The sequence below is a fragment of the Pongo pygmaeus genome, chromosome 18 (assembly GCF_028885625.2).
Source record: "Pongo pygmaeus isolate AG05252 chromosome 18, NHGRI_mPonPyg2-v2.0_pri, whole genome shotgun sequence".
Classification (NCBI taxonomy): Eukaryota; Metazoa; Chordata; class Mammalia; order Primates; family Hominidae; genus Pongo; species Pongo pygmaeus.
The window spans coordinates 42,283,087-42,355,175 of NC_072391.2; the positions used below are offsets into that span (position 1 = coordinate 42,283,087).

General features: G+C 39.7%; 1 long non-coding RNA gene and 2 pseudogenes across 9 annotated transcripts; 2 read left to right on the plus strand and 1 right to left on the minus strand.

The window, feature by feature from the left end:
- Window positions 1–5,400: 5,400 nt before the first annotated feature.
- LOC129015541 (uncharacterized) lies at window positions 5,401–44,095 on the minus strand. Of its 9 annotated transcripts, none has more exons than XR_010124397.1 (13): window positions 43,749–44,095; window positions 20,484–20,605; window positions 20,217–20,282; window positions 19,329–19,651; window positions 14,229–14,303; window positions 13,885–14,001; window positions 13,016–13,141; window positions 12,731–12,874; window positions 11,960–12,099; window positions 11,075–11,193; window positions 10,007–10,181; window positions 9,509–9,802; window positions 5,401–8,609 (listed from the first exon to the last, which is right to left on the minus strand). It is a non-coding gene; the product is annotated as an uncharacterized LOC129015541 (long non-coding RNA). The 9 variants fall into 9 exon arrangements; XR_010124404.1 differs by adding an exon at window positions 12,546–12,573 and having other exon boundaries at window positions 5,401–9,802; XR_010124403.1 differs by adding an exon at window positions 12,539–12,573 and having other exon boundaries at window positions 5,401–9,802.
- Window positions 44,096–48,999: 4,904 nt separating this feature from the next.
- Window positions 49,000–51,398, plus strand: LOC129015734 (myotubularin-related protein 2-like; annotated as a pseudogene).
- Window positions 51,399–68,213: 16,815 nt separating this feature from the next.
- Window positions 68,214–72,089, plus strand: part of LOC129015135 (angiogenic factor with G patch and FHA domains 1-like) — a 5,956-nt pseudogene continuing 2,080 nt past the window's right edge.

Sequence of the window (72,089 nt, forward strand, 5' to 3'; positions counted from 1 at the left end):
CTCCCAGGTTCAAGTGATTCTTCTGCCCCAGCCTCCCGAGATGCTGGGACTACAGGCACCACCATGCCTGGCTAATTTTTTTGTATTTTTAGTAGAGAGGGGGGTTTCACCATGTTGGTCAGGATGGTCTCGATCTCTTGACCTCGTGATCCAGCCGCCTCAACCTTCCAAAGTGCTGGGATTATAGGCATGAGCCACCGCAGCCAGTCCACCACTAGGCTTTTCAAATCAAAGAGAATCATGCAGCCCTCTTACAACTAGGATACTATCGTGTGCCACTTACCAATGCTGTCTTTCCAGAAAACCATTCAAGACACTAAAAAAAGATCAGACTTATATGATAAACACATGTAAAATGAAAAGACACCAACTGCTATTGGTAATGTCTGTCATATGTGAAAACACTTTTTATTTTATTTTATTATTTATTTTGAAACAGAGTTTCACTCTTGTTGCCCAGGCTGGAGTGCAACGGCACGATCTCGGCTCACTGCAACCTCCGCCTCCCGGGTTCAAGCGATTCTCCTACCTCAGCCTCCCAAGTAGCTGGGATTACAGGCTTGCGCCAGCATGCCCAGCTAATTTTCTGTATTTTTAGTAGAGATGGAGTTTCTCCATGTTGGTCAGACTGGTCTCGAACTCCCAACCTCTGGTGATCTACCTGCCTCAGCCTCCCATAGTGCTGGGATTACAGGCATGAACCATCATGCCTACCCGTGAAAGCATTCTTGAAAACAGAGTACCTCTGCTGCCTGGTCACATTCTGTACCTGTTCCCAAACCCTGAAGCCAGTGATGTCAGTGGCTGCATAGGCATTGAACGGGTACATGATTCCTGCAGCTTTCCTGTTGACCCGGACCATGTTCATCAATGCTTTTCAGTACATTAATTCTACATCTTCTTGGATGACCATAGTTTAATTTTATTTCATTTTTCAGGAATATCCAGCCACTGGTGCACAGCCATTGCCACTTGTGCCCCCATGGGATCTTGTCAACTCCAGTATGTCCCCTCAGCACTATCTGGCATAATAAATGTAGTTGGGCTGTAGTTGTAGTGACTCCTCCCAAAACAATCCAGGAGTTTCATACTGTTTGGCCACTGGTTACAGACATTCCTGCTTCTTCTGCTGTGACTTTAAAAGCCTATCTAACTGTCTGGGCATGGTGGCTCAGGCCTATAATCCCAGCACTTTGGGAGGCCGATGTGAGTGGATCACCTGAGGTCAGGAGTTTGAGACCAGCCAGCCCAACATGGTGAAACCCCATCTCTACTAAAGATAAAAAAAATTAGCTTGGCGTGGTGGCGCATGGCTGTAATCCCAGCTACTCGGGAGGCTGAGGTAGGAGAATTGCTTGGGCGACAAAGTAAGACTCCATCAAAAAAAAAAAAAAAATCCTATCTATTCAGGGACATCACCTTTCCCTGCCAGTCATTTTGTTACCAATGAAGGAAAACTATTCAAATCAATTTTTAGTTCAGAAAAAGTTTATTTTATTGTATCTTTTAACTTTTTCATTGTTCTGCATTTTTTTACTTCAAAAACACCTACTATATGTATTTTTTTCTCTTTTGTTTCTTTTTTTTTCCAAGAAATGTTTTTGTTACTTTCCTTTTTGATTTCTTCACTGACCATTACCATTATTTATATACCATGTACTTGGAGAGTTTCCAACATTTCTCTTGTTATTGACGGCAGGGCAGGGCAGGGCGTTGGTAAGAGCGGGGTGTCAGCAGGAGTAGGGTACAGGACGCGGGTAAGATCGGAACCTGATGCTGGAAACGCCACCAGTAGCCTGGGTCCCAGAACCTCTGCAGGCGCAGCCGCTCCTTTCACCTGGTGCACCAGCTTGCAGTTTGTGCATTTGCCCCTTTTGGCTGCGCAGAGAAGGCAGGGAAGCTGCGCGGGAATGCAAGGTCGGGAACGGCTGGGGGTGCGACCAAGGGGACTTGGAGAACCGCCCCACCTCCCCAGGTTCCCCTGGCAGAGCGCACCACCCCCAGCCCCCGCGATTTTTCTCAGGCCCAGGCCGTGTGTGGAGCTGGGCCTCTGTGAAAGGGGTGGGGGCAGGGCAGAGGCAGGAGGACAGAAAGAGCTGGGCAGGGAAGGGGGCAAAGAGAGCCTTTCTCAACATCCAGGTTAGTGGATAGGCTGGGGGTCCTGCAGGGCTAGCCAGGAAGAAACGTAACCATGTGTGGAAAAACAGGAATTGGGAAGGGGTGAGGAAGAGGAGTTGGTCACCAGGCAGCAGGTGGTGCCTTAGGCAATCATAGGGGCTGAGGGGCTGGCTTCTCATTGTCAGGCCCTGGGCTGGTAAGTTTCAAGGAAATCAAACAAATGTAACTTTCTTTAAGACCAGCAGAATCAATTTCTCTGTTTATTCAAGGAAGCTGTATACATCCAGTCTCTGGGAGAATTAGGCACCTTTCAGTCTCATGCATTTTGTCACAGGGAAAAGAACTGGGGAACAGTTTGTTGATTGAGGAGCTGAAGTATTAAGTACAGAGCCACATATAGACTTAAAGACCCTGTGAAAAAAAGAACAAAAAAGAATTGGAAGAAGGTGAGCAATTACCTGAAACTTTCAAAGGTTAAAATGACTACTGGGCATTTGGCTAAATAGGTAAAATTAAGTGGAGACAGGGGGAACTGTACAGAGCATAAAACTTACATAATTAAAAAGTTTAGGGCCGGGCGCAGTGGCTCAAATCTGTAATCCCAGTCCTTTGAATACTTATCTGACTGGGCCAGTGCACCTAAATAATTAATAAATATCCTCCTGAACTCCATTGGTCTCTCTGATTCCTTAAAAATTCTGCTACAAGTAACTACTTGTGTTAGGCACACAAGTCCTAAACAACTCTTGAACACAAAATTTTTAAACCAGATAAGTTTTATCCTTTATAAAACTGGAATAACTTATCAGAGGGTGAAGGGTGAGAGGAGGGAGAGGATCAGGAAAAATAACTAATGGGTACTAGGCTTAATACCTGGGTGATGAAATAATCTGTACAACAAACCCCCATGACACAATTTACCTATATAACAAAGCTGTACATCATATACCCCTGAACTTAAAAGTTAAATTTTTAAAAAGTAAGTTTTTAAAAATGTATATTATGTATGTCCAGTACTATGGAATCTGTTCACTGAAATGGATATTTAACATTAAAAGTCCAATTAAAGCATTTCCAGAACTTAAAAAAGAAAGCAAATATTTTTTCTTGCAGTTAAGTTCTATAGCAGAAAAAAGACAAATAAATACACTTAAATTTTAATGTATACAGTGAAATAATGTATTACAGTATTATTTCAAACATACCAGTCTAATAAAATATTAATAACTATAAGAGATATTAGCTATTTTTGTGCATAGTCTCAGATTTTTAAATAAGCACTTTTTAGATTTAATAAATAACATTGAAAGAATATCTGAAAGAACTTAATATCAGAATTAATATAAATGATTTCTGTCACTTCCATGCTCATAAAATTAAGAAACTCTCAAATGTCAAATCTGATTAAATATCAAAAATTACTCCTATAAATGCCATAGCTTGGAAATTGGATGTTACTGGATTTTTTAGCACAGAAAGTATAAGTTCGTCTTTAAAAATCAAAATGAAGTATACTGTAGTTATTCCAGGGTATATTTAAAGAGCAATAAATTCAAGGAATACGAAATCAAATAAATTAGGAAGTCAAAACAAGATTATCTGGACGTTGTATACAGTTATGTATCTATTATTTTAGCTCATTCAGAATGTAGTGGTATAAGCATTTTCTAGAAGACATACATAATCCAACAATATGTTTGTGTTATTTTCTTGGACTAAATGAGATTTGCTATTAGATGAACAATAATGTCTTATTTTATATAATGGCTCAAATATAATTTTATGTGATACTATGCCTGAACACAGTGTACAAAATCTATATAGGTAACAATGATGCAGCTTAATTTTAAGTAGTGAAGCAAAGCTAACTGTCTTCTGCTCAGAACAAAGTTATTTTTCTTTAAATGCATTAAACATAAAGGAAATATTAGTAGGACTTGATGAACAACAGTTAATAGTGATAATTGAAACCATCCAATCACCTACCCATATACTATGACATTTATTATATAGGAAATTTCATCAAAATGCTACATTGTGTAAAACAAAATCATGGGGCTTGATTTTTTAGGGTCTTTAATCTTTGTGGAAGAATTTCAACCTAAGCTAAAATTTAGAAAATGAATTCTGATGAAACTTGAAAGACTGAAATATTTTAATCTCCCTACATCAGGAACTGCAGATAGACACTGTTACTAACTGGCTTCCTATGGGCCAGGGCTGAGAGGAAAGGCAAAGCAAACATTTGGTGCCCTATCTATATAATGGAGCTGTTTTTTTTTTACAACTCAGATTGTTACCCATCCCATCTTTCAGTAGGCTGGGAAGAAAAATGAGGAAATATTCCTTTCTTTCCAATGCAAAACAAGATTAAAATTGTATGTATTTACCATGTAGAACATGATGTTTTGAAGTATACATTGTGGAATGACTAAATCTAGCTAATTAACATATGTATTGTCACATATTTTGATCATTTTTGTGGTTAAAACACTTAACACCTACTCTCTTAGCATTTCTCAACAGTACAATAAATTATTAAGTGTAATTCACCATGTAGTAGGTTAGATCTACTGAATTTATTCCTTCTATCTGACTGAAATTTTATATCCTTTGATTAACATATATGCAGCCATCCCAGATCTCAACCACCCCAGCCTCTGGTCACCATGATTCTACTCTCTGTTTCTTTAAGTTCTATCATTTTAGCTTCCACATATAAGTGAGAATATGTGGTATTTGTGCATCTGGCTTATTTCAGTTAGCATAACGCCCTGCAGGTTCATCCCTGTTGTCACGAATGACAGGATTTCCCTCATTCTATGGCTGAATAGTACTCCTTTCTGTATATTTACCACATTTTTAATCTGTTCATCCATTGATGGGCACTTAAGTTGATTCCATATCTTGGCTATGGTGAATAATGGTGAAATGAACTTGGGAGTGCCAATTTCACTTCTTTTGGATATATACCCAGAATTAAATTGCTGGATCACGTGGTAGTTCTATTTTTAATTTTCTGAGGAACCTCCATACTGTATTCTGTAATGGCTATACTAATCACAATCCCAAAAACGTACAAGCTGCCCTTTTCTCCACAACATCACCAACACTTATCTCTTGTTTTTGGTAACAGCCATTCTGAAATGTGTGAGGAAATATCTTGTGATTTTGATCTGCATTTCCCTGATTAGTGATTTGAGCATTTCTTCAGACTCCAGTTGATCATTTGTATGTCCTCTTTTAAGAAATGACTATTCAAGTCCTTTGCCCGTTTTCAAATATCTTTTTTTTTTTTTTTTTTTTTTTTTTTTTTTTTTTTTTTTTTTTTTTTTTTTTTTTTGTGAGAAGGAGCCTCTGTTGCCAGGCTGGAGTGCAGTGGTGCTATCTTGGCTCACTGTGACCTCTGCCTCCCGGGTTCAAGCGATTCTTCTGCTTCAGCCTCCAGAGTAGCTGGGACTACAGGTGTGTGCCACCATGCCCAGCTAATTTTTGTGTTTTTAGTAGAGAAGGGATTTCACCATGTTGGCCAGGATGGTCTTGATCTGTTGACCTCGTGATCCACCTGCCTCAGCCTCCCAAAGTGCTGGGATTACAGGTCTGAGCCACCGCGCCTGGCCTCAAATTTCTTTGTTTCTTGCTATTGAGTTGTTTGAATTCTTTATATTTTTTGGATAGTAGCTTCTTGTCATATGTGTGGTTTGCAAATATTTTCTCCCATTCTGTAGGTTTTCTCTCCACTCTGTTCATTGTATCCTTTGCTGTGCAGAAGCTTCTCAGTTTGCTGTAATATCATTTGCCTATTTTTCCTTTTGTTGTGTGTGCTTTTAGGCCAAAATCCAAAATATCATTGCCCAGATCAGTGTCATGGAGCTTGAGCTCAGGAGTTTGAGACCAGCCTGGGCAACATAAATCACATCTCAAAAAAAAAAAAAAATTAAAAGCCATGTGTCACGTCATATGCCTGTAGTTCCAACTACTCAGGAGGCTGAGGCAGGAGGATCACTTGAGGCAGGGAGGTGTGGGCTGCAGTTAGCCATGATCATGCCACTGCATTCCAGTCTGGGTGGCAGAGACTGTCTCAAGAAAAAAAAAAATCATGTCATCTGCAAACGAACAACTCAATGTTTTTCTTTCCAATTTGGATGCCTTTTGTTTCTGTTGCCTAACTGTTCTAAGACCTCCAGTACTATACTGAACAGAAGTGGTGAGAGGGCATCCTTGTCTTGTTCTGGATCTTCTTTCTCTGTTGATTATGATGCTAGCTGTGACTCTGTCATATGTGGCTTTTATTGTGTAGTTGCACATTCTTTATATACCTAATTTGTTGAGTTTTCATCGCTAACAGATGTTGAATCTGTCAAATTCTTTTTTCTGCATATATTTAATGCTCACAGAGTCATATGGTTTGGATCTCTGTCTTTACCCAGACCTCATGTTCAATTGTATTCCCCAGTGTTGGAGATGGGGCCTTGTGGGAGGTGATTGGGTCGTGGGGACAGTTTCTCATGGTTTAACACCATCCCCCTTGGTGTTTTCATGGCAATAGCAAGTTATCATGAGATCATGTTTAAAAGTGTGTAGCATCTGCCCCCATCCCTCGTGTTCCAGCCATGTGAAGTGCCAGTTTCCCCTTTGCCTTCCACCTAATTGAAGCTGAGCAGATGCTACCATGCTTCCTGTACAACCTATGGAACCATGAGCCAATTAAACCTCTTTTCTTTGGAAATTAACCAGTCTCAGGCATTTCTTTGTAACAATTCAAGAATGAACTAGTGCCAAAAATTGGTACTGGGTGTGGGACACTGTTTTGAAGATACCTTAAAATATGGAAGCAGCTTTGGAACTGGGTAATAATCAAAGGCTGTAAGGGTTTGGAAGGCTCAGGAGACAGGAAGATTAGGAAAAAAATTTGAACTTCCCAAAGACTTGTTAAATTGTTGTGACCAAAATGCAGATAGATAGTGATATGGACAATGAAGTCCAGGCTGAGTAGGTTTCATATGGAGATAAAAATCTTCTTGGGAACTGGAGTAAAAGTCACTCTCTTATGCTTCAACAAAGGGACTGGTGGCATTGTGCTCCTGCTCTAAGAATCGGTGGAATATTGAACTTGAGAAAGGTGATTTAAGGTATCTTGTGGAAGAAATTTCTAAGCAGTAAAGCATTCAAGATTTGACCTGGATACTTCTAAAAGTCTATGCTCGTATGCCTGAGTAAAAAAAATGACCTGAAACTGGAACTTATATTTAAAAGAGAAGCAGAGCTTAAACATTTGGAAACTTTGCAGTCTGGCCATGCAGTAGATAAGAAAAATCCATTTTCAGGGGAAGGTATTACAAGCAGGTTGCAGAAATTTGCCCAAGTAAAGAGGAGTCAGTTGCTAATTGACATGGCAATGTGAAAATGGCCTCAGAAGCATTTCAGAGACCACTGTGACAGTCCCTCTCATCATAGGCCTGGAGGCCTAGGAAAACTGGATGGGTTTATGGGCCAGGCTCAGCACCCTGCTGCTCTGTGCAGCCTCAAGACATGATGCCCTGAACTTTGGCCACTCCAGCTCCAGCCATGGCTAAGAGTGGTCAAGGTACAACTTGGGCTGCTGCTTCTAAGGGTGCAAACTGTAAGCCTTGGCAACTTCCACATGGTGTTAAGCCTGCAGGTGCACAGTGAGGCTTAGGAACCTCTGCCTAGATTTCAGGAAAATGTATACAAAACCCAGAGAAACCTTAACTAGGATGGTGTGGTGGGAAGATGTGGGGTTAGAGCCTCCATATAAAGTCCCCAGTGGGGCACTGCCTAGTGGAGCTGTGAGAAGAGGGCTGCCATCCTCCAGACCCCAGAATGGTAGATCCACCTGTTACCAGAAAGGGGTCTGAATCCAGACCCTAAGAGAGGTTCTTGGGTCTCATGAAGGGAATAATTTGGAGCAAGTCCACAGTGCAAAATGGAAGCAACTTTATTAAAGTAAAGGAGTGAATGAATAGTGACTCCATAGACAGAGTAGGGCATTTCCAAAAGTAAGAAAAGCATCCATCCTAGGTACAAGGCATATTTAAAACTAGAAGGGCTTTTGCTCTCAAAGTATCAAGACATTCCTGGGTCTGTTAAGTCCTGAGTCTGTTTAGGAAACATTATTAATCTGTTCCCTCAATTGTAAACATCTTGAGGCTAGGAATGCTTAACCTCCTGGGAATGCAGCCCAATAGGACCCAGCTTCATTTTTCTCAGCCGTTGTTCAAAATGCAGTTGCTCTGGTTTGAATGCTTCTTACATATTTCCCCTCTCCCTTTTACAAGAGGACCTTCAATCCTAAGGGTTGCAGAAGGATGAAGGTCCGTCTTCTGTAACTTCTTCATGCTGAACAGGGGCGATGATATTTCCACATAACTATTAGGGTCTCTTGTATTCAGAGTAGAGAGGAGCTCAGTCAGAAAGCATTGGTACATGAAGCATCATTTGTAGTTCTGAGTTCCAGCAAAAGGTGAAACCTGGAAGATTAATAAGTGTCCAATTTAAGAAAGTATTGAGTAAGCTTATCTTGTGTTCCTATACAAAGAGTACAACCATAATATATTCAACAACATCAAAGAAAAATAAGTAAAATTATCCCAGCTAAACTAACAGGAAGGCTTTCCAAAGACTGGGCAGTTGTCGGGACCAAGCCGACATGGAGTTGGCTGACAGGGCATCAATGGCAGAGATACGAGTGTCTAAAGCTTTCTTAACCCGGGTAATATTATATGAATAGTCTCTAACATGCTGCAACATTTGATTTTGATCAAAGCACAAGTTCCCTCTTGAACTTCTGTTAAAATGGCTTTGCCATTCGGTTTGGTAAGGCCACCTGCCTAATCTGAGAGGTGTCCTCAGGAGGGTAAGGGCATGGTGCGTATTACTCAAAGCTGCAGCCGTGTGCTCGGCCAAGGCCTCAACTTGCAGCTCAACATTGATCGTGGCTGCCTGTGAAGAAGGTATAGCCGTCTAATAGAAGCAGATGGCTTCTATAATGAGTCTTTACAGTTTTCCAGTTAGATGGAGGACAGTCTAATTTGGTGAGGATACATCCCAGAGGATAAAGACGACCCCACATACATCTTCCTGTCCACTTATAATGTAAGTATGACCAGCTGAGTTCCACAAGCCCATAACCACCTCAAAAAAGAAGAGGCACCAGTTTTTTGTGAGTTACGTTGCCATCTCACCCACATTTTGTCTGTTAAAAGAAGGGTCTTACTCAAATTTGTGGAAAATCAGCAGCTAATAAATTATTTAAGCTGTGGTCTATGCCTCCTCTGCCTTGTACTAAAAGAGAAAGCTGAGACCTTTGGAGAGGAATCTGTATTATATGGGGAGTCTCAAAACCCCAATTTTACAGTACACTAAATACCATTTCTTCGGGTCTGCTCCTTTGGAGGTGCTCCATTTGGTATGGGCACAGTATGACACCCAAGGCTGGAGCATCAAAACCACTTCTGTGGGGTCTGCTAAAACCACGGGGTGACTGCTTGAGAAACTTAGCTCAATGAGATGCCTGGATGGACTGCATGTTTTCTCCGCAGCTCTCTGTAAACATCTCTCTTGGCTGGCTTTTGAAAATATCAGGTGGCTGTGAGTTTGAGGTGATGATACTCCCTCTTCAGCAGACCCTGTGTTGTGGCCACATGTCAGGTACTCTTTGCATCTGGTGAAGGCAGGATCAGGATTGGAATATATGGTAAACAAAGGCTGAATCTAGACACATGCACATCTAAAGGCTTTTCCAGTTCTGTACAAGTGAGCCTCAACAGTGTGTTACAACAAAATTTTCCTCCCAACATTAATTTGTGATCTTCTCCAATACATGTACAAACAGTGGATTGACTATTTGTCCATCTTTGACACTTACAGTGTTCCACCAAGAAAGACACCTTCCAAAGCAAGAAACTGTTTGTCAGACAAAATTCAATAGAATGTCTGAGCGTGATCCACGTGGCAGAGGTTTACTTCCTGAAGAATGGACTTCACCTTTTAATATCACTTCACACTGAGGTCCAAATGGCTGCACAAATATTTTTTAGATCCTAACAGAGAAAGAAATCTGAGTTGAAGATTCTGAATTCAATTCTTTGGTCAACCATTTCTTATACTTCCTTTGTCCAAAAGACTTAGCGGGCTGCTGAGGATATAATGGTATTCCCACCCTTAGAGCTTGAACTCCAGAGAAGAACATAGGCAAGGAGAGAGACGATCACAGTGCCATCTGCACAGGAGGTGTGAGCGGCCATGGTGCTACAAGCATGCTATTCATAGGAAATCTGGGAAGAGTGGAGGAAAGCTTCCCAGAAGAAGCCAGCCCGGGAAGCTGAGGACAAGCATTCCAGGCACAAGCATTCACACTGGTGCAGGCAGGACTCTTCTCTTCTTCCCTAAGATCCTAATAGCAGACTGAGAACAAGAAAGAGTTCTATAAGCCAGGTAGGGGGATAAGCCATGTGTGTCTCAGAGGAGAGTGCCCTTTAAGCAAGGGTCACACAAGCAAGCTTGGTACTCTTGACAGGGGAGCTCTGGCTGTAGGTTGATATTCACTTAGGATTTGGAAGCCCAGAATTCATGGGCCCAAAAAAGAAATGAAGAAATATAGCTCAACAGCTGACAAAATCAACTAGTAGTTTCTGGGAGAATAAGAAAAGTGAATGCAAAAAATCAAAATTGTTGTTTCATTGTTTACTTTTGTCAGAATATACTTAAAAATAATGATTTCTTAATATCTATTCAGCTGGTTTCAAAGGAGAGTCTCAGTAACAAAAAGAAAATCTGAAGCTAAATGAAAGAGTTTTCACAGATTCATAGCATCTATCAGCAAAAGTAAGATGTGGACTTTGTCATTCAGATGGTGGATTTTGAAGCACATCCAAGTGAGCGGCTGTTTTGAGAGATGAGTAAAACCTTGTCATTGGAAACACATTTATGTTACCTTTCCTCCCAAACTTTGGGATCCTTTGGAGAAAAAGAAACTATAACCTCATGTTCTTCTCCAGGTTTAACAAATAGATTCTCTGGATCCACTGAAAAGGGACTTCCTCACTCTGGGACCTAAACAGTGACAGAATCATAATTAAATGCTGACTTACAAAAACACAGCTTTCATTGAGTGACTCCTGCCTTAGGTTTCTTTGTCATTTACCAGGAGAGGTTATTTTTCCCTTTCTCCCAGTCCATCACAGTCTCAACTCATCCTGTTCTCTTGGAAAGCACCTCTTTTCCTTCTTTTTCTTCCATAACAAGCCTGATGTCCCACAAACTGCACCCCCAATTTCCTGTCACTAACGCACTCTCACTCACCTTCAGGCCTCAGAAAACAGGTCAAAGTGTGTGGGTGACTCTTCCCCAATTCCAGCGACAGACTGACATGCACATTTTTCAGAAATCAATCTAGAACTTGCTTTTCACATTCAAGACATTGGAGTCTACACTGACAGCACCATAGCATATACTTCACACTAGAGAAACAGCCAGTGTTTAAAACTCTCTGCAATTCCATCGTCTGGTCCTCAGGACACCAGGACATCCTGAAGGGGTAGGTGGCACCAGGGCCCTCAGAAGGCAGGGAACCCTCACAGTCTCAGGAAAGACTACTTTATGGTGCTCTGACAATAATTCATTCATTGGTATCTAAATAAACTACAATGTTCCCAGCGTTTCTCAGAGGTAAGGGCTGTTTTGTGGATGGAGCCACAATGGCCACCAAATGTATCATCTAGAAGATGGAGCGAGACAGACCTTTCAACAATCTGTCACCATGAGAGCGACATTAGTCTGAAAGCAAGACAATGAAGGCAGAGGGGAGGACTGAGGGTACCTGTAAGTCTCTGGGAGCAGGACTTGCAGCTGTTTCTGTTCTTTCTTGGAGATCAACACTGCTAAGAACTGGTGTAGGGTTTGCGCTGTCAACTCCTACGTCAACTCTTGCCACGAAGTCTTCTCCTGAGTCCTGAATCTCTAAAATTCAAAAGGTTATTCTTTCAGTTCAGAGACCAGACACTTATTGAATTGTACACACCATCACTAGTCCAACACAATGTCCTTTGGGGCCACAGAAAAATGTAGGCAAGATTTTTTAAAGAATTCAAAGACGAATGGAAATGAATGGAGAAGCAGAAAAAGCAAGAGCACAATGGTAATGTGGTACCATTATCCAACTGGTAAATGAAATGCGATCAATTTAGAGAAAGTATCCCAATAGGTCCTCAGTGGTACTTGCTGTGGTCATGCACATTTACCTAGGTTTGACCCAAAACAGCAGGCATCTGCCTCATTGTCAGAACAATAGAAGATACTTGACAGATGACTGGAAGCATTCACATTTACTGACAGAGAAAATCAGTCTCAAATTTGTAGTCTACTTAGGAGAGAAAAGCAATTCCCAGAAAACACATACATGATACCTGAAGAGCTGAGTTGCTTCTTTGGACTCTGCAAAAGAACCGAAATTATCAGAAATTCTGGACCTTATGAGATAAAAATAAAAAATTAATGTATACTAGTGTTAAGATTGAAATCTGAAGGAATGAAAAGCAGTTTGGAAAAACTTGTCTTTTTTTTTTTTAATGGAAAGTGCATCTTTTCCTACCTGTCCCTCATAACAGGCAGGTGTCATGTGGTTGACCATAGAGGGGCCTGCCAGCCAAGGGACCACATCAGTGCAGGGAGCAGCTCCCACAGGGGCTCAGCTGGGATCCGTGGAAAGAATCAGACCTTGCCAGGCCAGGGCACTCTGTTCAGAAAGAGAAGACTCGGTTTCAGTAAAGCCAATAGTGTAATGTGAAATTTGTGAGCAAAATTCTTACCAGAAATATTTTATTTCATAAGATCAATGTAGTCTGTGATTTTTTTTTTATTCTGCATTCATACTCACAGCATTAACAATCAGCTTTATTCACAACATGGCATGTGTCCAGTTCATCAATTTTAGTGGCAGAGACTTCCAGCCTCCACCCCTGCAGTCAACAAAATGAAGAATGTCTTTCTGTTCTGCTTCTGTCTAATTACAAAAAAAGAAAACTGATTTATGAAAAGCAATATATTAATAAATAGCACTTGTGTTCACAGCACTGCCATTTCTAGCAACAAATTAAAAGTCGGGATTAAAGAAAATTTACCTAAGTTTTCCTGGGTTGTTTTCTAATTGCTTATTTTCTACAAAGATAAATGTTAAATTCTCCTTTTGAAGTTATCTACATGCCCATATAAGCCACAGAATTAAGCTGCTGCTACTTGGAAAAGGCTATTCGATCTTCACATGAACTGAAGATTGTACAAAATATATAAACCTCCTTTCTCTTATTAAGAAGTTATAAAAATGAGTTTCAGTAATTAGAATCATGACTTCTCAATTCGTTTCAAAAATATCATTAATATCTTGGCATCTTCAGCCAATCTAATCATCCTAAATGATATCAAAGACATACCCACAGTTTACAATTGCCTGTGGTCATGATACACTCATTTCCTCAAACATGGGAGACCAACATCACTCACACCCTTCAGAATACACTTGAAAATGATTTCTTAATTTCCATTCAACTGGTTTCAAAGGAGATTTTTAATCATAAAAAGAAGAAAATCTGAAGCTAAATAGAAAAGCTTACACAGAGCCCTATCATCCATTAGGTAAAGTTAGACGTGGACTTTGTCATTCAGACTGTGGATTTCGAAGCACATCTAAGCGAATGGCTGTTTCGAGACATGAGTGAAACCTTGTCATTGTAAACATGTTTATGTTACCTTTTTTCCCAGGCTTCAGAATCCTTTGAAGAAATGAAACTATGACATCATGCTCTTCTCCAGGTTTAAGGAATAGATTCTCTGGTTCTTCTGAAAAGGATTTCCTCATTCTGGAACCTAAACAGTGACAGAATCATAATTGAATGCCAACTTACAGAAACGCAGCTTTCCCTCACTCCTGACTTAGGTGCCTTTCTCATTTACTAGGACAGGTTATTTGTCCCTTCCTCCTAGTTCTCCAGAGTCTCAGCTCGTCCTATTCTCCCAGGAAGCATCTCTTTTCCCTCTTCATCTTCCCTAACAAACCTGATCTTCCACCCACAGAAACCCCAATTTCCACTCACTCTAGCGAGCCTGTGAGTCTCCTGAGATTCAATTCAGCATGTAGCAGCATTTAATAATGCTTGTGTCTGTTCATACTGTGGGGGAAGAAAAACATTATTGCAACTCCTCATATTTCAACATATTTAGGCATTATTGTATCTATTATGGTGAGCTGTGATCAGTGATCTTTGATGTAACCATTGTAACTGTTTGGGGGCACTATGAACTGAATCATATAAGAAGGTAGACAAAATGATAAATCTCATGTGTGTTCTGACTGATTCAATGGCCATTTCTCTCTCTCCCTCTCATTGGGCCTCTACTTCCTGAGACACAATAATATTAACATTGGGCCAATGTTACATTTATTGTAAAGATCTTTTACTTTTTTGGTTAATTCCAGGGTATCAAATTTCATTCATGGCTACTGTAAATGGAATTTCTTTTTAAATTGCATCTTCAGCTTGTGCACTGTTGACATGTAGAAATGCTACTGACTTTTTATGTGGATTGTGCCCATTCTGGGCCAATCCCAGAATGGATTCTAAGTGCTCAAGTAAGAGAAAGAGTTGCATGTCTCTCCTTTTAAATCAAAAGTTAGAAATAATTAAGCTTAGTGATGGAGAAAAGTCTAAGTCAAAAGCTAGGCTTCTTGCACCAAATAGCTAGCAAGTAGTGAATGCAAAGAAAAGGTTTTTCAAGGAAATTAAAACTGCTCCTCCAGTGAGAACACATAAGAAGTTTTTCAAGGAAATTAAAAATGCTTCTCCCGTGAACACATAGCAAGAAAGTGAAACAGCCTTATCATGAATAGGGAGAAGTTTTAGTGCCTTGGATAAAAAGTCAAATCAGCCACAACATTTTTTAAGCCAAAGCCTAATTCAGAGCAAGGTCCTGACTCTTTTCAATTGTGTGAAGCCTCTGAGTGGTCAGAAAATTGCAGAAAAAAGTTTAAAGTTAGCAGAGGTTGGTTCATGTGTTTTAAGAAAAGAAGCCACCCATATAAAAGTGAAAAGTGGGCAAGGCATGGCATTTGTAACCCTAGCACTTTGGGAAGCCAAGACAGATGGATGGCCTGAGCTCAGGAGTTTGAGAGCATTGCAGGCAAAACGGTGAAACCCTGTCTCTACTAAAATACAAAAAAATTAACTGGGTGTGGCTGCATGTGCCTGTAGTCCCAGCTACTTGGGAGGCTGAGGCCGGAGAATCACTTGAACCTGGGAGGCAGAGGTTGCAGTCAGCCGAGATCGCACCATAGCACTCCAGCCTTGGCGACAGAGTGAGACTCTGTCTCAAAAACAAACAAACAAAAAAAGTGAAAAGTGAAGCCGCAAGTGCTAATGTAGAAGCTGCAGCAAGTTATCCAAAATATCTACCTAAGATTATTGATGAAAGTGACCATATTCAACTTCACATTTTAATGCAGAATATCACTCTGATATGTAAACCAAAGACACATGAAAAAAAGAAAACTATAGGCAAATATCTCTGATAAATATTAATGTAAAAATTCTTGACAAAATAGTGGCAAACCAAATTCAAACATAAAGAAGACCACTCATCATGACCAAATGAATTTATCCCAGTGATAATGCTATGTTTTGTGCTGTGGTTATGTCATAGAATGTTTCCACATTTGCAAGTCAGTCAATGTGGTTATATCATAAGAGAATGAAGAAATAAAATTATATGATCATTTTATTTGATGTTAATAAGGGTTTGATAAAAATTGACATGTTGGTTGATCATGGTGGCTCATGCCTGTAATCCTGGCACTTTGGGAGGACGAGGTGGACAGATCACGAGGTCAAGAGATCGAGACCATCCTGGCCAACATGGTGAAACCCAGTCTCTACTAAAAGTACAAAAATTAGCTGGGTGTGTGGCATGCACCTGTAGTCCCAGCTACTCAGGAGGCTGAGGCAGGAAAATTGCTTGAACCCAGGAGTCGGAGGTTGCAGTGAGTCCAGATCGTGCTGCTGCACTCCAGTCTGGCAAAAGAGCGAGACTCCGTCTCAAAAACAACGGCATGTTTTTATTTTTTAAAAACTCTCAAGAAACTGGATATAAAGGGAACACACCTTAACATGATAAAAGCCATATATGACAGACCCAAAGCTAGTATCATACTGAAAAATAAAATACTAAAATCATTTCTTCTGAGATCCAGTAACATAAAAAATGCCCACTTTTGCCACAGTTTACCCAATATAGCGCTGGAAGTCCTAACTAGAACAATCAGATAAGAGAAAGAAATAAGGGCATACAAATTGGATACAAAAAAAATTATCCTTGTTTCCAGTTGATATAATCTTATATTTGGATAAAGACTTTAAAGTTGATAAATTCAGTAAAGTTGCAGGACACAATATCAACATAAAAAGTCAGTAGCATTTCTACATGTCAACAGTGCACAAGCTGAAGATGACATTTAAAAAGAAATTCCATTTACAGTAGCCATGAACAAAATTTGGTACCCCAGAATTAAGTTAACCAAAAAAGTAAAAGATCTTTACAATAAACACTATAAAACACTGATGAAATAAATTAATGAAGACGCAAGAAAAGTACAGTATTCTATGTTTATGGATTAAAATAATCAATATTGTTAAAATGTTTATACTACTTAAAGCCATCTACAGATGAGAGTGCTTTAGTGTGGATAGAGATGGCAACTCCTGATAAAGGTCGTAAACTCCTGTGCAGACCAAACAAAAGCTCATCAATTGGTGGCTCTGACCCAGGTGACTTTCAGTGTTTCATAGAATCAGTAACCCAAGAGCAGTTAGTTAAAGCTGAAAAGACATTTTCAGTCACTGTTGGTCCATTCTTTTTGTGCTGTCAATTATTTTAGTAGCCTACTCATTGTTAAGGGAGGAATTAGCACCTTAGTCTACTGGGACAGTCAAACCCATGACATCCATTACTAGACAGATAAGATTAACAACAGTATATTAGTTACATATACTCAGTCAAAAGGAGAAAAGTATTATAAGCTATGTAGGTCTACCCAAGGATTGCAATTCAAAGCAAAGAGAATAAACAAAAGGTGTTAGGGGAAGGCTTTGTAGTATCAAGAGGGTGAGATATTCCTTGATTCTCAAAGGAAGATGTGACTGTGAACTGGCTGGGTGCTGAAACATGTCATACTACCAACTGTAAAGACTACAGTAACATAGTATAGTACTACATTGCTGTAATGTACTATTTACCACAACACTAACTAGAGAAAATTGTCACTTAATATTGTTGATAGATTCTTGAAAACTGTGACTTTAAATCAAACAATGTACTACAAAATAAAGTGAATTTTGCCACAGGCTGATTGACATACAAAAATACAGTTCCTATGTCATACAGCATTTTGTTTCAAGTCACAGTTCTTAAGAAGCTATCAGTGATATTGAGAACATTCTGTACGTATATTTTAGTAACATGTATTATTACATAGTTGTATATAATAAACACTACTTGAGAACAAAATTACACCTTATACAACATATTACACTCACTGACCATCTCAGTCAATGACATACCACATATAAGACTGTATAGATGAGGTGTGTAGGAGGCAAAACTGTAGTTTTCTGAGTAAACTGCATGATGTTTCTACCTTGACAAAATTGTGTGAGAATGCATTTTTAGAACATATCTCAAGTTAAAGGATACATGACTATATATATATATACATACTTATTCACACATGTATGTGCACTGTATATACACTAGATAATAATGTACCATATACTGTATTGGGATACACAAATCTTATAATATACATGCAAAAATCTCCACAAAATATTAGACAAATCCAGCTACCAATATATAAAAAGACTTTATTACCAAGATTTAACCAAGAAAAGAATATTTGTGTCAAATCTGAAAGTCAATTAATAGAATTAACTTATCCTTTTCTTTTTTTTTTTTAAACAGAGTTTCCCTCCGTTGCTCAGGCTGGAGTGCAAGTGGCATGATATCATCTCACTGCAAGCTCCACCTCCTGGGTTTAAGCAATTCTCAAGTCTTACCCTCGCAAGTAGCTGTGATTACAGACATGCACCACCATGCCTGGCTAACTATTTTGTATTTTTAGTAGAGTCGGGGTTTTGCTATGTTGGCCAGGCTGGCCTTGAATACCTGATCTCAAAAAATCCACCAACCTCAGTCTACCAAAGTGCTGGGATTACAGGTGTGAGCCACTACACCCAGCCAGAATAACTTTCAATAACCAAGAATCATCCCAATAGAAAACCATTTGAAAAAGTTCAACAATCCTTAAAAATAAAATATGAAATAATAATAAGAAAAAAAAATTCTCAACTGAGAAAATCAACTGAAAAAAAAATTAAATCCCTTTTTCCACATTGCTTACATTAATTGGGTTTCTATTCAGTATGAGTTATTTTATGTTTTGGAAGAGAACTATAAAATCTGAAGGCTTTACCACATTTCTTACATTCATGGGTTTTTCGATAATATGAGCCCTTTTATGTTGTTGACAATAACTGGAAGATTTGAAGGCTTTCCCACAATCTTTAAACTCATAGGGTTTCTCTCCTGTGTGAGTTCTTTCATGGCTATGAAGATGACTGGCATAGCTAAAGGCTTTTCTACAATCCTTACATTCATAGGGTTTCTCTCCAATATTACTTCTGTCTTGTTCTCTAAGGGAACTATTACATCCGAAGGCTTTACTGCATTTTTTACATTCATAGGGTTTTTCTCCAGTGTAAGTCCTCTCATGATATAGAAGGTAAGAGGAATAACTGAAACCATGACCACATTTCTTACATTTAAAAGATTTCTCTCCAGTACGAGTTTTTTTCATGTTTTTGAAGGGAGCTGGAATAACTGAAGACTTTTCCACATTTTGCACATGCATAGGATATTTCAGCAATGTGAGTTTTTTTATGTGTTTGAAAGAAACTGAGGGAATAAAATGCTATCCCACATTCATTACATTCATATGTTCTTCCAGTATGAGTTCTTTCATGTTTAGAGTGGTTACTGGGAAAACTTAAGGGTTTACCACATTGTCTACATTCATAAGGTTTTTCTCCAGTTGGAGTTCTTTCATGGTTCCAAAGGTAACTGAAATATCTGCAGGCCTTACCACATACCTTACATTTATAGAGTTTTGTCCCAGTGTGAGTTCTTCTGTTTCTCAAAAGAATCCAAGTAACTGAAGGCTCTACCACATTGTTTATATTTATAGGCTTTCTTTTTAGTGTGATTTCTGTGATGTGTATAAAAAACATTGGGAAAATCAAAGGCTTTTCCACATACTGTACATTTATAAGGTCCATTTCTAGTGTGCATTTCCATGTGTCCTCGAACACACGTGAGAGAAATGATGGCTTTCTGACATCATTTAGGTCTATCTGGCTTCTTTCCATTTTCTTCACATTCATATGGCTCGTGTCCAGAGTGAGATATGAGGTGCCTAGTAAGGAATAAATAACAAATAAAGATTTTCCCACACAGACTACATTCACATGGATTTACTTCAGTAGGAATTATCTTGTTCAGATTAAAATTTAGGATCTGACTGAAAGTTTCTCCACACTGACAATTTTCTTCACCTTTACATTCTCTGCCATGTGATATCTGTAAGCATATTGTTAATGATTGGTGTTTTAATAATTTTCTATTGATAAATAGGTTTTGAATTTACATTGCTACCCTTACCAGCAAAACTATACATTTCTTTTGCAATATCTGAATTGCTTGAAATTGAATAGATTGATTACACTAAAATACAAGTCTCCATAACTATTATCATAACTATAATATTTACATATGCAATTTGTTACTGCTGTTTCAAAGTGAACTATTTTGTAATCACTAAATATCTATGCTACATTAAAGTACTTATTATTGGCATTCTTTTTCTAAAAATAAATAAATTTAAAGTTGTGCTTGTTTGTTTTGTTTGCTTGCCTTTAAATATTTATTATATGCTAAGATTCTCTCAAGGGACATTTCTTCCTCTTCTGGGTGCAAATTACCTTAGATTACTTCCAGAATTTTTGAGTTGATCTTCAATGTTCTGGCATTTCCATTTGTTTTCTAGACTGCAAACACATAAAACTTATTATAAATTATATGTGTTTTTTAGAAATACTAAATTCTAAGTTTATTGTATATTACACTCATGTCTGATTTGTTTACCAAAGTATTTCCTTTCCACATGAAATCATGAAACAGTGTTGATGACCAAAAATACTTGTTCTTTCATTAAAAAAGTAAAGAAAGTAAAGAAAATTCATTCTTACCTGTAGAAGCCAGCTTCCTGAACGTTTCCCACATTACATTTCTGTAGATTTTTCTAAGAATCCAACAAAGCCCACTCCTTCTTGGTAAAGTTCACAGCTAAATCCTGAAAGGTGTCTGAGTCCTAAACATTACACATACATGTAGAGGAAGATTATTGAGACTGACAATGCTGGAAAGCTACACTTAGTAAGACATTCATGAATTCTTGTGATCTCCAAACATTTATTCTGTGATTTGGTTGTCAGAACTCTATTGTCTGTTCACACTTACTTTATCCCACACAGCAGATGCTAAAATTCATCTGTTTAGAATGGCAACAGTAGAGTAGGAACAACATTCTTGGTGAGTCCAGAGAGCAAGATGTGCTGTTAGGTCACCAATTTCTATTTGTAGAGTGGATATCCAGTACCTGCCTTAACAATGTTCTACTACCTGGTGTGCATAAGAAAGTTAGTATTAGTCTTAAGACTACTTATCCTTAGAAATGCCTACTCACAAGGTTTGCCCTTTGATGGTATCAGAGAACTTTGATTTATTTTTTTTTGAGAAGGAGTCTCACTCTGTCCCCCAGGCTGGAGTGCAGTGGTGTGATATTGGCTCACTGCAAGCTCTGCCCCACCAGGTTCACGCCATTCTCCTGCCTCAGCCTCCCAAGTAGCTGGGACTACAGGCGCCCGCCACCACACCCGGCTACTTTTTTTTGTATTTTTAGTAGAGACGGGGTTTCCCCGTGTTAGCCAGGATGGTCTTGATTTCCTGATGTCATGATCCTCCATCTCAGCCTCCCAAAGTGCTGGGATTACAGGCGTGAGCCACCACGCCCAACCGAGAACTCTGATTTTTGAAGAGATCCCATCAACCTAAGTTATAAGAGTGGATCACTTAACAATTTATGCAAAGAATATGGTATTTGCTGAACTCCTGTTTTCTTCTGTGAGTCTTTTATTTTCTTTCACTCTTGCAGCAATGCCTAGAGAATCAGGCCCCCAAAAACATTCCGAGCACTGCATCTGTAATGAGCTTTCTTGGTAGACAATATTTTTCACATGTTGTCACAGCTTATTAGTTGGAGAATTTAGCTCATCCATGAGATTATACCAATAAATAATATTTGAAAGTTTCTAAGTGGCTTACTCCAGATCAACTTTAGTCAAGTGGTAAATAAAACTAATCATCAATATTTAATGATCCAAACAGAAAATTTTTTAAATTTACATCAGTTAATATGAAAGCAGAATGAAGATACATTAAAAGATGGCAAGTGAGATGCTTCAAAGTGGCTTACTAGAGAATTTTATAATCTCCTCCTCCACTTAACAGAGTCAAAACAGTGTGTATATACTAACACTTTAAATAGATTTTACAGAAGAGAACAGTGGAAATCAAGAAAAAAATGATATCAATCACCAAAAACAAGAAAGAAGATGGAAGAGACACAGCCCATGTGGCTGGGATAAATTGGGAGCCAGGAATGAATTCTCAATGTGAGAAAAGGGTGAAAGCCTTCCAGTGGCCCACATCATCACCATAATATCATGCAATTCTAGCCACAGCAGAGCCCTGCTCCATACTTGTAGGACCTGAACCATACATAGTAAGCCATTGCGAGATCAGCAGATAAAAATTTTCCAGTGAGTGTGCTAGGTCCCAAAGGTTTTCTGAGGGCTAAGCAGCTAAGCAAGTTGCCATTTTTTAGTCCAGCTTTCAACAGAGCAAGTGCAGTGTTCTGCATCCTGGCAGGGCTGACACTGCAGAATGAGGAGAATGTGGTCTGTTACCACCGGGGGACTAAGGTCCTATCTAGAAAGAGACTCCACAACTGAAACTGAGGCATGAGTAAAAGATGGAATTCTGCTGCTGAAGGTAGTAAGCAAGCAAGCACTGCTGAAACTGAGGCAGGAGTGGTGCACATTTTGCCACTGAAATTGAGTTGCTAAAGTAAGGCTCCTGTAGCCAGGACAGGGCCATCAGTGAGGCACAGACTACAACTTCTGGAGATGACACATGAGCCCTGACAGGATTGATATGTGAGTGGGGCACATGTTCTCCACCTGCTGGTCCAGACTGCAGCCACCGAAGCTGGCCCTTCTCTCCTCAGTGTGGCTGCTACTGCCCCTCACTTGAGCATTTTACCTAGGACTGGAGGTCATCCCATTTTTGCCTATCATGTCTGGTGCTTTCAGTCACCACTGGGGAGCAGGAGGATGAGCCTGTCTGACCCAGCTACACAACCCTCACCAAGGCAGAGCATGTAGTATGAGGATCTGGAGAATTCCTAACCAGTTCACCACAAATGGCACCTGAGCATTCCACCTACGGTCTGAGGTTGGGCTTAAACATGTTGCTGCCATCTACCTTACCTTGCACCTACTGGCACATGTCATCAACAGGTGTGGAGACAGTTACATCCAACACATTGCAGCCCTCACCAACACCTGTGCATACTTCTTGAGACCTAGAGGACTATCCCATTACTGCTACTGCCATCACCCATGCCATACTAGTGCCCAGGGACCCAAGAGCCTGACCACATACATGATCCATTGCTGACACAACTGGAATATGAACAAGGAACCTGGAGGCCTAAGAATTGACCACTTAAAACCACTAATACAAGTCCCAGCAACCACCACCCTGGGGCACAAGGGTAGGTACACTCAGTCCACCTCTGCTACCACTGGGGCTTAAACACTGGCCCTCCTAGCAATCCAGCCCTCAGCACTTCACCACATCCTCCAGTAATAAACACACTTTAAGCTACCAAAGAAATAAAAATTATCATTAATGTTGTTTAGACCCAAAGATATAATCCAGAGATAATACGGCACACATCCAGAATTAAAGTCCAAATTCCACCAAACAAACAACATAGACACATATTCAGGAAAAAGTGCTCCTCTACAAAAGTAAATTTAAAAATAGGAAGAAGTGACTCTTACACCAGATGTGCAGATATCAATATAAGACACAGGAAACATGAAAAAGAAAATGTGATACCTCCAAAAAAATAAAAACACAGTAATTCTCCAGAAAAAGGTTTTAATAAGAAATTTTCAAAATCTAAGATAAAAATTCAAAATATTTATTTTAAAAGACTTAGCGGAATATAAGATAATGGTAACAAACAATACAAAGAAATCAGAAAAACAATTCAGGATATAATTTGAAAATGTAACAGATAAATATTGTCATAAAAATAACTTCTGGAACTAAAGGGTTTATTGGAAGAAACAGAAAATGCTTTCAAAAGCTTTAACAATAGACTAGATAAAGCAGAAGAATCTTAAGACTAGAAGATAGATCTTTAGAAATAACCCAATCAGGCAAGAATAAAGAAAAAAGGTCCAGACATCATGGCTCACACCTGTAATACCAGCAAATTTTGAGGCTGAGGTGGGCAGATTGCTTGAACTCAGGAGTTCCAAGACCCTGGAAAACATCGCAAGACCCCGGACAACATCGCAAGACCCCATTTCTACAAAAAGTACAAAAAGTAGCTGGACATGGTGGCCTATACCTGTAGTCCCAGCTACTCAGGAGGCTGAGGTGAGAGGATGCCTTGGGCCAGAAGGCAGAGGTTGCAGTGCGTCAAAATCATACCACTGCACTCCAGCTTGGGTGACAGAACCAGACTCTGTCTCAAAAAACAAAAACAAACAAAAAAGAAAGAAGAATGAGTAAAGCCTTTATGGCATATGGAACGAAATAAAGTGACAAAATATTTAAGTTATTCGTGTTCCAGACAAAAGGCAAAGAGAAAACAAATGAGTTTAAAAACCTATTTAACAAAAGAATAAATCAAAACCTCAAGTCCAGTAAAATGTTTAGACATCCAGATACTGGAGGCTCAAAGATCCCCACATATAATGTGTAAAGGTCTTTTCCATGGCACATTTTAATCAAACTGTCTAAAAAGTCAAAGATGGAGGGAGATGCCTAACAAAAAGTAAGAGAAATGCATGTAATCACATACTAAAAAAAAAAAAAAAGACCACCAGACACAGCAAATTTTTCAGCAAAATTCTTACAGGCTAGAGAGAATGGGATGACATAGTCAAACTGCTAGAAGAAAAAATCGCTAGGCAAGGTTAGTATATCTAGCAAAATTATTCTTCATTAATAAGTAATAGTCTGTTCTAGATGATCAAATGCTGCAGGAATTCACTACCACTAGACTAGCCCTACAAGAAACGTTGAAGAGATTTCTAAATCTAGAAGTTGAAGGATTTCATTTACCATTATGAAAACATACAAAGGGTTAAAAGCAAAATGCAGTAAGTAAAGAGATGGTACATGTTCTCAGAGAAAACTCAATATCATCAAGGTGTCATATGTTCCAAATGGTATCCTTATAAAATTCCATAAATCCTCCAAAGAGACTTTTTAGTAGTCAACAAAAATTATTTTTCCAAACTTAATAAAAATAGCGACTGTTTAACAATTGTGTCTTCAGAATAATAGTGATTGCATGCCTACCACATATCAAGTATATTCAAATATAATATTCAGGATAGCATAATACTAGCAAACAGATAAAAAAATAGAGAAAGAAAAAAGAGTCTTCAGGAAGTTGGTATTTATGGGGAAAGTTGATTAACAATAGAGCAAGCATTGTAGAAAAATGGAAAAAATCACAAGCATCTTAAAACAGGCGACAACGAAAATTAACATGCAATGGAAAAATGCATTGCATTACCATCTATTTCATGGTCAGTAATCTATTTTAGACTCAAATATGAAAGATAAAACTAGAACACTTCCAGAAGTAACAGAAAATAATTTTGATAGCAGAGTAGGCAGATTTTTATATAAAAATTAAGCAATGAAGAAGGGAGTGACAGATTCAAATATATCAAAATGTATAAAAATTAAAAAACAATAACATTAGAAGAAAAATCTGCAATATAGTGTGAAAAGTAAAAATAAAGACATGATTAAAAATGTTTTAAATAAGCAAAACACACTTAGAAGATGAAAGACCATAGCTTAATAAATAGTCACATTCTTGGTAATGAAGAAATAACAAAAAAAGGTCAATTAGATGACACTTGACACTGATTAGCAGAAAAAAATAGTCAACTAAAGAATCCAACATGGTAATGACCATAGCAAGCTAATAAATGTGTGCATAAATGAGTAAATTGAGACTCTCAATTACTATTTCCTGTCATTTGGCCTTTATGACAATCTACAGCCCAGTAATTCTTCCTTTAATTTTCTGAGAATTTGGACATTTGCACTTTGAAATGTAATGTAAAATTATAGGAGTATTTTTCCGTGGTGCAAAAAAATGGACTTGAGAAAGCCCAAACATTATAGTCATTATAATAGATGACTGAATTGGATTATCCACAGCCTTAGACTATAGCATGCATGAAACATGCTGGGGAAAGAAAACCACTGATAAACCTTTTCATTTTAATACCATTAGTAATAATTTATTGAAATATCAGAAAAGACAAAACTAAAATCACTTTAATTAGTGAAAAATAACAGATGATAAATACATCTTAAAAAGCCAAAGCATAGCAGTGGTCTTCTAAGAAGAAAAACAGATGATTCCAGGAGGGGACCGTTAGGAAACTAATGAGTACCAAGGGCCCCATTATAAATCTTGATGATGATTCTAAGAATGTTTTCATTATTATCACTAAAACTTATGATAAATGTTTTATTCATTCGTTTGTGACTATATTGCATGATAAAAATTTAAAGATTTATTATGTTTGAATCAAACCCCACAATTTGTGTCATTTCCCCCTGTAATGTGGAAGTCTGAGTTTTAGTTCACAAATTTGGCAGAACAATAAACAGAGCAGCACAGCTCAAAGCACTAACTCCTCCGGAAGCAGCAGGTCAAAGTGCATGCCAGACATTAAGCAGCAGAGCAAGTTAGCAAGAGAAGACAGATTCTCAGGTTGGTGGGCAATGTCTGAACAGTCTGCTTATGGCACCAACTGTTAGTCACTTGCAAAGATGTGGCTTTAAGAGGGTAAGAAATTACTACTCACATAAATTACATTTGTGAGGTAAGTAGGAAGGCCTTTGAAGGTGATCTGACATGGCTTGAATGTTCAAGAAAAGGAGGCAGGCCTGGATTTTTATTGAGCGTAGGTGGCATGCTAGGGTGAAAATTTATTCCCATGGACAGGGGTTTGAATGGTTTCAGTCTGCTGCTGGTACCAGAAAAGGGACCACCCAGGTTTCCTCTTACTGTATTATTTTATACACACACACACACACACACACACACACACACACACACACGGTTTAGGATTAAAAGTAGTCAGAGACAACCATCAAAAAATGAAGATAGTTCCTTTTGGTCAGCCTGGCAAGTAAGGACGTAGAAGGCGACATTCACATCAGCGAAACTGAAAAAGGAAACATAGGCCAGCAATTCTCCTAACATCTATCAGAAAAATAAGTTCACAGGGCAAATCACCATCCCAAATTAGACAGAAGGACACACACATCCAGAGAATTATTACTTACTTGATTAGTAAACCACAAGAAACCCCTATGGGAACAAATACAGGTGTAAGAAAACAAACCGTTATTGATGAATGGCTAAAAGTTTAAGAATTAACATTTTCAGGGTATACAAATTTATGAACTTTACTTTCAGAAACATGACATGGCTTTTACAGGGAAGATCATAGAAAAAATGCTTCTTGATTCCAGTAAGAGGAAGGGAAATGTAGCCATTTTTAACTATGCCCACAAAATGTTCTTTTTAACATTCCTATCTTCAATATAAACTATGTATCAAAAGCCTAACCAACTGAGATTTTACCAGAGCCAGACTTCCTGGAGTAAGAGAAATGCCCAATTCCATCTCCCTCTAAACTTCTTGATCCAGTTAAGACAGGTAAAGAGTGAGAAGTCCTCATGAAATTCACAGCCTAGGGATACACCGTTTTGTTTTGTTTTGTTTTGTTTTGTTTTGTTTTGTTTTAATGAGGCTAATGCATAAGTCAACAGAGTGCTTTGCCTCAGCTCTCACATTACCGCTACATCAGCAGCAGAATAAATACATGGTAGCAGAATACAACTAAAAGAACTGTATGCCTCAGATCTTGTTAAGTAAGTCTCTAAGAGACCACAAGGAAATTGAATAATGTTGATAAAGTGGACACATGTATATGTAGAAATACACAACGTACTAACACTGTCATGAAAAAATAGAAAATCTGAACAGACCTATAGTTGCAGATTGATGAAAAAATCACCCCTCCAGAAAAAAAAAGTACAAAACTATTATGCTGCTGAATCTATCAAACATTTAAAGAATTACCATTATCCTCAAACTCTTGCAAAAACTTGAAGATGCAGAAATACTTCCGAATTTATTCTATGAGGTAGGCCAAAATTTACAGTGACGCAAAAAATTAACAAAAGCACTACAAGAAAAGAAAGTTGAAGAAAAATGTTCTTTATAAATAATATAAAAACTATAAAATAAATATTAGCAAAATATATTTGGCAGAATAATGAGGGTTATCTACCAAGACTAATTGAGAGTTATCACTGAAATGCAAAGATGTTTTAACATATAAATATCAATAAATGTAGCCAGGCACAGTGGCTTCTGCCTGTAATCCCAGTTACCCAGGATGCTAAGGTGATAGGTTCACTTGAGTCCAGGAGATCAAGAGCAGTCTAAACAACATCATAATATCCTGTCTCTAAAAATAAATAAATAATTAAATAATAAACAAACAAATAATCATATTATACCACATTAGTAGTGTTAAACACCACAATATCTCAATTTACACAGAAAAAGCATTCTACAAGATATTACTCATTCATTGTACAAACACACAACATAATCAACAGTGAAATACAAAAAATGTTTTCCCTTAATATCAGGAACTAAAAATAGTTCCTCTTTTTTACCACTTCCACTCAACAGAGTATATATAATTTTAGCTTAAGCAATAACAAAAATAAAAATAAACAAAAAAATGCATACGTTAAAAAGAATGAAATAGAAATATCTGTTCACAGTAATCATATATGCACACAATTCTGAAGATTGTACAAACAGAAAAACACCTCAAAACAGTTTAGAATAAACAAATTAAGTAATGTTGCAGGATACAAAATTAACTTGCAAAACTCATTTACATTGATGCACACCAGTAATGATTAATCTGAAAAGGAAATTAAGAAAACCATACCATGAACAACAGTATTAAAAAGAATAAAATGCTCTGGAATCAATTTAACCAGGATGACAAACTATTTGTACAATAAAAACTTACAAAATGCTGCTGTAAGAAATTAAAGGTACAAATAAATGGAAAAGTGTCTTGTGTTCATAGGTGAAAAGACTTTTTTTAAAATTTCAACTTTTATTTTAGATTCAGGGGTTACAGGCACAGATTTGTTATGTGGGAATATTGTATAATGCTCAGGTTTGGAGCACATAGGTAGTGAGCACAGCAACCAATATGTAGTATATTAACTTGCCCTCCCCTCTGCACACTTTAGTAGTCCACCTTGTTTACTCTTCCCATATTTATGTCCATGTATGCTCAATGTTTAGCTCTTATAAGTGAGAACATGCAGTATTTGGCTTTCTGTTTCTGCATTAATTTGCTTGAAATTATGGCCTCTGGTTCCACCTGTGTTGATACCAAGGACATGATTTCATTATCTTTCACAGCTGTGTAGTATTCCATGGTGTATACATACCAGGTTTTCTTATCCAATATACCATTGATGGGCATCTGGATTGATCCCACATCTTTGCTATTGTGAATAGCACAGTGATGCATTCAAGTACATATGTCTTTTTGGTAGAATGATTTATTTTCTTTTGGGTATATACTCAGTTGTAGGATTGCTGGGTAAATTGATAGTACTGTTTTAAGTTCTTTGAGAAATCTCGAGACTGCTCTCCATGATTGCTGAACTAATTTACAATCCTGCCAATGACGTATAAGTGTTTCCTTTCCTGCACAGCCTTGCCAGCATGTTATTTATGGACTTTTCAGTAATAGCCATTCTGACTAACATGAGATGGTATCTCGTTGTGGTTCTGATTTGCATTTATCTCATAATTACTGATGCTGAGCAATTTTTCATGTTTGTTGGCCACTTGTATGTCTTCTGTTCTGGTATATCTGTTCATCTCATTTGCCCATTTTTTATTTTTTAATGTTTTTTTTTCTTTTTTTGGCTTGTTGATTTGAGTTCCCTCTAGGGTCTGGATATTAGGCTTTTGTTAGATTCATAGATTGTGAATATCTCCTACCATTCTGGAGGATGCCTCTTTTCCATGTTCATAGTTTATTTTGCTGTGCAGAAGCTGTTTAGTCAAATTAAGTCCTACTTGTCTATTTTTGTTTTGGTTGCAATTGCTTTTGAGGACTTAGCCAAAAACAACTTGCCAAGGCTGATGTCAAAAAAGTATTTCCTAGGTTATCTTCCAGAATTTTTATAGTTTGAAGTCTTACACTTAAATTTTGAATCCATTTGAAGTTAATTTTGGGGCATGTTGAAAGGTAATGGTCTAGGTTCAATTTTCTGCATACAGCAAGCCAGTTATCCCAGAATTTATTGACTAGGGAGTCCTTTCCCCATTGCTTGTTACTGCCAGCCTTGTCAAATATCATATGGTTGTAGGTGTGTGACTTTCAGCAGTGTTTTGTAGTTCTCCTTGAAGAGATCTTTCATTTCCTTGGTTATCTGTATTCCTAGGTATTTCTCTTTTTTGTGGCTATTTTAAGTGGAATTGTGTTCTTGATTTCACTCTTGACCTGGAAATTGTTGGTGTATGGAAATGCTACTTATTTCACCATAATCAGTACTGTTTACACTGACTTTGTATCCTGAGACTATACGAAAGTTATCAATTCTAGGAGCCTTCTGGCAGAATCTTTAGGATATTCTAGGCATAGGATCATATTTTCAGCGAAGAGAGATAGTTTGACTTCTTTTCCTGTTTGGTTGCTTTTTCTTTCTCTTGCCTGATTGCTCTGCATAGGACTTCCAGTACTGAGCTGAATAGGAGTGCTGTGAGTGAGCATCCTTGTCTTGTTTCAGTTCTCATAGAAATAGTTTAAGTTTTTAACCTATTGAGTATGATGTTGACTGTGGGTTTCCCATAGATGACTCATTATTTTAAGGTATGTTCCTTGGATGCCTAGTCTATTGAGGATTTTTACCATGAAGTAATGTTGGATTTTATTAAGAAGACCTTTGTGTATCTATTTAGAAAATCATATGGTTTTTACTTTTGATTCTATTTAGCTGGTGAATCACATTTATTGGTTTGCATATGTTGAACCAGCTTGCATCCCAGGAATAAAGCCTACTTGACCATGGTGTATTACCTTTCTGATATAGTGCTGAATTTGGTTTGCTAGTATTTTGTTGAGGATTTTTACATTTTCTGTTCATGAGGGATCTTGGTCTGAAGTTTTGTTTTTCCACGGTGTTTCTGCCAGATTTTTGTATCATGCTACTGCTGGTTTCAAAGAATGAGTTAGGAAGGAGCCCCACCTCCTCGATATTTTGAAATAATTTTAGTAGGATTGATATCATTTCTTCTTAGTATGTCTGGTAAAACTCAGCAGCGAATCTATCTATTTCAGGCCTTTTTGTTGTTGCTGTTGTTGTTGGTAGGTTCTTTAGTACTGATTCAATGTCAGAAGTTGATATTAGTCTACTTGGAGTTTTGTTCTCTTTCTGATTCCATCTTCGGAGATTGTGTGCTTCCTGGAATTTATTCATTTTCTCCAGTTTTCTAATTTGTGTACAGAGCTGTTCATAGTACTCCCTGAAGATCTTTTGTATCTCTATGTGATCCATTCTAATATAACCTCTGTCATTTTTATTGTGCTTATTTGGATCTTCTCTTTCTTTTTTACATTTGTTAATTTGGCTAGGAGCTTATCAATTTTTTTTGAAGAACCAATTTTTTGTTTTCTTGAACTGTTGTATACATTTTTGCATCTCAACTTCATTAAATTCTTCTCTATTTGCTGTTATGTCTTCTCTCATGCTATCTTTGGGGGTGGTTTGTTCTTTTTTTCAAGTTCCTTTAGGTGCAAAGTTACATTGTTAATTTGAGACATTTCTAACTTCTTGATAAAGGCATTCAGGGCTATAAAGTTTCCTCTTAACACTGCTTTGGCTGCATCTTAGAAATTTTGGTAAGTTGTGTTCCTATTTTTATCAATTTCAAATAATTTTTATATTTCTGCCTTACTTTGATGTTTACAAAGCATTTATTCAGGAGTAAGCTGTTTAATTTTCATGTATTTCTGTAGTTTTGAGAGATCTTGATATTCATTTGTATTTTTTATTGTACTGTGCTCCAACAGTGTGCTTGGTGAGATTTTAATTTTTCTTAATCTATTGAGGCTTTATTTATTACTGAGCATATGGCTGATCTTAGAATATGTTTTTTTGTGCAGATGAGAAAAATGTACATTCTGTAGTTGTTCGATGGAGTTTTCAATAGATGTCTATTAGATCCAATTGGTCAAGTGTTGAGTTTAACTCCGGAGTTTTCCCGGTTTTTTTTTTGCCTCAATGAAATGTCTAATGCTGTAAGTAGAGTGTTGAAGTCTCTTACTACTATTGTGATGTTGTCTAAGCCTTTTTGTGGGCAAAGAAAAAGTCATTTTGTAAATCTGGGTGCTCCAATATTAAGTGTATATATATTTAAGATATTTAAGGCTTCTCACAGGATTTTATCCTTTATCAATATGCCCTTGTCATTCTTCTTTTCATTGGTAGGCAAAGAAGAAGTCATTTTATGAATTTGGATGCTCCAGTGGTAATCACATATATATTTAAGATAGTTAAGGCTTCTTGTTAGATTGCACCCTTTATCAAAATGCTATTCTTGTCCCTCTTATTTTTTTTTTGGTTTAAATTTGTTTTATCCAATATAAGAATAGTGACTGCTGCTTGTTTTTGTTTTGTTTGCATGGTAGAACATGCTCCACCCTTTTACTCTGAGGCAAAGGGTGTGTCTTGAAAGCAACAGATGGATGGGTACTGTCTTTTTATCCAGGATGCCACTTTGTGTCTTTTAACTGTGGTGTTTAGCTTACTTACATGTTAGGTGAGTATTGATATGTGTGATTTTGAATTCACCATCATGTTGTTAGCTGGTTGTTATGTAGACTTGATTGCATTATTGCTTTATAGTGCCTGTGGGCTATGTGCTTAAGTGAATTATTTTGGTAGCAGATATCATTCACTTGAATCCATGTTTAGCACTACCTTACAGACCTCTTGTAAGGCTGGTCTAGTTTAAATGTATCACATCAGCATTTGCTTGTCAAAGGAAATTTTTTTTCCTCCTTCACCTATGAAGCTTAGTTTAGAGGGATATAAAATTATTGGTTAATTTTTTTTTTCCTTTAAAAACTCTGTAAATAGGCCCCTAATCTCTTCTGGTTGCAAGGTGTCTGCTGAGAGGGCTGCTGCTAGTCTGATGGAATTCACTCTGTGAGTAACCTGCCCTTTCTCTCTAACTGACCTTAAAATTTTTTTTGCACTGACTTTGGTGAATCTGATGACTATGTGACATGGAAACAGCAATATGGTTTGGATCTGTGATTCTGCCCCAATCACATGTGGAACTGTAATCTTCAATGTTGGAGGTGGGGCCTGCTAAGAGGTGATTGGACAATGGGGATAGATCCTTGTGAATCGTTTAACACCATCCCCTTGTGCTGCCTCGAGATAAAGTTCTCATGAGATCTGGCTGTTTAAGAATGGGTAGCACCTCCCTGCTCTCTGTGTTGCTCCTGTTCTTCCATGTAAGATTCCTTGCTCCCCTTCTTCCTTCTGCCATGGTTGTTAGTTTCCTGTGGGCTCCCCATAAGCCAAGCTGATGCTGCCATGCTTCCTCTGCAGCCTGCAGAATTCTGAGCCAACCAAACTTCTTTTCATTATAAATTACCCAGTGTCAAGTATTTCTTTATAGCAATGTGAGAACTGACTAATACAGACAGTCATATATTATTGTATCTGACTAGGGAATGACTGGCGTTCTCTTGGATTCGAATGGCAACCTCACTAGTGAGATTAGAGGTACTTTCATGAACTATATCTTCATACGTATTTTCCAACTTGCTTATTCTCTTTCCTGCTCTCTCAGAAATGCTGATAAATTGTACATTTGGTCTCTAAGTAATCTCATATTTCTCAATGGGGATGTTCATTTTTATTAATTCTTTTATCTTTATTTTTGTCTATGTTGATTCAATAAAACAGTGTTTGAGCTCTGAGATTCTTTTCTCAGTTTAGTCTATTCTGCTGGAAATACTTCTGATTTTATTATAAAATCCTCACAGTAAATTTTTCAGCTCAAGAATTTTTTAGTTTAGATATTTCTTAAGATTGGTATTTTATCTTTCAGGTTTAGAATCATTTAACATCCTGGATTGCTTGGCTTCCTTGGGTTTTCAACTTTCTTCTCAATCTAAATGAGTTTCCCTGCTCTTTTTTCCATGTCTGTCATTTTAGACAATTCAGACTCTTAAAAACCATCACTGGGGCACTAGTAGGCTCTCTTGAAGGAGACACTCTGGCTCTTTGCATTGCCAGAGATTTTGAGCCAATTCTTTCTCATCTGAGAGAACTGGTATACCTCTAATTGGGGTATAAATTGAGTATAGTCCATTGGCTTTCTTTTTTGAAGGTTTTCAGAGGACTAGGACTCTGTACAGGGTCTTTGTTGTTGAATTCTTGCTCTTGGTTTCACAGGGGAAGAATAAGTAAAGTGATTTTTGGTGGTGTAATCTGCACTGCAATCAAGTAGACAGCACTTGAGAGCCGTGGGATGTAGATAGGTTCTTTGCCATGCAGTTCCTTTGTGTATCTTCATATTTGCAACTATGTTCTGTGGTACAGGTCTGCTCATGAGTCTTGAGAGACTCACTTCCAATCACTGGCACTATGCCCATTATTATTACTATCATTATCATTATTGTCATTGTTGTTAGGTGTTTCAAGCTGTGGGGCTTCCTCAGGGAGATGTCTTCTAGAAAAATACCCTGCATCTTTACCATAACAGCCCTGTGGAAAGAGGTGTGCCTAGGGCCCACGCCAGCCTGTGAAACTGTGTGAATCTGGCCTCTCAGTATTTGAAGATTGTGGGCTCCTCCCCCATTCAACTGCCAAGCACAGATCCCAGCTTGGCACTCCTGAACCACAGGCCACAGCACTGGAGTGCCAGGACTTGCTCATGACTCCCTCTTCCTGATGCTTAGGGCCAGGTTCCAACTGTGGTGAGGGATCTGAGGGATTTCTGGGCTGCCAGAATGCATTCAGGTGGAGCAAAGCATCCAGGTTGGGTAGCAGAAACTACAATGTATACATGCTTCTCCCAGGAAGCCAGGCAGGGGCCATGTAAGAGGCTGGTGGACAGGCATGCCTACAGGATAGACATGTCCAGTCCTGCGGGTAAGCAGGCCTTGCTTTCTCCCTGCAGTTTAGCTGGGGCCAAAGCCTCTGAGAGAGATAGGCAGCCCCAGAGGTGGGACTTTATGGCTGAGCTCCACCAGACCTGATCCATGCTAAAAAGTCCTGGCTCTGTGCCTGCTACAGCTCCATCTCCATCTACTCTCCAGGGAGATCTCCTTGCCAACTCACATGTCCATGGGGGTGTGGAGCTTCCTGCAGCCAGGATCCCAGTGGTCTGCAGCGAGATTGAGCAGTCTCCCAGTCCCTTTACTCACTTCTTCCCCAGGTGCCACTCAGGGCCAAAAAGCAGTCATAGCGTTCAGGCACCCCATAAGGGCACCCCAGCTTCCTTGCTCTTCAGTCTTAGAAAATGCATCTTTTCTCTATCCACACTATGCATTTTCTTTCCAAATATCTATTCAAACTATGTTGATGTAGTCAAAATTGTGGTCTTTCTCTTTGGGAGCAGCACTTCCTGGCTGCATCCAGTAAGCCATCTTGGAAACTCTCTTAAAAGTACTAATGTGGCAATTTCTCCTAAAATTATCTATAAATGCAATGCAATCCCAATCAAAAGCCCAATAACTTTTTTTAAATGGAAACAGAAACTGACATTCTAAAATTCAAGTGAAATCTCAAGGAACCAAGAATAGTCAAAACAATCGCAAAAAAAGAGATAAAAATGTTCAAAGCTCTAATTTCATAATGAGAAATTTCCTAACGTCAAAAGTTACTCACAGTCATGTTACTCAGAACAGTGTGGTACTGGGATAGAGACTACAAACAAATGAAATAAAATAGAGCCCAGAAAGGTATCCTCACATATATGATAAAATAGTTTAACAAGTTGCCAGGGTTATTATTCAGTGGGAAAAGAAAGTCTTCAGAAAAAAAAATTTGCTTGGAAAACTAGATATTCACATAATGAAGTATAAAATTGGACTTATACTTTACACTGTATACAAAATGAAATCAAAATGCATCGAAAACCTAAAAGAAAAACTTAAACTTGAACAACTATTTAAAAAAAAGATACGGCAAAATATTCATACCATTAGATGTGGGAATAATTTCTTGCATATGATGCAAGCTCAGTCAACAACAAAATAGATACATGATTTCATCAATAGTGAATTTGTTTCTCAGAGGACACTATCAATAGAGAAACAGGACAACTCTGAATAATAGAACATACTCCATAACAATACTCTAATAATACATCTGGCAAGGTATTAATATAGGGAAAATACAAAGAAAAAAGGTTTGAAAATCTTCAACATTCTTCATGATAAAAACATTAAATAAACTGGAAATAGAAAAGATATTGTAAGACATCTATAAAAACCCCACAGCTAACATCATACTTGATGTTAAAAGACAAAATGCTTTCTCCCTAAGATCAGAAATAAGACAAAGATGTCTGTTCTCACGACTTCTATTCAACATGGTAAGAAAAGGTGTTAGGAAATTAGGCAAGAACACAAAAGTATTAGTGATTTTAAATCAAATACACACATAGCACCCAGACATAAATACAAAAGCAGATTTTCACTGCACATAAAGGTGGATACACGCAGACAAAGACACACAAGCTTGCTAACTGTCAGAGTTAGCAGCTGAAACACACAAATAAATGCTCAGAGAGGCACCCAGTTTAGACCTCTGCTCTCTTTACCACACTCTCCTCCCACATTAGCAGTAACCACTATCTTACACATTGTTTATTTTACTTGTATTATATATTTATTCTTTCCTAGAATATCAGCTTCAAGTGGGCACAATTATTTGCTCTGTTTTAGTCATTGCAGCACCTCCTAGAACATCTGCTACACAAGGCAAGATTAATACATAGTAAATCACTGGGCTCAAATTCACACAACTATACACAGTGCTTTTCCATGAACCTCATCATAGGCCCACATAAACTTGATTTGCATAAAATGAGTTTTTCTTAACTCGATCCTATGTGGCAGGGTGGTGTCTTCTGAACTCCAAACAAATTCCTAAAGGTTAGCTTACTCAAATGAATTGAAAATGTAAGTCCACACAAAAACCTGCACAAAAAAGTTTACAACAGTATTAATTGTAGTTTTCACAACTTGGAAGCAACCAAGATCATGTATTCACCAAGGTCAGAGGTACAAAATTATTATACGAAAATCAATTCTACTTCTATACACTTGCAATGAAATATCTAATAATGCAGTTGAGGCAAAAACAAATCTATTTACAATAGCAATTAAATAATAAATACATAGAAATAAATTTCTAAAAATGTGAACGAAACTTGTAATCTGAAAACTACAAACCTTACTGAAAGAGGTTGAAGATCTAAATAAATGAGAAACCATTCCATGTTTATGAATCAGTAGGTTTAATACATTATGATGACAATAACTCCCCAAACAGTCTACATCCAGTACAATTAGATTCAGTACAATTAGAATTCAAGGTGACTACCATGTAAAAACTGAAGCATTGATGTTGAAATTCATATAAAATTAAAAGGGACTAAGAATACTCAAAAATCTTTAAAAAGATGCCAAATAAGAGGACTCACAAATTACAATTTCAAAATTTGCCTCAAAGCAAACTTAATCAAGATGGTGTAGTAATGACACAAGGAAAGTCATTTAGATCAATGAAATACAACTGAGAGCCCAGGGAGAGTAAAATCAGCAAAATGGCAAGAATGTACAGCTCCAAACACCTGCTCCTCCACAGAAACAGGGAAAAACAAGTAGAACTGTCAGAAACAATATGTTGTAAAACCTGTTGAAAACCATCGAGTTTTACAGCAACCATGTAAATACAAAATCAAGAAACACAATGAAGAACAGGAGAAAAGCCTTGTGGACTCTTTATGTGTCCTTGCCCAAATCCTTCCCTTACTTGATGTCAGTCTTAAAAACAACATCCTGAGTTGCCAGTATGGGCCTCTGCTCAGTGGTTCCAGAGGGAAAAGAGGAGGTCTTACTTGCAAAGTATTGTGTTGTTACATTAAAATCTTTATTAAGGCTATCCAAAGGTCTGAAACAATGCTCTCTTTTTTCTCTAAGTCAGAAAAAAATCAGTTTAAAAAATTGGCATGAGTTACTTGGGAGTATTTTAAGGAAACTGAAAGCCAGCAGCCCACTGGAGAATAGATTACAGACGACACATACAGTAGGTCACATAAAGCCAAGAATAAAAATCTAGCGTGAGTTTTTTTTGTTTTACAAATTAGGCTATTAAAAAGCACCCAGGTGTACTGGCAAATTGACAAAGCACTCTGTGCATAACCACGAAAAACACATTTTCTTAAAGACCCGAGAAGACCCTCATTTTCAGCACTGGCTGACCTTCAGGCTCAGCTCAGCAGAAAGTGAAGACTGAAGCAGAGTTTTCAACAGTCTGCGTATGTGTTAAAGGAACACCCCAGCCCAGAGTCATCCACAAAAACTGGAAGAATCCATCAGTTTGTCTTTGTCTCAGTTTTGTCATATAGACCTTTGTGACACACAGATCTATATACAATGAAAACTACAAATTTCTAATGAAAGAACCACAAAAGATCACAAAAGATCTTAATAAATAGAAAGACATTTAATGTCCATGAACATAAAACCTCAATATTGTCAAGATGTAATTTCTCCCCAATTTGAGTTATAGATTCAACACAAGCCCAACTAAAATTCTAACAAGTCATGATGTTGCTAACAGAAAATTAATTATAAGAGTTATATGAAAAGCCAAGAGACACAGAATGGTCAACACGAAAAAAGGATTAAGTATTGGCACTACCTAATATTAAGACTTTCCGTAAAGCTACAGTAATCAACATAATGCGATATTTGGAAAAGAGTAAACAAATACATGAAGAGAACACAACAGAAAACCCACAAATAGCAATCATGATATAGCAGTGAAAAAACAAAAAGGAAAAGAAAATTCAGAAATAAATCCACACAGTTAAGTGATCTTTGACAAATAAGCAAAGTTCAGTTAAAAAAGTAGTCTTCTTAATACATGTTTCCAGAACACCTGGATATTTATTTGAAAAGAAATAAATAAGGCATAGGCCCTGCAACTTTTCCAAAAATTCACTCAAAATGGATCATAAACCTAAATGTAAAATGCAAAATTTAGAATTTGTGGAATATAACATAGGAGAAATTCTAGACATCATTGGCTTTGGCAATGAGAATTCAAATACAATACCAAATGTATAACCTGTGAATGAGAAAATGGATAGATTGGATTTTATTGAAATTTATTCTGTTTTATGAAACATATTGTTAAGAGAATGAGAAGACAGACTAGAACAGAATATTTACAAAATACAAATTTGATAAATAGAATTCAAATAATAATAATAAATAAAAAAAGAAATAGAATTCAAAACACATTAAAAAACTCTTTACGAAAACAACCAATTAAAAAAATGAACAAAAAATTGGAAAGACGCCTCACCCAAGATACACAGCAAATAAACATGACAAAATATTCAACATTATGTGTTTTTGGGGAATTCCAAATTAAGACAAGAATGAAGTTCCACCCTATAACTAAGGTAAAACATAAAACCTTGATACCATTAAATGCTGGTGAAAGTATGAAGCAATATGAACTCTTCTTCACTGTGTAATAAGAAATATTCAATGAAAAAAACTCAGCCATATGGAAGACAGTCTGGTATGTTCTTACAAATTTAAACAAGGTTTTACCATACAATTCAGCAATTACACTCCTGAGCATTTACCCAGATGAGTTCAAAAGTGATATCTACATAAAAGTCTTCACAAGAACATTTGTAGCAGCCTTATTCATAATTGCCAAAAACTAGAAGCAACCATAATGTGCTTTTCAATATGTGGTTGGGTAAACTCTAGGATATTCATACAATAAAATGCTATGCAAAAATGGCCACATAGAAAATGATTCCAAGTAAATAACATCCTGGAAAAGGCAAAACTATAAAGAAAGTAAAAAGAATCAATGGAGAGAAAGAGAAAATAGGAGATGCAGAAGATTGATGCACAGATGGAGCACAGGATTTTCAGGACAGTGAAATTCTTCTGTATGATATTGTGATAGGGAATGCATGACACAAAACTGTAAAATACAAAGAGTGAATGCTAATGTAAAGTAAGGATGTTAGTAAATATTAATGTTTTTCTTTATCAGTTCTCTTCACCACCAAACATAATACACTGGCTCATCAACTGTATTAAATATACTTCATAAATGCAAAAACTTAAAAACAGGGGAAACTATGAGCTGGGGAGGAGTACATGGGAACTTACTATAACATCTACTAAATTTTTCTATCAACCTAAAACTGCATTGAAAAGTCGTCTATCAAATAAAAAAGCAAATAAATTAGAAATCCATGGAAGAGTCATAATTATGAAAACAGAAAACATCACATACAGAATAATGACATTTTCATAAAACATAAAATGTACTAACATAGGGATACATACACAGGTTCTAAAACTATGAAGAGAAAATTATCATATAATTCACAATACTGGTGTAATATGGAGAGAAATGGATGGATTCAGCCTCTCAGAATCATTTCAAGTGAGTGTGTCCAGTGAAGGCTTCTTCCAAGCCTCTGACTGGTTGTCATTACACAAGCATTCCCTTCACAGTGGTACAGTTGACTGCAATTGTTTTTTACATTTACTGCATATGTAATATTTGTAGGAAGTGTCCAGAATAGAAGCTCAATACACAAATCTCAGCAAATTTTGAATTGCTAGCAACAAGCTATTGAAAGTAAATTTATAGAAGATGCCTATTAAAACTAATTTTCCTGAAGTCCTAATATACGTGTAACAAACAGTATAAAAGTATTATAACAGAAAAACTAGACATTAAAAGACATCAATGTATACTAAAATAAATGGAAAGACAACATAGGTATTTAGGAAAAAGAATAAACATCACCATGGTCTAAACTCTCCCAAATAGATCTTCTTTTTTATGAAGTTTCATGAAATTCACAAGCAAGTTTGTTTTGTTTGTTGATGAACTAAAGAAAACCTACTTCTAAAATCTCAGAGAGCACAAAAATGTCTAAGAATAGCCAAGATGTACAAAACACTCTTAGGGAGTGTTATAGATTAACGAAGGGAATTAGTACCTTTATAAAAAGATGTACCTATCTATCCCTTTCAGACAACAAAAATGCCATTTAATTATTATTCTATGATAACAAATTATTTAGTAAACACATAATCATATTTGAGTACTTGACAAGGTAGTCCCACAGCATTTAGTATTCATATGCCATGTTCAGATAAGGAAATTCTCCACCCGAATATTTGAGCAAATCTATTTAATTTATCAATTTATCATGCTTTTTAACAAACAGAAATGTATTCATTTTCAACAGCCATAATAGAAGTTACAATTTCTTCCCCTGCTAGAATTCTTGAGTAAAATCCCTAGAATTCCATTTAAAATCATCCAAAGGAAAAGAACAGATGTCAGAAACCTATCACACATACTCAGGGAAAGAAAAAAGGTGAAAAAAGAACTTTTAACAAATGAAAAATAATCCATTTTTTGAAAACTCACTGATTTTTTGCTTCTTTGGAAATACTGCATTTATCTCTCCAACTCCATTTATGAAATGCATTTTATATTTCATGAAAGATAGAAGCTCAAATAATAGAACAAATCCTTTCAAGTTGACAAACTCAGGGAGGGTGGTGCTGGCTGGAATACAGACACTTCTGACTCCAGGATCAAGTCAGGTCATCTCATCATGTGACACATCCTCCTATCCCCTCCTGCTCACTGAAGTGCTCAACGACCACCCTCCCAGGAGACACTGCACTGTCCCTGCTGTGTGACCACAATGTATTTTGCTTAGCACGTTCTTCCACCACCTCACTGTGGTAGGTTTTCCTTGTCCTTTATTATAGTCACCGCCCGTCCCCCCCCCGCCCCCCACCAGCCTTCAAAGTCTAAGAAAATTCAGAAGGCAGTAATTATGTCTGTCTTTCCCCTCAGTACCACTATCCAACTCACTGCACACCAATTTTATTTCCAAGGAATGAAAACTGGGCTTGAGGGAAGAAAATTTTCATACCCCAAGGTGTTTGCTTTTTTTTTTTTTTTTTTGAGACGTAGTCTCTCTCTGTTGCCCAGGCTGTGGAGTGCAGGGGCGCGATCTCAGCTCACTGCAAGCTCCGCTTCCCGGGTTCACGCCATTCTCCTGCCTCAGCCTCCCGAGTAGCTGGAGCTACAGGCGCCCGCCACCACGTCTGGCTAATTTTTTGTATTTTTAGTAGAGACGGGGTTTCACCGTGTTAGCCAGGATGGTCTCGATCTCCTGACCTCGCGATCTGCCTGCCTCGGCCTCCCAAAGGGCTGGGATTACAGGCGCGAGCCACCGCACCCGGCCGGGGTTTGCTTTTTACATGAAGAGTATACCAAAAGATTTCTCTCGGTACCAAGGCATTTGGCTGCTTCCCTGAGAGGCTTCACCCCTATACCTCAGGCTGTCCACTATGAGATGACTCTACAGCTGATAGTCACTAGACACTCCAAAAGACATGGCTGCTGTGGAAATCTGGGATCATCCCCAGACACTTCTGAAGCCCAGAAACAAGTAAAGACAGGAGAGTGGCTAAGGACATATCATCCTAAAAAATTTTTAAAGGGGAACCACAACCCATAGATATCCTGAGAAGGTGTCAATGCCTAGGGAAGGTAAAAGGAGGAGAGGCACAAAGATCTCTTACATCAAAGTGTTGGGATTATTCTGTTTTTCTTCATGTGAAGTGTTCAAAAACATAAATATTTTAAAAAGTCATCCACAGCTCTGTGAAAAATCATAAACAATTAAAATACTTACATCTGTTTGAAATGTACAAAAAAGAACAAATAGTTTGTAATGTGAGGTGGAGAAAGAAAGTTGACATTTGGGAATTTGAGGAATTAACTGGAGATGTAGTATTTTGCCGCAAGCCCTAGAATAATTAGACTGGAGGAAAATCCTGGTGGATTTGAGACCCTGCTTGACATACATTTGGGAAATGCAGAGAAAAACCAGTTCCCCTGTGGAGTGTTGAAATAATCAAATAGGAGAAAATTCAACTGAGGTGGCTGTAGCTCCGACTTTCTATCTAGGGAAATTAAAATGTTGCTAAATGCATTTATTGCAAATTACTAACTTAGAAGGGAAAGGAAATTCAGGCTTAATCAACCACAAATGGCTCTGATCACAGAAGAGAAAATTTCTACCTGAGTAATCCAAATAAGGCAGCTACATTACTATACCCAATGAATTACTGCATGTGGTTTACTTCTCAAGAACCTTACAAAAGCCTCTTACTCAAGTCCCTCCCGGGGACTCCCAAACCACAAACCATGGCTGGAGGCCTCCCAATTCATTTATCTGTTTGCTCGATTAAACTAATATTTGAATGGTGCCTCAGTTTAATTTTTAACAGGAGAAGGGAGAGACTGCGGACCCTCCGGGCCACAGCTCCCGCCATGCAGGAACCCCGCACCCCAAGCGGGGATTCCCCCTGATGAACCTCCCGTGGTCCCTGCACAAACGGGGGAGATGCGGGGCTTCGGGGGCAGAGTTGCCCAGAGACGGGTCCTGATGGGGCCAAAGTGGCCGGGCAGGAACGAGCCAGGATGCCGGCCCCTCTGCACGCCACAGCCTGAGGGGACTGAGGCCCTAGCAGCGCCGGAGGGGACTCGGGTCCCACACTCCGGAACCGGCCCCCGGGGGAGGAGGCCTGGTCCTGCCTCAGCCGGTTCCAGCCGGGACCAACCAACAGCCCAACCCCTTGGAAAGCCAGGCTGCCCACACTCACCATGTCCTGGCGTCTCCTCATAAATTTCTCAGTTCGTGCAAGTCACAGAGCCACAGAGGCCACTGCACAGCCATTTAGGGCATCTAGGCGTGAAGGAGACAAAGCAGTGGAGACCAGAGGGTACCCGGAGCCAGGAGCACAAACTCAGGAAACAAAGGACCAGCCGGGTGAGGAAGACCGCCCCGACCTCTGCAGTTCATCGCCTGATTGGACAGTTTTCACCCCAGCACCAGTGACTGGATAATAGGGCTTCAGGCTCTGCCCCCTCGGGTCCTGAGTGACAGAAGATGTGTGTCAACTCGCGGCCACGTGAGGACAGTGGAAAGTTCCAAGCTGCAGTCCTTGTGGGGCAGGACTTCCTCCTTATGCTGAAGCCCAGCCCTCACTGTGGGACGTTTGCATTTAACCTTGTACATAAGGTTATTTTTATTTAGAAATTATATACATGTGGCCGGGCATGGTGGATCTCACCTGTAATCCCAGCACTTTGACAGGCTGAGGCGAAAGGAGCTCTTGAAACCAGGAGTTCGAGACCAGCCTGGACAAGATAGTCTGAGCACCCCGCCCCCCGCCTTTTCTACAAAAAGAGAGAGAAAATATTAGCCATGCGTGATCACACTTGTCTGTGGTCCCAGCTAGGCCACTGTACTGCAGCTTGGGTGACAGAGCAAGATCCTCTTTCTATTTCTCTCTTTGTCTCCCTCACTTTGTGTGTGTCGGGGGGGAGTGTGTGTGTGTGTGTGTGTGTGTGTGTGTGTGTATTATTCAAAGTGAAAACAATATAATGACAATTATTTTATTTTATTTTATTTTATTTTATTTTATTTTATTTTCGAGACTAAGTCTAGCTCTGTCACCCAGGCTGGAGTGCAGTGGCGTAATCTCGGCTCACTGCAACCTCCGCCTCCCGGGTTCAAGTGATTCTTCTGCCTCAGCCTCCTGAGTAGCTGGGACTACAGGTGTGCTCCACCACGCCCAGCTAATTTTTTGTATTTTTAGTAGAGACGGGGTTTTACCATGTTGACCAGGCTGGTCTGGAACTCCTGACCTCGTGATCCACCCACCTCGGCCTCCCAAAGTGCTGGGATTACAGGCATGAGCCACCACACCCAGCCATTTTATGTTTATTTTTTGAGAGAGAGTCTCACTCTGTCACCCAGGCTGGATTACAGTGGTGCAACCTGGGCTCAACCTCTGCCTCCCAGGTTCAAGCGATTCTTCTGCCTCAGGCTTCCAAGTAGCTGGGATTACAGGCATGCACCACCTTGCCCGGCTAATTTTTGTATTTTTAGTAGAGATGGAGATTCCCCATGTTGGCCAGGCTGGTTTCAAACTCCGGAGCTCAAGTGATCCACCCGCCTCAGCCTCCCAAAGTCCTGGGATTACAGGCGCGAGTCAGCAAGGGCTTGGCCAATGAGAATTATTTTTAAATTTTAGATTTTATACAGTCTTTCTGGCCTCTTTGACTTTTGAGGCAGCCTAAACTTTTAAAATAGGCAATCCTGCATTGTAGCAATGTGCAATACAAGTAATAGAAGTCAAATGTGGCAGTATGAAAAATACCTTCTAGGAAAATTGCAATCAAATGACAGCAAGAGTGGTCAGAATTATGCAAAATACACATTAAGTCAAAACTGAAACAAGAGACAAAGAAGGATATTATATAATGATAAAAGTGTCGATTTACTGGGGAAACTGTATTAATAATATATACACACTTCACCTCAGGGTTCCCAAGCATATAAAGCTAGCCTTGACACAAATGTAAAAAGAAATAGATACTGCAATAATACTAAGAGACACAATTAGCCTACTATCAGTAATGAATAATAAAACCAGACAGAATATTAACATGAGAACAGAGGATTTGAATAACACTGCAAACTGTGCAAACCTAAAAGACATATAGAAAACACTACTCACAGTGAATAGAAGTGAAAAAGAAAAAGAAAAAAAAGACACTCCACACGACAACATTGGAATACACAATCTTTTCAATAAGTCATGAAACTTTCTTCTGGGTAGGTGACCTACTAGGACACAAAACAATTTTACTAAATTTTAAAATATTAAAATATGGGCTGGAATGGTGGCTCATGCCTATAATTCCAGCATTTTAGGAGGCTGAGGTGGGAGGATTGAGTGAGTTTAGGAGTTCAAGGCCTGCCTGGGCAACATAAGGAGACCCTGTCTCTACAAAATAAAAAAAAAAAAATTAGCTGGGCATGATGGCACATACTTGTGCTTCAAGCTACTCAGGAGGCTCAGGTGGGAAGATTGCTTGAGCCTGGGAGATCGAGACTGTTGGTTAGCCATGATTGAGCTGCTGTGCTCCAGCCTGAGCAACAGAGCAAAACTCCGTCTCAAGAAAAAAAGGTTAAAATATTACAAACTATCATTTTTATTAAAAGGGAATAAAATTAGAAATTAATAGTGGAAGAAATATTGGAAAATCTACAAATATTCAGAAATTAAACAACACACTCTTGTGGGTTTTTTTTTTTCTTTGAGACAGTCTTGCTGTGTCACCCAGGTTGGAGTGCAGTGGTGAAATCTCAGCTCACTGTAACATCTGCCTCCTGGTTTTAAGTGAATCTCTTGCCTCAGCCTCCCAAGTAGCTGGGACTAGAGGTGCCTGCCACCACGACTGGCTAATTTTTTTTTTTTTGAGACAGAGTCTCACTCTGTTGCCCAGGCTGGAGTGCAGTGGCGTGATCTTGGCTCACTGCAACCTCCGTCTCCCAGGTACATGAGATTCTCCTGCCTCAGCCTCCCAAGTAGCTGGGATTACAAGTGCCTGCCACCACGCCCGGCTAATTTTTTGTATTTTTAGTAGAGACAGGGTTTCACTGTGTTAGCCAGGATGGTCTTGAACTCCTGACCTCATTATCCGCCCACCTCAGCCTCCCAAAGTGCTGGGATTACAGGCATGAGCCACCTCACCCGGCCACGATAGGCTAATTTTTGAATTTTTAGTAGAGAAAGGATTTCTCCATGTTTGCGAGGCTGGTCTTGAACTCCTGACCTCAGGTGTTCTGCCCGCCTCAGCCTCCCAAAGTGCTGGGAATACAGGCATGAGCCACTGCACCCGGCCAACAACACACTCTTGAGCATGCTCCTCTTCAAGGTTTGGAAGATAATATTGTGAAGTCATCCACATTACCCAAAGTGATCTAAATCAAATTTTAACTGTCATTTTATTTTGCGGAAATGCAAAAAAATTTCTAAAACTTATATGGAATCTAAAGGGACTATAAAGAGCCAAACAACCTTCAAAAATAGAAATAATACTGGAGTCATCCCACTCCTGGACTTCATAATGTATTACTATGGTAATACTATGATAATGCAGGGTAAAACTATGGTAGCCAAACTGATTGGAACTGGCATAAAGACAGGCAGACAGATCAATGGAACAGACTAGAGCACAGAAATCAGCTCTCAAATATATGGCTAAGTGAAGAGTTATTTGTATATCCGTATGCATTGTAGAATTATTCACAAAAGTGGACAGGTGGAAGCAACCCAAACCTCCCTCAATGAGTGAGTGGATAAAGACAATTTGGAATATACAAATAATGAAATACTATTCCGTTTTTTAAAAGCAGAAGATCTGATAATTTTTACACTAAGGATAAATCTTGAGGATATTATGTAAGTAAAATAAGCCAGTCACAGAAGGACAGACACTGTGTGATTCCTGTTAAATACGACATCTAAAGTAATTAAACTCCTAGAAACAGAAAGTAGAATAGTATTAGTCAGAGACTTAGGGGAGGAGATAAAGGGGTAGTTGTCGTTTCAAGGGTATTGAGTTTTAGTTTTGCAATATAAAAATATTCTAGATATATGTTGCATAACCATGAGAATATATGTAATATTATTTAACTATGTACTTAAAGTATTTAAGTTTATAAATCTTATGTGTTTTTCACTATATTAAAAATGAAAAACTTTCTAAAGAGATACATATTTATAAATCTTTTCAAAAATTACCATCAACTCATAAAAATGTCAGAAAAACAATAAAGAGTCCAGGTGCAGTGGCTCGTCCATGCAATCCAAACACACTGGGAGGATGAGGAGGGAGAATAGTTTGAGGCCAAAAGTTGGAGACCAGCCTGGGCAACATAATAAGACCTCATGTACAATTCATAAGCAGAAGCAAACAGACGAATCAAGAAATAAATGAAACTTAAAACATCACACTCTTGACCTCATGTTCAAGGGTCAGAAAATTTAATATTATTAAGATGTCAATACTACTCACAGTGAAGCACAAATTCAAAGTATTTTCTTTCAAAATCCAAATGTTACATTTTTGCAGAAATGTTATTTTAAGTCATAAAATTCACATGGAATCTCAAAGGACAATGAGTAGCCAAAATCACTTTAGAGAAGAACAAAGTTAGAGGTATCACACTTCCTGATTGCAAAACAGATTACAAAGCTATAGAGATACAAACAGAAAGACAAATAGCTCATGGAACAGAATAGAGAACCCAGACATAAACCCTCATGAATATCATCAAATACTTCAGTCAAGTTGCCATGACTGAGCAACGGGGAAAGAACAGACTCTTTAACAGATAGATAGTGTTATAAAACTGAATATCAAAATGGACGAAAATGAAATTGGACTTTTCACTTGCACCATATACAAAAATATCTTCAACAAATCAAACACTTAGATGTATGTAAGATGGCTATACAACTCTTAAAATAAAATATAGGGTAAACAATCACGACATTTGTCTTTGTAATTTTTTTTAATATGACATTAAAAGCAGAAGTAACAAGAAAAAAAAATAGAGAAATGAGACTACATCAAATGCCACCTAAGGGCCTGATGTGGTGGCTCACGCCTGTAATCCCAGAACTTTGGGAGGCTGAGGTGGGTGGATCATCTGAGGTTAGGAGTTCGAGACCAGCCTGGCCATCATGGTGAAACCCCGTTTCTACCAAAAATACAAAAAGTAGCTGAGCGTGGTGGTGGATGCCTGTAATCACAGTTACATGGGAGGCTGAGGCAGGAAAATCACTTGAACCCAGGAGGCAGAGATTGCAGTGAGCCGAGCTGTTGCCATTGCACTCCAGCCTAGGCAACAAGAGCAAAACTTTGTTTCAAAAATAAAAAAATAAAAAAAAAGAAGGACTGCGGCCCCTGCCCGGAGCACTCCGCCCTCCACTTCTCCCGCCCTGCAGCCTGGAAGACCGCTTCAGCCTTTACCTCTGCTTCCCCTGCCATGCCATGGAGAAGAGCCCAAGCCGCCAGAGTCTTGGCTCCCAGCAGGCGGCGGCTTGGCCTCCCAGTGTGGACTCTTTGTCCAGGGTCAACTGTATTATGAAGAAGTAATTCCAGGAGGCTATCACCTGAACCAGTAAAGCTTGGATTATGCCCAAGGGAAGGAGATAACCTGGATACAGATGACCAGAAAGCATTATGTTAAGAGCCACTGACATTTGAAGATCATCAGAAGGGAAGATAAAACATCTCAAAAATTGTAATTGCCTCCACTTCTCATTCAGAGAATTCAGCGCATACAAAATCAGCTTCTGTTGTATCATCAGATTCCATTTCAACTTCTGCCAACAAGTTTTCTCCTGATTTTAGGGTCCTGAGGGAGCCTAACAAGTTAGCAGAAATGGAAGAACCACCCTTGCTTCAAGGAGAAAATATTAAAGACATGGCCAAAGATGTAACTTATACATGTCCATTCACTGGTGTTGTACGAGGAATTCTGACTGGCACAAATCATAGGTTATATTTCAAAACCATGGAACAGGATCCCCCAATTTTTTTAGATGCTTCTCTTGGTGTAATAAGTAGAGTAGAAAAAATTTGTGGTGCTTCTAGTCGAGGTGAAAATTTTTATGGACTAGAAACTGTGTGTAAGGATATTAGGAATGTACGATATGCTCATAAACCTGAGGAGCAAACAAGAATATCCATATTTGAGAATCTAATGAAATACGCATTTCCTGTCTCTAATAACCTGCCATTTTTGCTTTTGAATACAAAGAAGTATTCCCTGAAAATGGGTGGAAGCTATATATATACGATTTTGGAGTATAGAAGGCAGGGAATTCCAAATGAAAGCTGGAGAATAACAAAGATAAATGAACGATATGAACTTTGTGATACATACCCTGCCCTCCTGGTTGTGCCAGCAAATATTCCTGATGAAGAATTAAAGAGAGTGACATTCTTCAGATCAAAAGGACATATCCCAGTTTTATCATGGATTCATCCTGAAAGTCAAGCCACAATCACTGGGTGTAGCCAGCCCATGGTTGGAGTGAGTGGAAAGCGAAACAAAGATGAAAAATACCTTCAAGCTTTCATGGATTCCAATGCCCAATCTCACAAAGTCTTTATATTTGATGCCCAGCCAAGTGTTAATGCTGTTGCCAATAAGGTGGAGGTTATGAAAGTGAAGATGCCTATCAAAATGCTGAACTAGTTTTTCTGGATATCCACAATATTCGTGTTATGAGAGAATCATTACAAAAACTTAAGGCAATTGTGTACACCAACATTGAGGAAACTCACTGGTTGTCTAACACGGAATCTACTCATTGGCTAGAACATATTAAGCTTATGCTTGCAGGGGCTCTTAGGATTGCTGACAAGGTAGAGTCAGGGAAGATGCCTGTGGTAGTGCATTGCAGTGATGGCTGGGATCACACAGCTCAGCTCACTTCCTTTACCATGCTCATGTTGGGTGGATACTATCGAACCATCCGAGGATTTAAAGTCCTTGTGGAGAAAGAATGGCTAAGCTTTGGACATGGATTTCAAGTAAGAGTTGGCCATGGAGATGAGAGTCATGCAGATGCAGACAGATCACCTGTTTTTCTTCAATTTATTGACCGTGTCTGCAGATGACAAGACAGTTTCCTACCACATTTAAATTCAATGAGTATTTTCTCATTACTATTTTGGATCACCTCCACAGCTGCTTCTTCAGAACATTCCTCTGTAACAGTGAACAACAAAGAGGAAAAGAGAATCTTCCTAAAAGGACTGTGTCCCTGTGGTCTTACATAAATAGCCAACTGGAAGACTTCACTAATCCTCTCTATGGGAGATATTCCAGTCATGTCCTTTATCCAATAGCCAGCATTTGCCACCTAGAGCTCTGGGTGGGATATTACATAAGGTGGAATCCACGGATGAAACCACAGGAACCTATTCACGACAGATATAAAAAACTTCTTGCTAAACAAGCAGAGCTTCAGAAAAAAGTAGAGGAACTACAGAGAGTGATTTTAACAGATCATCGTCATCCTCAGAGATAGCCAGCTCTCCTGCACAATGTGTCACTCCTGTCCAAACGGTTGTATAAAGGATTGTAAGATCAGGGGCATCATTGCTACACACTCTTCATTACACTGGCAGCACTATGAGTAGAAAGTCTTCCGAATCTAGAACCCATCTATGAGAGAAAGTTCAGTCACTTTGTTTATTTTAAATCTCTCTAGGATGAATTTAGAACTGTAGCAGTGCAGGTGGCTTAAGTGAAATAACTCCATATGTAATTACATGATTATGGCACTAATCTTTTAAGTATCCAAAGAATATTAAAATACTTCAATCCTGGATCCACAGTGTGAACAAGTTTCCATTAAAAGGCAGATGCTATTACAAATTTTGGCATCAGATAACATTAAAATAAAACCATTTAGAAATATACTCTGTGCTCACTGTGCAGAGGAACATCAGTTTTCAAACCATTGGGCCTTGAAGTCATGACAGATCAAAATTATCTGATACCTTTTCTCCATTCTAGGTTTTTCTTTTTTGCGGTAATTGATTTACCTTGATCACTTTTCAGCTTCCATATTCTTCACATAGTGAAAGGCAGTGTTGAAGATATTATTGTGTAGTAGTAGTTGAAAATTGTTGCTGTCATTATTGACATACTTAACAGGTATTAGCAAGTTGATCCAAAATTAGAGGCCTTATGGATGTGCTTGGGGGAAGATGAAGGGGAGAAAGTAGCCATACAGGGGTTCAAAGAATTCCATGCCCTTCAGATTAGCCCAATTACCAGAAACATCATGGAAGATATTTTAAAAACTAATTTTTTTTAATAATTACACAAACAGTGCATTATTTTTAATAATACACAAACAGTGTATTTCACTTGGTTTGTGTTTTCTGAACACACAGAAGCTAATCGGCAAGTTTTTAAGAAGTATTTTAAAATCTTACTATGATTGACACTTTTTCTGAAGTTTGTATAAATAGATTATGGTGAGAAGTACTAAGCTCAAATTTTACATTACATTTTTTCTTTGCAAATCCTATAATTCCACCGAATGATTAAGTCTACTGAAGAACATATTACATATAAAAGATGCATTACAATTGCAAAGCCAGTAAAAGAAATCTTGCTTCACTGTTTACCTGCTACAAGTAAGAGTTTGGTGCTGGTAGAAACATTTGACTTTGATATCCATTTTATTCTATATGAGAGCCATATGTAATGTACTGTAACAAAGGAGCTTCTGTCCCTTGGTCTTTTAATTAAAAGAAATTCCAACTGACTTTCAAACTTAAAAAAAAAAAAAAAAAGCCTACTAAGAAATGAGAAAAAATATTGCAAATAATATATTTGGTAGAAGTTAATATCCAGAATGTATAAACAACTTTTAAACTCAACAAAAAAGTGAATAACCCAATTTAAAAATGGGCAAAACTCTCAATAGATGTTTCTACAAAGCGCATATACAAATTCCCAAGAAGAATTTGAAGAGATGCTCAAAATCACGAATCTTTAGAGAAATAAAAGCAAAATCCTAATGAGATATTACCTCATACTCATTAGGATGGCCACTATCAAACAAGAAAAAATAACAAATGTTTTCAAGGATGTAGAAAAATTGGGACACTTGTGCACTGATGGTAAAAATAATAATAATAATGCAGCCATTATAAAAAATATTACAGGGGTTTCTCAGAATTTCTGGATATCTATCTAAATGTGCAAAGCAGGACCTGAAAGAAACATTTGCACACCCATGTTTATAACAGAATTACTCTCAAAATACAAAAGGTAGAAGCTACTTAAATGTCCCTTGATAGATAAGTAAAGAAAATATGATATATGTATTTTATGATATGTATTTTATCATATAATATATATTTTATCATGTGATATACAATGAAAAATTATTTAAAAAGGAAATCTTATCACATGCTACAATAACTATAAATGTTTAGGACATGATGTTAAGTGAAATATGCCAGGAAACAAAGTGACAGTGAGTGCATGATTCCACCTATGAGATATCTTAAGTAGTCCAATCATAGAAACAGAAAGTAGAAGGTGTGTGTCTGGGGCTTAGGAGAAGGTAAAATGGGCAGTTGTTGTTTAATGGGTATTAAGTTTTAGTTTTACAATGGAAAAGCTCTGGAAGCCTGTTGCATAACAATGCGGATATATGTAATACTACTAAATTATGCAATTACAAAGGTATAGAATCACAAATTTTGTTATGTGTTTTTATTACAATTAAAAATATGGTAAAGTGAAACATAAAAGAGATATAGACTTATAAACTTTTCAGAATATTACCTTCAAATTACAAAAGTATTTTCCTCACATAAACATTATATGGATTCATCAATAAACACATGGATAAATTAAGACTATTTACATGACTACTCTCCTGAACAAGATAAAACAACTTTCCACAACAGCCAACAAAGAAATATGCAAGATAAGTTGTGAACAAATGGAATATATTTATAGAGGCAAACAAACATACATGCTTTTATTGGTGATAGTTATGGCTGATTCATATTTTAATTAAACCCCGCATTGACTTAAGGTGTACACATACAGATGCAGATTTACATCCAAAATCACAATACATAGGTAAAACCAAACACAATACACGAATGTCAAGGAACCTACCCTAAAAAAGAAACACAGTAATACCAAATTGCAAAACAAAAATGAGAGAAACATTAACCAATAAACTCCTATATAAAACATAGATGTACTATTAGGGAAGAATCCTCCTAGATAACGACAGTTTACAACTGTGACTGTGCACCCGTGGTGAGCAGGGATTTTCAATCATGACTGCGTTAGGGAATGCTCAAGGGGGCAGACAGTGCCACCTCCAGAGAAGCCACTGCTGTGATACGGGACACACCGGGCAGTGCGGGTTGGGGCAGCTGAAGCGCTGGCTTGGGAGTCTCCGAGGGCGCCCCGGCCCAAGAGACACCCCTCACGGCCTCCAGCGCCCGGCAGGACACCGCCACTCTGGGGTCCCTCCTCTTCCTGCTGCTGCTGCTGCTGCCCCTGCTGCGGTCCTCTGCGCCTGCAGTCCCCACTGGGCGCCTGACTCCTTCCTGGAGTGCGGAAGTCCTGTTCCTTCTGGAGCGACAGACAACTTTTCTCCCGGCCTCCTTGCTTGCTCGCCTGCCAGGTGCAGGACCCGAGATCTGAGCTGGTCCTGCGTCTTTGAGGAGCTGGGCGCCCGATTGTGAAAACAAGGAGGCGAGCTGCTGGGAGAAGGGGCAACAGAAACGCCAGGCTCATGGGGCCGCTGGCGGCGACGCGGGCAGCGCTGGCTGCTGCCTAGACCAGATGGTCAGATGTACCAGAGGTCGCCATCGTCCCCACCCTTTGTCCCCTAACCGGCATTCATACATTCATTCTGTGCTCAAGAAACGGAGGCGGCAGTAGGAGCTGCTGCTCCAGGAGGCGGAGTGGCCTGGCAGGGGCACACAGTTGCCATCTGCTACCAGCCGAGCTTGTCTGCAGCCTGGGCCCTCGAATGCTCCCCCTTGTACAGGACACACTGCAGCCCTTGTCCTGCTTGCTCCCCCACCTGCTATGCAAAATGATCAGGTACCAGATCTCCGGCATTCCTGGCAAGTGTAGCGCGGTGGGGAGGCAGCAGGGAGGAGGGGTTTGCCAAGAGCCCTGAAGAGAGGTTCTTGGCCTAGGGAGGAAAGAGAGGTGGCTGGCTGGTTCTAGTTGTAGGTAGAGGAGCGGCAAACCCCATGGAACCTTGTCTTTTCAGGAAGACTTCGGTTCAATTTTTTTAAACTGTTTCTTATTTCTTTATTATTATTATTATGTTTTAGCAACTAGCATCTGCATTTTTTAAAATTTTACTTTAGGTTCTGGGATACATTTGCAGAACGTGAAGGTCTGTTACACAGGTATACACTTGCCATAGTGGTTTGCTGCACCTACCAACCCATCATCTAGATTTTAAGCCCCACCTTCATTAGTATTTGTCCTAATGGTCTCCTTCCCCTTTCCCCCATCCACTCCCCCGACAGGCACCAGTGTACGATATTCCCCTCCCTATGTCCATGTGTTATCATTGTTCAGCTCCCACTTATGAGTGAGAACATGCAGTGTTTGGTTTTCTGTTCCCGTGTTAGTTTGCTGAGAATGATGGTTTCCAGCTTCATCCATGTCCCTACAAAGGACATGGACTCATTCTTTTTTATGCCTGCATAGTAACATGGTATATGTGTGCCACATTTTCTTTATCTAGTCTATCATTGATGAGCATTTCGGTAGATTCCAAGTTTTTGTTATTGTAAATAGTGCTGCAAAGACATATGTATGCATGTGTCTTTATAGTAGAATGATTAAAGAGCTTCTGCACAGCAAAAGAAATTATCATCAGAGTGAACAGGCAACCTACAGAATGAAAGAACATTTTCGCAATCTATCCATCTGACAAAGGTCTAATATCCAGAATCTACAAGGAACTTAAACAAATTTACAAGAAAAAAACAAACCCTATCAAAAAGTGGGCAAATGATATAAACAGATGCTTCTCAAAAGAAGACATTTATGCGTCCAACAAACATATGAAAAAAAGCTCATCATCACTGGTCATTAGAGAAATGCAAATCGAAACCACAGTGAGATATCATCTCACGGCAGTTTGAATGGCAATCATTAAAAAGTCAGGAAACAACAGATGCTGGCAAGGATGTGGAGAAATAGGAATGCTTTTACACTGTTGGTGGGAGTGTAAATTACTTCAGCCATTGTAGAACACAGTGTGGCGATTCCTCAAGGATTTAGAACCAGAAATAACATTTGACCCAGCAATCCCATTACTGGCTATATGCCCAGTTCAATTTGTATCTGTTCTCCACCAGCCTGAGCCTCTGAGAACAGAGGAGATAGGGCTCTTTAAAATCAACTTGGCCATAATGGTCTGGACCCTTGCCCCAGGGCAGACCTCCTTCTGGGGCTCTTTGCAGCCTGGAAGCTCACACCTGTCCACCCCAGGTGTCTTTAATACAGGGTCTAGTTAGGTCTGGCTGGCAGGGATGCTGAGATGCAGCACGATCTTGCCAGATCTTTGCTGTTACAGGGTGGTTTAGCCGTCAGCACTCTGGACTGTTTTCCTCTCCTCCAGAAGCCCCCGTGAGCCTCAGTGTTGCTGGGCCCAGGCCCTGACTACCTCTCTATGGTCCCATCTTATCCCACCTAAGTGCACCAGGGCCTCACTCTGCCTTTTCCCCTTTCCCAGAACAGGCCCCATTCAACTCCAACAGGACATGCCTGGACCATGTGCACCCCTCTTCAGTGTTAAAACATAGAAAATAATTCCTTTTTTTTTCATTGAACATGTAACTGATTTAACATGTAAGGAGATCAGCTTCGTGTGTAGATATGCATGTAAATATATATAAAAGTTCTAACAATGTGGGAAGATTAACATCCTTACACTTTGTTCAATGATTTTACATAGTGTTTTTTTTTAACCATTTCTCGCACACTTTTTTTTTTTTTAATTTTTGAGACAGATTCTTGCTTTGTTGCCCAAGCTGGGGTACAGCTGCAAAATCTCAGCACACTGCAGCCTCTGCCTCCTGAGTTCAAGAGATTCTCATGCATCAGCCACTCGAGTAGCTGGAATTACAGGCATGCGTCATCAGCTGTTTTTTGTGTTTTTAGTAGAGACAGAGTTTCACCATCCTGGCCTCAACTGACCTGCCCGCTTTAGCCTCGCAAAATGTTGAGATAACTGGTATTAGCCAACATGCCCAGCCTACCTGTCACTATCTCTATGTTTATTTGTTCAGTGGGAAAATTCTCAGTGAAGACAACTTAGTATGATGGAGATAAGCTTATGCAATCAGTCATTGATAGATGCTTAGTGGAAAAACTTTCATTTCCCATTTACAGCTCTCAGAGCTAGGATTAAAAACTCCTAGTCAAAAACTCATGTGATGAGAAGTTGTAGCATGCCCTCATTTTCTACATATCCACCTGCATTTACGGTTGCCTTTCAAACTTGCTAGAAGGGAAAGAAGTGGGGATGTGTCCCCGTTAGAGCTACTCTCCTCCACCTAGTGGGTTTCTAGTTTGTGCACTGTCCAGATGGCCCCGGAGCTGATGGTCAAAGGGAAGAGGTCATGTTTGTCACGAGAATGCTTTGCTGCATCAGGATTCAGTGAAGCTCTTCACTGCCTGGAACTCATGCAGTCTCCAGAAGCAGGATGGAACTCAGAAATCATCACTGAGTTTAGGAAGTGAGGACAGAAGTTGAGGGATGCCCACAGGAGAGAGGCAAAATGCTCCCTTCGGATTTCCAAGTGGTTGCTGCTGCTTCTTGCATCAGCCTTGCTTCTGACCACAATGTGTTCCTAGTCCCTTCTTCTTGGCATTTTACTGTTTGTGTCCAAGGAAAGGAGTCCTGGATGGCAGTGATGAGAAGGATGCCTGCCTGCTAAAGCTGATCCCCTGGTGAGCTCTGCAGCCTGTTAAGCAGAGCCTGAAATTCTTTCTCACTGAGTGGTGATTCAGACCGTGGAGGGTCCTCCTCCTGTGGATCTGCATTCAGAAGAGATTGTGCCTTTTCCTGAAACTCTGAGGTTGGTAGGAGATCATGCCGATGGCTGGTTTGGTTGCTTCAGCAGATGGGATGGCTCCTTCTTTGCTTGTGTCACAGGGGAGACTCAGTGTACACAGGCTGCTAAAGTGCTCCTGCTCCAGGTTCCCATTGAATCATGACATCCTGGGACTGCTTGCCCAAGCCCCATCAATGCTGAAGGTGGGATGTGTCTTGTTGACCCAGATCCTTAAATTGTGGCTAAGGATAACCATGCTGAGACTGTGCCTTTAAGGCAGAACTTCCAGGCCAGTTTCTCATTTTTCTTGTCATCCTGATATTTTCCCTCACACAGAGGCCAGAAACAAGTCTGTGTATGGGAAATCCCCTACTCCTAGAGTTGGTACCATTGACACATGACTCCTAAGTGCCAGAGAGGTTGGGAGATCTCTCCCATCTGCACAGCCAGAGTGGTGTGAGCAACATGACCCTTGGTGCCTGGCTCATGCAGCCTGCAGAGGGATCCAAAGATTCACAGGATGTGGGAGATGGAGGAAGAGCTGGTACAAATGACAGGTGGCTGGTGAAAGAATAGGAGGCAGGAAGAGGATGGGACTTGCCTGGGGAAGTGCACATGTTTTGTTCCAGCCAAACAGTCAGATGAGGTCTTGGTCTAGGACCTGGTGCCAGGGAATTCACAAGCCGCCTTCTGCTGTGGCCTGGGAGCTGAGGTCTTTGGTTCTGAAACCAAATGTAAATTTTGGACTCTGGAATGCCTGTCTGTTTAGCCAGTTTCTCTCTAATGGTGATTCCAGGAAAGGATTTCTCCTGGAAATTTTTGAGGACTCTTCTCAAAGGCTTCAATGAGTACACTGGTTTGTGATTGAGTGATGGATGTCCCTTTCCTTCTGCCTTCATATTTGGCTTATATAATAAATTTAACCATGACAGTTATGATCATATCATTCTTGACAATAGAGGAAACTTCAAGTCATTATTGATGACACCATAGCCTCATTCTCCTACATTAAACATTCTCCTACATTTAACTTCCTGCATTTTCCATGTCAACTATCTAGAAAACCTAAAAACATGAAATACTAAAATTTAGAAATAAAGACCTCAATAGGTACCAATTATAAAAGTAAATCCAAGAAGAAACAGAATATATGAATACACGTATAACAAGTAAAGAGATTTACTTAATTAAAAATATCACAAAAAGAGAAGCCCAGAGTCACATGGCTTAACTGGTAAATTCTACTAAAAATTTAGTGAAAAATTAATGCCAACTCATCACAAACCTTTCCAGAAAATACAAGACAGTTATTGGGAACACTACCTGATTTTTTTCTGTGAGGTCAGTATTACCCTCATACTAAAGCCAGACAAAAGCATCACAGGTAAATATGAATATGGATGAATTTCCCTGATAAATACATACAGAAATTCTCAAAAAAAAGAATGAAATGAATCAAGAACATATCAAAATAATTGTACACTAAGACCAAGTGGTATTATTTCACAAACGCAATGTTGACTTATCTAATAATCAATCAATGCATTACACAAAGTAATAGATAAAGCAAAGTAACAGAAAGATCCCTGCAACAGACACATAGAGCGTTTGACCAATCCAATATTTATTCACAATTAATCTCCCTAGAAAGGAGGAGTACAAGCAAACCTTCTAGGTCTATTAAAGGGCATCAGTGAAAAACTCATGGCTAACCCCATAATAATAAAATACTGGTTGTTGTGTCTTGACATTTGAGAAGAAGACAAAAATGTTAACATCCCATGAAATTATATATGAAAAATAAACAAAATCATCCATGTGGGAAAATAAGAGGTTAGAATTGTCTATCATTGCAGAAGACATAAACTTGAATATAAAAGTTTATAAGAAAGTAATTGAAACCCACTAACACTAATAAATGAGTTCAGCAAGGTCATAAGATACAAAATCAATATACAAAGTTCAGTTTTACATTTATGTACTAATAATGATAAACCTGAAAATAAAATTAAGAAAACAATTCCATTTGTATTTGTATGAAAAAGAAAGAAATATTTAGGAGTATACTTAAACAAATGTAATTTTAAACTGAAAAAAAGTTCTTAAACTTTTTAAAAACTGAAAAAAGTAGGCATGAATGTTCATTTAGCTAATATTATTACATTATCAATTGTATCCATTTAAACTCCATACAATAAAATAAAATATATTTTAGCATTATTTTTATTTTAATAAATAAAAGTTGGCTTAGAACTCATATACAAAATATAAAGCAAACTAATTCTATGTGTCCAGAAAAGTCTATCCTAATTTTTCTATTTTACATGTAGTATAAATCGAACAGATTTTGTTTCATATTTTATAATGGATCTTCAGATAAAATCCAAATTGTTAAATATATGAAATTGATTATAAGCTTACCAATGAGGTTTTTACTCATTGTAGGAATTTAGAGAACATTAAGTTGCAAAGACAGAAGCAAATATTTTTGCATGAATTATGAAGGAGAATACTCACAGGAGTGCTTCCCAGTTTTATCAAGTGACTCATACAATCTTACTTTAGGAAAAACTGCCTCTCATTTTAGACACTCGTTCATAGCAGATTCTAAGTAGAACCAGCACCAAGTTCATATGCAGGAAAACTGCTGACTGTAGAGGATTTTGTCTCCTGGCTGATGACATGATTCTGTCTTTCATAAGCTATTCCAAAACTTCCATAATGATGGTAGAGTTCAGTAAAGTGGAGTGCCAGGATTACCATCCCCATGCTCCTGGCAAGCAGCACCATCGCCTCTGAGCATGGTGACACAGGGCATGCCATTGACACCCACCTTGCTGCTGTTCACCTCCACGTACTAAGTTGCTGTACACTTTGCAGTGGAACTCCACCTTGTGGCGTCTGGTTGGCCAGAGGCCCTGTGGTTTGAATGGGATGTTCAGAAGAACACATTGAGCTCAGAGGCTGCCCACCATCCTGCCCCCTGCCCATGGGCCGCAGCCCTCACCCAGCTGTCCAGCATGCATGTCTGCTGAAGGCTGCTGCACTTGTTCTCCATCACAGAGGTGAAGTGACAGCAATCTGATGGCACCACACTCCATGACCAGGCTCTACTGCTGTTGCCACAGCTCCAGGTGGAATGGTGGGTGAGCCAAGGACAGGTCCCACCTTCCACATGCAGGCCACACTGCCATCAACTTCCAGGCCCACTTCAATGTCCTGATATGATGCTTTACTTGGAACTCTTGTGGTTCTTCAGCCAGGAGATGGAGAGAATGCGGTTGCCAGTAGCCAGGCAGCCAAAGTTGGTTTGGGTGGACAGCATGGCTGGCAGTTTCCTGTCTGTCCACTGGGGCCAAGTCCAGTAAGGGGCCTCTGCTCATGGAAGTGCATGTGAAGGCCATAGCTCAGGTGAGGAGCAGAGGTCCATCTGACCAGACCCCCAGTCCAAGGCCACTCCTGCCCACATGCAGCGTCAGTTTTCCCTCCTAAGCACGAAGAGTGTTGGCCTTTCAAGGACCTCTGCCTGAAATGAATGAGGCTCCCAGGAGCTTCAACACAATATCCTCACCCAGTCATGCTCACAGCTCGGCCATGTGTCTCCTCCCATTCCCTCTGCTTCCCCCAAGCAGCTTTTCTTGCTGAGATGTCGGGGTGCTTCATCCTGGCCTGAAAGCCTCAGGGCATAAGGGAGTCTCCATGGGAGCCCCAACCCATGCAGGGAGGCACACAGGGAGAGCCCCCACCAGGAAGGAGGCACAGCAGGTAACCCAGCTAAGTGAACAAGCCAGGACAGGCATTGAGAGCAGTTTACCAGGAGGGGAAACCCAGGCCTTTGCAGAGCTGGGAGCCTCAGAAGTAGCTGAGAAGCCTTGGCTTGCAAGCCGCAGAGCCCCTAAGCCACACCCTGCAGAGCTCCAGGGCCTGGCGGGCACTGGTGAGGATGGCGTCCGGGAGGCCTCAGCTCTCTTTTGTCCTAATGTCCAGGGCTGTCACCATTCCCTCCCTCACAGCTCAACCAGTTTTTTTTTCTTTCTGGGGGCTGGGGTGGGGCTGCCTTCCTGCCTAAACTCATTTGTAGGCTCGACTGCCTTACCCACAGGAGAGAGGCACCAGGGGCCCAGGAAGGAGAAAGGAGGCAGCCCCTTTCTCACAGTGACCTCCTCGCCATTCACATGCAGCAATAGGCCCACATCTCAGAGGAGGATGCTGAGGCACAGGTGAGAGCAATGCAGAGAGACACTGGGAAGAGGTACCTCTCACAGCTCTGAGCTGTCCTCCAGGCCTCCAGGGGTGGTGGAAGGAGGCCCCTGGGTGATGAAGACAGCTCAACAGCTGTAGCAGAGGCTGTTCCCAGGACTGGTCGATGACAGTGACTCAACGCTGCCCACCCCTAGACTGTGCATTCTGAAAGTGGCCCATCAGTTACCCCCACAGCATGAGCCCACACCTGTCTGGACGGCCAGGTAGGCAGAGGTGAGCAGGGACTCAGAGGAAGGGCACTAAGGTGTGTGGACAGGAGCAGGGGCCTTTGGGACAGGTGAGCCAGAAATTTTCATCCTCTTCTTGGGTTTGCTTCTCTCCTGGGGTCTGTTTTCCTTTTTCCATCTGCCTCTGTCTCCCTGGCTGTTTTCTCCTCGCTCACTTGCCTGCTCACCCCAGAGGTCCCAGGGGCCCAGCCCACTACCACTTGTCCCCAGGTTATAGCTGCCCCTTCCATGTCCATCCCAGGAGGGCCCTCATCTGCATGAGCACATCTTTGGGCTCCTCTGAAACGAGAAACCCCACCTCCCTTACAGACCTCTCCATGGCTGGACAAAGTCCACCTGCCATTGTTCCAGGCCAGAATGCCTGGACATTATCCCCCTAACTGCTCTCTCATACCCACAGCCCATCCCCAAAAACACTGTTGGCTCCCCTTTTCCAACCCTCACACCCACCCTCTCCTCCCACTGGGCTGTAGCTTTTGTCTCCTGGTGACTTAACCCCTTTATCTGCCCCATGGCAGCCACCTGAGCTTCTGTGCATTGCTGTGCTCACACCTGCAGTAGTAGAGCCCACATCAAAGTTCTCACAGGCCAGTCCTGGCCTCCTCACTGCTCCTGGAACCCCAGGGCTGTGTGCCCCAATCTCCCCATCTGTAGCATGGGTGTCTGCTCCCACCCCTGGCCTGCCACCCAGAGCCCAGGACAAAGCATCCAGAGTTATCTGGATGGCCCAATCTCACCTCCAGCGTGAGGGAATGCCAACCATTGTTTGACTCCGTGGAGGTCATCCCCCAGGCCTCAGTCCCTCACCTACCATTCACAAGTAACTTCATTAAAAAGCAGACAAGAGCAGGAACAGATAATTTCCAATAAGAAGACAATGATGGCCAACAAGTATGTAAAAAATGCTCAACATTGCCAATGATCAGAGAAAAGCCAATTAAAAACCACAATGAAATACAATTTTACACCATTCATAGTGGCTAATTATTTAAAAGCAAAAAAAAAGTCAGATATTGGCAAGGATACAGAGAACAGAGAATACTTATACATTGTTTGTGGTAATGTAAATTTCTACAACCTCTAAGGAAAACAGTACGGAGATTTCTCAAAAAACTCAAAATAGAACTTCCATTTGATATAGCATTCCCACTACTAGGTATCTATCCGAAGGAAAATAATTTATTACATAAAGAAGATACCCACACTCATATGTTTACTGCATCTGTATTCATAATAGCAAAGATATGGAGTGAATTTAAATTTTGCTATACAGTTGTACCCTGGAATACTATTCTGCCATAAAAAAGAATAAAATCATGTCTTTTGCAGCAACATAAATGGAACTGGAGGCTTTTGCAGCAACATAAATGGAACTGGAGGCCATTACTGTAAATTAAATAACTCAGAAACAGAAATACAACGTTTTCTCCCTTACATGTGGGAGCTCAATAATTCATACACTTGGATATACAGACTGGAAAAATAGACACTGGAGGCTCAGAGAGATGGGAGGTTGGTAGGGGGGTTAGAAATGAGAAAGTACCTAATTGAAACAATGAGCACCATTCAGGTGATTCTTACACAAAAGCCCATACTTCATCACTATGCAACATGTCAGTGTAATGAAACTGCATTTGTATTGTCTAATATATTAATAAACAGAAAAAAAGACTTTTATCAAAACGGCAGATGGAATAGACCTCATAATTTTCATAAATATTTAGATTAGGCTGAAAAATAATTTTAATAAAAATAAAGAAATAATAATATTGTGTTTTAAGAATGGTATAAAAGATAATTTGATGAATTAGAGTAGTTAGCACTTAGCACAGACAATATGCAAGGCAACATTCTAAGCCATTAGACATTTGTAGACAGAATATCTCACAGTGTAAAATAATACAAATATTCATTGGCAATGACAAATTGACATATTTTCAATCATATTAGATAATATTAAAACCATTAAAAAATTTACTGTTTGTTTCATAATAAAGGATCATAATGTTAAATAATTTCATTAAAAAGTTTGACTAATTAGGCATAGAGGTAAATGGGCAGCATGTTGACCAGTAAACAGAGTATACACATTATTTTCAAAGACAAAACAAAATTATTTTATATTTATTTATTTATTTATTTATCTGGGTGGGGGGAGCAGCTTTATCAGCTAGGGATATGGTGGGGTTCTGTCCCTTGGAGGTGGGATCCTCCACTGGTCAGCTTCAGCAGTGGTCCAGGAGGTGCCATGCAATTCAGTGCTGGACTCAGCCGGGGGCTGGGCCTTCAAGAAGGCAAACTTTGCAAGGAAGCAGTAGCTGCAGGGTCCTCACTGCCCAATCCACCCTGCTGCACTGGGTCCCTGGTGCTCCTCAGGCTCCCGCCAAGCCTGTGTCTCTATATGGTAGTGATTCATCCTGCCCGGAACTTTCTCCTCAGAGCCAAGTTTGATGCAGGCCAAGCATTTCTGCTCCCTCTCATTGGGATGGACTTTGCACTCGGGTTTCCTCCAGTCCTTCTTCTGGCTGCTTGTCTGCCTGAGCTTAAATTCCAGCCTCACAAATGCTCCAGCTGGGACAAGCATGTCCACAGTGCTGTCCACACTGGTCTCCTGGAAGCACACTGCATGGGCAGGTGGATTCCTATAGGGCCACCTGCAGGCCCTGGCGCTGGGCCCCATGAGCTCAGCCCTGCCCATCCCCCTGCACCCACCCATGGGGCCAGCGGGATCCACAGCCATCCCTTGCTTCCACTGCCACCCCAGCCCTGCGAAGCAGGTGTGTGCCCCTCAGCTCTGCAAGCCCTCCGGGAGCTGCCTCCTCTCCTACCCTGCCCCTTGGGGGGCCATACCCACAGAATGCTGGGCAGAGGTCAAAGAACCAGAAAATGTCCCTTTCTCCAAATTGACTTCGGGGTCCACCTGGTCCCCTCCACTCCCTCCCACCGTGCCCGCACATTCCCAGGGTCCTGCAGATTTAGCAAAGTTCCCTGCCCCCTACCGGTGCTGGGAAGCAGTCCTGTTGCCCACTCCCACACTTTACTTCTTTTCTGGCTTATTCTCTCTCCCCATGGAGTCTCCAATGTGACACACTCTCCTCCCTACTGTCCCTGGAGCCCCACTCTGCTTCCCATGCTCAGTCTCCTCCCTGACTGCTTCTCCCTCCCTATCCTGAATCTGTGGGCTCCCACGGGGTGCCCCCCAGTTCCCGGGTCCCAAGAAAAACCGACAAAATTATTTTAAATTGGAACATTTGAATTCCACTGAATTTATGTCAGCAAAAACCCATCTGGTCATATTTTAAAGAATTATGAATTGATAACAGCAACTATCAATTTAAAGTGTAACTAGGATTAAGAATATCCACCATTAGCACCTGAGATCAGGACTTCCAGGCCAGCCTGGCCAACACGGGGAAACCCTGTCTCTACTGAAAATACAAAAATTAGCCGGGAATGGTGACGGGAGGCTGAGGCAAGAGAATCACTTAAACACGGGAGGTAGAGGTGGCAGTGAGCCAAGAACACCCAACTGCACTCCAGCCTGGGCAACCAAGTGAAACTTCATCAAAAAAAAAAAAAGAAAAAGAAAAAGAAAGAAAAAAGAAACAGCATTTTACTGACAACAACAACAACAATATTGCAGCGGGATTTTTAAGGAATCAGAGAGACCAATGGGGTTCAGGAGGATATTTATTAATTATTTAGGTGCACTGGCCCAGTTGGATTAACATCTAAAGGACTGAGCCCTGAACAAAGAGCTAAGTTACCTTTTAAGCATTTTGTTGGTGGGGGGAGATCTGTGCAGGGGGAATCATACCACAGAAGCAAGAAACAAAGACAGTTATTCAGTTGAGACAGGCATTACATCATTTCTTACTTTTCAAGGAAAAACATGTTTTACAACTTGAGTTTATCTGTCTAGTGACCTGGCAGCTTCACAGCTAGGGAAACAGGGTCTTCACCATGCCTGGGAAGGGAGGGGAGATAAGGCTCACTAGCCACAGAAAAACAGGCAGTTAGTTTTTAAAGGACTCCAGCCCTTTCTCTTTCTCAGGGGGAGTTGGGTATTCTTACATACAACTGAGTTTCTACTTACACACTCTTTAATTTCTTTTAATTTGTGTTCCATTCCTTCCTTTGATGCTTTTTATAACAGAGGTGTTAATAGAAATCACCCCTGTTTGCCACCTCCTCATGGAGCTGAGCTGCTTCTTCTACTGGCAGTGGCTGCTATCTGGTTAATGCCATCAACTGTGTGGTAGTGTGTGGGGCTACTATTGCCTCTATAGCTGACTGAATACACCTAATAAACAGGGGTAAGAGGCAAGGGAGGATGAGACAGATGCCAAGAATAAGCAAGAGTCCACTAATGAGGGTTTTGAATTCTCCAAAGGCTGAGAACCATCCTCCAAACAAGGAATCTGGGGACCACCTGGACCAAGTCTGAACTGGAACATGGGCCAACTTGCACATTCTAGCTGTGATTTTCATGACAGCTCAGCTATTATAATCGATTTCTAGGCAACAGTTGGTTAAACTAAATTTTCCACATGCTCCTCCTTCTGAGGCTAAGAGGTAATCTAAATCCAGCCTGTTCTGATATACAGCATTCCTCATTTGTGTTGCTTGTATTGCCAATAAATCTAGTGTCCTTGATGTTTCATTGGTTATAATTTCAAAGACTGCCTGCAAACTTATGATGCAGTTGAGCATATAGATGGGGGTAAAGTACCACCATGATCCATCATGTTCCCAAGTTGCTGGCCCATAGTATTTAATGATTCTTTCAGGAGGCCATTTATTATCTTTCCAGTCTCCTATGTCCACATCTTTTATGATATTTGTGTCTATTTTTGTGATTATGTTTTTCTAGTTGTTTTTTTTTTGTTTTTTTTTTTTTGCCTTTAGTGTTCTTGCTTTTTGGTGCCCCTTGCAGTGCATCCCTGCCACCTCTTTAGGGGCTTATACAGCATTTAAGAGCTGGACAATTTCTTCCTTTTATTTTATTTCTTTACTTCCAGCAGTTAAAAGTCTTTATTTTTTTCTTTCTAAATAGCCTCATGAACATGCAAAGTGGCAGAGGCATATTTGGAATCTGTGTAAATATTTGTCTTCTGGTCTTTTGCTAGCCAGAGAGCTCTTGTCAGAGCTATTAGCTCTGCTTTCTAAGCAGAAGTTTCTGTAGGCAAAGACTGCACCTTTACTACTGAGTCCAAAGTCACCACTGCATACCTAGCTCACTGGACTCCCTTTAGTATGAAATTGCTTCCATCAGTAAAATGTTTAATGTCCAGGTCCCCAAGGGGCCGATCTGTCAAATCTCTCTGGCTTGAGAACACTTTATCTAACCACATCTACACAGCAATGAAGGGGGCCTCCTGGCACTGACACGATGAGGAGCAAGATAGCCAGGTTTAGGGTATTCATGGTCTCTAAAGTCGATTTATTAGCTTTCTGTGCCAGTAGGGCAGTGGCAGCTAGTGCTTTAAAACAAGGAGGCCACCCAAGTGCCACAGAATTTAATTGCCTGGATAAGTATGTCACTGGGCAATGCCATGACCTTATGGCTTGAGTTAGAACCCCTATGGCCTGCCTTTCACTTGTGGACATACAAGAAGAAGAGCTTAGTTAGTTCAATCTGGCAGTCCTAAAGCTGGGGCCTTAGTCAAGGTTTCTTTGATTTCTTTAAAAGCATGTTCCTGGTTGGCCTCCTAGAGGAAGGGCTCCTTTTTTCTTCCCCTTTGTGGCTTCATATAATGGCTTAGCCATGAGCAAGAAATTTGGGATTTAAATGTGGCAGAACCTTGCTGCCCTTAGGAACTGTCTTATTTCATACCAGGTGTTTGGTTGGAGTAGGGAGTGCACAGACAGCCTGCTTTTGTTCACTATTAAGCAATCTTTCCTCTTGGCTTATATAAAAGCTTAAATACTGGACACTTTTAGAGCAGATTTGAGCTCTTTTCCTGACACTTTATATCCTGCCTTCCACAGCAGGTGCAGGGGGTCTCGGGTTTCTCCTGAGTGCAGTAGCCCCTGGGCCAGTGGTTTTTTTCGTACCATGGCCCTGATCATTCTCCTTATTCTTTTGATATTCATCCTTCCAGTGTCCTTTCCTTTTGCACCATGCACATTAATCTCTCTCTAGCCTTGGCCAGCTTTCAAACACCTGTCCAGACTAGCCTTTTCCATAACTACATTAACGCCAGCATCCATGCCTCCTTGCAAAGCCAGATTCTCTTCCTGTTAGGGCTGCTGCTAGTAAATTAGCCTTTCTTAAGCCTCAATCAGTCTCCTTCTTTGTCCCTTGATCTCAGTTAATGTACACCTTGGTAGCCACTTTAATAAGCTGAGTAGCATTCATGCCTATGGAGCTTCTAACTTCTGCAATTTATGCCTGGTATCTCCTTGTGCCTGCCTTACAAATGCCATATTCCCTGTGCACTGATTTTTGGCAAGCCCAGGGTTAAACGGAGTGTACAACCAAAATGCCTCACAAAGTCTTTCATAAAACTAGCTGGTGCTTTTATGTGCACCCTGGAGCACCTCTGAGATTTTTTGTATTGATTGCCTTTTTCTTTTACCATCCTTTAGCCTTTGCAGAAGTGCTTCTCAGCACCTTTGTAGGTGCTGAAGCTGGACTGCATTATCTGGGCCCTAGTGGGGATCCTCTTGTCCTCTTAAGAGGCATAAGCATAACTTGGGCACAGCCAGACCTGAGACAGCCTGCCTGACTTTTCGAGCCTTTCACTTTAACTTCCCAGAGCTCTGACTTCTTCTTATCTGATGAGACTAGGAGCCTTTATCTGTCTGAATTTAACTCCTTAGGGGCAGTTAACGTTGGTAAAGGGGGATAGATTGGAATGTAGGGAGGAGGGGTCTCTATTCCCACCTGTGGTTCTTGCAAAACCGGTTTTTCTGCCTTTCCTGAGACTTTTCTTTTGTCTCTATAGCTTCCAGGGCAGCTGATTTTTACTTTTACTTTTGGCTTGGTGGTGCTACAAGTCTCTGTGACTTTCTCTTTAACTCTGTAGCTGCCAGCACAGCTGATTTCTCTCAGCGTGAGCTGCGAGTGTTCTACAATAAACTGCTAGGCAGGGCTGCATTCATTTAGCAATGAGTCAACAAAAAGTCTAGGTCTGAATGCCCTGGCTGTCCTCTGACCCTAGTCACCACCTTAAAACACACGGCCAATTTCTCCATCTATAGTGCCTTTGGCCAGCCATCCAAAACTAAAAGAGGGCTATTCTAATTCACAGTATGTCCATAACTTTTGAACATCCAGTTTTATCCCATAATTACCTCCAAACCCTTTTTAAAAATTCTTCATTATGCATTCCAAAGGAGTCAGTTTTGATGCTTTTCCTCCCATTTCCTCCCTTGCAGCACACTTTCACTCTCATTTTCGCTATCGGCTCCACCAGACCAGGTCCTATTATGGGAGTTCCAGATGCTGCTTAGCCAGGAACGTGCCTTCCCCTGTCACAGCCTGCTATGGCTGTGGATCTGGCTCTACAAGCTGTATGCAGCATCCTAGGTCTGATTTCCCCTGCACTTGCCTCAGAGCACACAGTTCATACTAAGGGACCTGTGCCTCCCCACATCACTCCCCACGTTGGCCTTTTCCGAGACTGTCTCTTTCACACACTTTCACACACCTTCCCTGCCCCAGGACTCCTCATCAGATGAAATGAGCCTCTCTCATGTCCTGGGTGAGTTTACACGCACCCACACACTCCCAGTTGGGGTGGCAAGCCACTCTTGCCACACTGCCAGCAAGCTCTACCTTGCTCCACTTGCTGCTCTATTGGCCCATTTCCTCCTTTTTTCCAGTTCCTGTCTCCAGATCTAGTGAAGCACTTTCACTTCATTAGTGGGAATACAAGGATCATCCAAATTGGGAAGCCACTCCTGTCATCCCCCAGCTGCTCTGGGCTGGATTAGTGGTCATTCACCAGGAGGTGATCAAGCTCCTCTTCATCCTTATGAGACAGGCTTCCCTGCCTTGGGCCCTTGTTCCTTACCATGGTTCCTGAAGTGCTGGTATTGTCCTGCAACCCCATCCCTGGTTCCATCATACTGCTGGGCATGGTGCCAGGACACGGGGAGAGCCACTTTCCATCCGGGTGAAGCTCCCCCACAGTGCACCTTGGATGCCTGGTCTCCCCCAGCCCTGGGGCTCCAGTCCTGCAGGGAAAGGAGACAGTAAATCTGTCATCTCCAATCTCAGGTGGGCCCCCAGAAATGTAGCAGGATTTTTAAGGAATCAGAAAGACCGATGGGGTTCAGGGGGATATTTATTAATTATTTAGGTGCACCAACACAGTCAGATTAACATCCAAAGTACTGAGCCCTGAACCAAGAGTTAAGTTACCTTTTAAGCCTTTCATGGGTGGAGGGAGATCTGTGCAGGGGGAGTCATACTACAGAAGCAAGCAACAAAGACAGTTATTCAATTGAGACAGGCATTACATCATTTCTTACTTTTCAAGGAAAAACAAGTTTTGCGACTTGCGTTTATCTGTCTAGTGACCTTGCAGCTGCACAGCTAGGGAAACAGGGTCTTCCCCATGCCTGGGAAGGGAGGAGAGATAAGACTCACTAGCCACAGAAAAACAGGCAGTTAGTTTTTAAAGGAGGACTCCAGCTCTTTCTCTTTCTCAGGGGGAGTTGGGTTTTCTTACATACAACTGAGTTTCTGCTTACACACTCTTTAATATCTTTTAATTCCTGTTCCAAAACCTTGTTATAGCTAACAAACTAGTTCAATAAAGTTGCAGGATACAATATTAACATGAAAATTAGTTGCATTTTTATACATTAACAACAAGATATCTGAAAAAGGAATGAGGAAAACAATTCCATTTACAATATTATCAAATAGAATGAAGTAATTCTTTAAATAGAATGAGTTTAACCAAGAATATGAAAGATTTGCATACTGACAACTATAAAACATTGAAGAAAAAAATTGAAGAATACAAAATAGGAGCTATATCTTGTGTTCATGGATTCGAAAAATTAATGTTGTTAAAATTTCCATACTACACAAAGTCATCTACAGAGTTAAAGATATTTCTATCAAAATTTTAATGCCATTAAAATAAATGTAGAACGAACAATTGTAAAATTAGTATGGAGCCACAAGAGACCCCAAATAGTCAAATACTGAGAAAAAAAGATGCTGAAAACCTCAAACTTCCTGATTACAAACTGTATTACAAAGCTATAGTCATCAAAATAGTATAGTATCTACCTAAAAACCAATGGAACAGAATAGAGGACCTAGAAATTAACTCACACATATACACTCACCTGATCCCACAGAATTAGGAAAAGATAGACACATCAAGAAATGGTGTAGAAAAAACTAGATATCCACACAAAAAAAGCGAAACTTTCTCTTATATCATCACAAAAATGAGTTTAAAATAAAGATTTAAATGTAAGAACTGAAATCATGAATCTTCTAAAAAATAGGAAAAAAGGTCATTGACACTGGTCGTGGCAATGATGTTTTGGATTCTACACAAAGAACACAAGCAACAAAAGCAAAAAAAGGAGAACTATGTTCAAGTAAAAAATTTCTGCACATTAAAGGAAACAATCAACAAAATATAAAGGCAATGTAAGGGATGGGAGAAAATATTTGTAAACCATATGTAGGATAATATGTTACTATCCAAAATATACATAATACTAATCAATACAAACAAGGAAAAAAAAAAAAAACGCATGGCAGAACAAAAGAAAAACCTACACCCTGGTTAATTGGGCAAAACATCTAAATAGCCATTTTTCCAAAGACATAAAATGGCCAGCATGTATATAAAAAAGATTCTCAACATCACTAATTATCAGAGTAATTGAAATCAAAATCAGAATAAGATATCATTTTATCGTGGTGTGAGGATAGTTGTTATCAAAAAGTCAAAAGATAAAAAGTGTTAGGGTGCAAAGAAAAGAGAATATTTGTACATTGTTGCTGAGCATGTCCACTGG